Source organism: Anabas testudineus, chromosome 17 (assembly GCF_900324465.2).
Source record: "Anabas testudineus chromosome 17, fAnaTes1.2, whole genome shotgun sequence".
In the NCBI taxonomy this organism is placed as follows: domain Eukaryota; kingdom Metazoa; phylum Chordata; class Actinopteri; order Anabantiformes; family Anabantidae; genus Anabas; species Anabas testudineus.
The window spans coordinates 5941119-6011278 of NC_046626.1; the positions used below are offsets into that span (position 1 = coordinate 5941119).

Below are 70160 nucleotides of genomic sequence, written 5' to 3' on the forward strand. Positions count from 1 at the left end.
CTGTTTATCTTGGAGCGAAGGTGTTAAGATGGGAGAAATGGGGTGGAACGGACTGGTGCTGCTCGTTTGCGTCTCTCTTGTGAGCCTGGCTGTTGCCACACAAGGCAAAACGGTGAAATATCAGACATTTGAGGAAGACGCACCAGGGACAGTGATTGGAAACTTAGCCAAGGACATCTCATCCGCTCCTTCTTTCTCGGGAGGCTCCAGGACAAATTTCAGGATGATGAAACAGTTCAACTCCTCTTTCATCCGTCTGAGGGAGAGCGACGGGCAGCTGACCATAGGAGAGAGGATAGACAGGGAGCGGATCTGCAAACACACCCTGCACTGCCTCATCGCTTTCGACGTGGTCAGCTTCTCAAAGGAGCAGTTCAAACTCATCCACGTCGAGGTGGAGGTCAAGGACATCAACGACAACTCCCCCGAGTTCCCCCGGAAAGAGTCGAGTCTGGAGATCTCCGAGAACACAGCGGTGGGTACTCGGATCCCGCTGGACTTTGCTGTGGATGAGGATGTTGGGCTGAACTATATCCAAAGCTATCAGATCTCCGTCAACAGCCACTTTTCAATCGACGTGCTCAGCAGGGCCGACGGGGTTAAATATGCGGAGTTGGTGCTGATGAAGGAGCTGGACCGGGAGACGCAGGCTTCTTACGCGCTGGAGCTGGTCGCCATGGACGGCGGTAACCCGTCCCGCTCCGGAACAACGCGCATCAACGTCAAGGTGAAAGACTACAACGACAACAGCCCGGTGTTCGACAGGAACAGCTTCTCCGTGGACCTGCCCGAGGACGCACCGGTGGGCTCCCTCTTGCTGGACCTGAACGCTGAGGACCCGGACGAAGGGCTGAACGGTGAGGTGGTGTACGGGTTCGGTAACCAGGTCCCCGCTGAAATACGACAACTCTTCAGGGTGGACAGGAAGACCGGGCGTCTCACCCTGGAGAGCCCGATAGACTTTGAAAGTAAGAACACGTACGAGTTTGACGTCCAGGCCACCGACCTGGGTCCGAATCCGAGCCCGGCCATCTGCAAAATTGTAGTGCAGGTGCAGGACGTGAACGACAACGCACCGGAGATCTCCATCACCCCAATGACGTCCATCACGGCGGGGATCGCGTACATCACCGAGGCGGCGGCCAGAGAGAGTTTTGTGGCTCTGGTCAGCACCTCGGACAGAGACTCGGGCGCCAACGGGCAGGTGCACTGCACCCTGTACGGACACGATCACTTCAGACTGCAGCAGGCGTACGAAGACAGCTTCATGATCGTGAGTACCAGCCCCTTAGACCGGGAGAAGATCCCGGAATATAACCTCACTGTAGTGGCGGAGGATCTGGGCTCCCCTCCCTTCAGGACCATCACTCAATACACCATCAGGCTGACAGACGAGAACGACAACGCTCCGGTGTTCAGTAAACCGGTGTACGAGGTGGCCGTGGTGGAGAACAACGCACCTGGTGCGTACATCACCACAGTGGTGGCGCGGGACATGGACATGGGGTCAAACGGGAAGGTCACTTATAAACTGGCGGACACCTACTTTATGGGCTCCCCTATTTCCACCTTCGTGTCCCTGGACCCGGCCAGCGGGTCGCTTTACGCGCTCCGGAGCTTCAACTATGAGGTGATGAAACAGCTGGAGCTGCGTATCACGGCCAGCGACGGCGGATCCCCGCCCCTGTCCGGCAGCGCCAACGTCTATGTGAGGATAGTGGACCAGAATGATAACGCCCCGTACATCACTCAGCCTGCCCTCAATAACGGCTCCGCTGAAGTCCTCCTGCCGCGGGACGCACCGGTCGGCTACGTCATCACCCGGGTGGAGGCGCGGGACTCGGATGAGGGCGTGAACTCGGAGCTGTCCTACGGGCTGGCCACCGGGGAGCCCTCCGTGTTCTCTGTGAACAAAGCCACCGGGGAGATCTACCTCAACCAGGTGCTCAGTCACGACGTGGACGAGACCCTCAGCGTGACCGTGACGGTGAGTGACAACGGGAGGCCCGCGCTCACCTCCACCGCCACGCTCCACTTCCTGATCATCGCGGGCTCCCCGCCGAGCGACAGGACCGTGTACCAGCCAGGCGGCGGGGAGGACGTGCACGCGCAGTGGGACCTGTCGGTGGTGATCATCGTTGTCCTCGCGGGGAGCTGCACGCTCCTGCTGCTCGCCATCATCCTCATCGCCACCACCTGCAACCGGCGCAAGCGGGACAAGAGCGGAGAAGACAGCGACTCGTACGGGGAGAAGGGCACGCTGGAGCGGGGCAGGACTCACGTGGTGGACAACCCCCTCCTGCCTCTCCACGGAGCCGGAGCAGGAGGAGCGGGCTTTGATGGACACTCCTACAGCAGCCAGCCCAGTGAGTTCACCTCGACTCACCCGGGGACCAGCGACATGTGCTCGGCCTCTGAGGACGGCAGCGAGGTGCCCTGCGTGTATGACTCAGACAGCAACAGCAAGCTCCGAGGGAACAAACACGAGGTGAGGCTCAGCTTTGGGACACCGTGCTGTGGAAGAGTGGGTGGGGAGGGGAGATGCAGGGTGGCACACAACAATTATCACTCTAATGCGCTCACCCAGCAGACATTCACCTGTTTTCTGTCTCTCTTCTCCTCCTGCAGGGTTACTCCACTCTGCCCGGTTATGGGAACGGTAAGGAGGCTGTGAGGCCCATCACGATCTGGAAGGGGAACTCCTACACCACCATCTCTGCCAGGGACCCGGCCTTCAGTGGCAAAGACAGTGGCAAGGGGGACAGTGACTTCAATGACAGTGACAGTGACGTCAGTGGAGACACTGGCCTGAAGAAAGATGGTGCACTGGTTCCCCCCATGGGCGGCCAAAATGGTAAGGACAAAGAAAGAAAAAGGAAAAAGATGTTTGGACTGAACAAAACATGTCAGCTGATGAGCTTTGAGTTACTCAACCTAACTTCTCTCTCTTGTCTTTTAGCTCTATGGGCTTGCACCAGCGAATGTAAGGTCCTGGGTCACTCAGATCGTTGCTGGAGCCCCTCAGCAGTGAGAGCCAACGCAGCTCCCTCTCCAGCCCCGACCCTCTCCTCCTTCAGCAGCCTCTCCAAGACCGCCTCCCTGCCCCGGGACCCCCACCGCAGGGACAACTACTACCAGGCCCACATCCCCAAAACAGTGGGGCTGCAGAGCGTGTATGAGAAGGTGCTGCACAGAGAGTACGACTACGTTCTGGTCACCCCACCCAGGCCTGCCAGGGTCCAGGAGATCAGTGATATAACCATCCCGGTTTACACCCCCACCCCAACACACTGCCCCAACAATGACGTCTGAAAAGGACAATGCACACACATACCCAAGATCACTCTCTAAGAAATGTACAGTGAATTAAGAGTTATAATTTATGAGTCATTGACAATGACAAGAATCAAAGTATTTTGTGTGCGCGCACGCACACACACACACACACATACACACACACACACAAATAAGTTTATATCCTAATATTTGTCCTTTTTTTGTTTATTGTAAAAGTTACATTTGAAGTCCATTCAATCACTGAGACATTTTGTTGGACATGAAATGTATCATATGCAAGTTTTGTACATACAGAGATTTTATTTTTTATAAAAGTAATAATTAAGCAAAGAGATGTAAATAGGAATTGTAATTATGGATCTTTAAGCATGCTGTCTATTTAAAAATGGCCCCTAAACTGTGCCATTTGAAGGCCAGTGACCCACAGCGTATGAAGTTGATAATGGTGGATGAAATTATTTGAATGCAATAATAATTGTACAGATTTTTTTTATTATCACAACCTTGTGGGAGAAAATAAACTTTGAAATATATTACTCTGAGGACGTGAGTTTATCTGTTTGTCAAACATGGTGCATGATGTTTGTGAATGCCTCGCAGGATATTCAGCACGGTCAGGTGCTATAGTAAAAGCCAACAGGCGTCGCTGTTATTGCAGCAGTGAGTCTCCGTCCTTGCAGTCCACTGAAGAAGGTCAGTTCACTCCCCCCCCCTCCACCCCCCTTTTTGTGAATGCGAATTCGCTGGTGAGATGCCAGAGCAGACGCCAAGCGAACCACTCTGTCGTCTCATGCATATCAAGAGAGGGAACCGTAACGGTTATATTCTTTTCGTTTTCAAGGACTTAATAAGTGAATTTCACTGGCTCAGACCTGCATGTTAATACAATAATTAAAGGATGCGTTCAGGTTTCCTTTACATAAATCACCACCTGGATTGTGCGCATGGAAGAACCCTATGCTGGATAATGACGGCGACTGTGCGTAAAGGCGCATTTAGTGTTCACCTCCAAAAAAAAAGATGACATGCATAAAAGAAAGTCTAACTAAGGTTGTTTAATGGTCAACCAGATATTTTTTTTGTTAAAGAACATGAAACCCCTGCGTGAAGAAATGTCCCTGCTATCCCGTCAGGATGTTTTTGTATGTCTGCCAAATGCGCACGGTGCGCCCCTTACGTAATCCCCACATCATCATTCATGAATTCAGGGCATTTTTTTAATAAAAGCAACGGTAGCTCTGGACTCGGATTTAGAAAATGAAAGAGGATAAAGAAGATCGGGGTCTCACAGTACTGTAAGGATACGGTGTATGGTATGGAGAAAACATGAGACATTCCGCCGGAGTCACCTTTGACCTGCAACATGCAGCAGCGAGAGAGAGAGAGAGAGAGCGAGATTTGAAGGAGACAACCTCACTCCTCCTCTGTCGTCTCCTTAATGGCTGAATAGATCTTAGTATAGTCACAGAGGTTGTCGTGAAACTAAAAGAAATGAAGCTCTGAGGGTCACAGCAGGACTCAAACTCATGTAAGTCCGATGAGCAGCCTGCATGAGCTTCAAAGAAAAAAAATGATGAACGCTTTTTAAAGCATGAGGTTTGGTTTAAACTAACGACTCCTCATCATCTGCACATTACAGTTTAGCTTTTTATTAGAAGTCACAACAAGTACAACACCGAGTGTGCAGGAGTGACCATCCTCCTCCTCCAAGAAAGAGAGAGTGTTATATGTGTGTGTGTGTGAGAGAGAGAGAGAGAGAGAGAGAGAGAGAGGAGAGAGAGAGAGAGAGAAGTTGGTGGACTCGGGTTTCCTCAGGTGTTTGGCTCCAGTCATGGCTGGGAGCTCTGAGAAAGTACCGATCGCCTCGGCGGGACCAGATGACCTGCAGCAGTTTATGCCTCCGGTGAGTGTTTCTGCAGCCCAGTGCACTGCAATGACTCATTTAAACAGGAATATAGAGGTCTACCTTACAGACTATTGAGTATCTCTTGGGGCCCGTTAGGGATCAAGGCGAAAATATTGACTTTTAAAAGTCAATAACTGGCACAATAACTTACTCTGTGACGCGTCGCTTGCATAATTACATAGACACCGTCACAGATTGAGTATCATAGAACTGCACCCCAGTCGCAGTGTCATTTTTTAGGTGGAATACCATGTTTTTGAGGCCCCTCTGCTGTTTGTTTGCTTTACCGTAGGCCTACTCTGCCCTGGGGGTCAAGCCTGCGGCCACCGGCCGCCTGCTGAAGGCCGGGATCGCTGTGCTCATCGCTGGTGCCCTTCTGTTACTGCTGGGTGCAGTCGGAGCTTTCTACTTCTGGAACAACAATGAGAAACATGTAAGACTGGCAGTTTAATAATTCCATTATTTCTGCTATTGGCGTGTGTTAGGTTACACTGGAAAAAATAAAGTTTTTAAGGGAGTGTAGGAAAATTATTGGAGGAAGGGAAACAGGAAAAAGGCAAAATATTGTCATTTATGTTCTATCTTAAGATATGACTTCTGGACTTTATTGGGAAAGCTGGAGTGGGTCTTTTAGGTATTTCCAGTCTTAATTGATAGTGTATTACATTACATTACACATTTCAAACATCACATTAATATTAACATTAACATTTCATTTAAAAAGTCAACTTTAATTTGCACAACAGACCATGGTTCATAAATGTAAAACAGTAATGCCTTGAAATCAGTGTGCACAATGGTGCCAAACATTGGACGTTATTATGGTTTAAGATGCACGGTAAGCTAAACAAGATGTGCCTATTTAACACAACAGTTGGATTCTTCTGACATGTTGTGGGGGAGAGTGTTGCAGTTTTTCTGTCAAAATGAGGGTTCAAAGCAAACATCAACGCTGGAGACGATCTTTTCTTTTTTCTAAAGTGAAACACAATATTCACCCCCTGTCACCACTTCACTAATTTTCATACAGTCTCTTAAGACTTTCAATCAAAAATGAAATTACATTCAGTCTGATGTGTTAGATAATTCCTTTTGTTCCCATGCAGTTTCACTCAAAACATTTCTAAAATAAATGGCACTACCCGCGAAGAAAACAACTCTCATATTCACATCCTATAAAAATTGTCACTTGATTAAAGAAGCTGTTGAAGCAAGCTGTTCTGAATTGGAAACAAATTAAATTTGCTCATCAGTGGTTCATTTTTTAACTAGTTTGAATTAAAAGGAGAAGAATCAATACTAGAGTGAAGTAGTTTCTCCAATAAGACTTTTCTGCAGTGAAGGCAAACAGTAAAATGTAAATTAAACACTCCATTTTTCAGGGTACAGACTGAAGTAAAGCTTGGTGAATGGAGGCGTTGTGTGCATGCGGTGTGTGCTGGAAGATCGTGGCAGGGTGTCGAAGGGCGGGGGTGGGGGGTTCTCTCTGTGGTCCGGCTGATGCTCCAGGGGCAAGAGGTGTAAGAGATGAGAGGGAAAAATGTAGTTTTCAGAGTGTTCAATATGAAGTTAGAAAATGCTATTAAGACACGATGAAAAGGCTCTGGAGTCTGGTCATCATCGCCTGGAGCTGTTAGGATTGTATTCTCCTGACCAGGTTTCAATGAACGTGTGTGTCTGAAAAGGGAAATTGAGAAAAGAAAGGTTGTATGTGTGAGGAGAATTCATGGGGGAAGATTGAAGGAGGGCGAGGGAGAGTGAAAGAGAGACGGCTGGGGGTGGGGTGACTCTCAGGACTCTCATACCTTACATGCCAGTCTGAAATCTTGTGTGTGTGTGTTTGTGTGTGTGTGTGTGTAGGTCTACAATGTCCACTATAGCATGAGCATCAATGGCAAAGTGGAGGAGGGTTCAATGGAGATCGATTCAGCCAATAACGTGGAGAGATTCAGCACCGGCAGTGGGTCAGACGAGGCCGTGGAGGTCCATGACTTCGAGATTGTGAGTTGGACTGAAAAAATATATAAAATTAAAAAATCAGGAATGCACAGGAAAGAAAAAGAAAAAAAAAACCCAGACTCATCAACACACGGTGATCAGCACTATGTAAGTAATCAGATTTGTTGAGGCTTTAAAAACCCTTGTGGGGAGATTGGCTCATTACAGCAGCAGAGAAATGAAATGAAGAACGAGTGGACATGTTATTCCCCTTTGGGCCAATCAGTGTCAAGATGCATTGTCCCACCAATTTTCATTAAATTTGGACTGGTGGTTTTTGACCTTTAATTAAAGTAGCACAATCAGGCCAATCAGACTAGTGAGGCAGCAGTTTTGGCCTTTTAACTATTAAAAATGTGACCTTTAATCACACTGTCCCCATGAGTGGATTTTTATATCTTGAATATATCACTAAAATACAATTTCATCGAAATCATACAGATGTTGCATTAAAATGCGCAGATGTGTTTTCCAGTTTTCAGGGAGGGCAAAGCATCGAGATGAGTTATGAGTTCTAACTTCCAGCTTTTTTGTTTGTCCTATTTCCTTCCTGACCTCTCCAGGGGATCACTGGGATCCGGTTTTCAGGAGGGGAGAAGTGCTACATCAAGACCCAGGTGAAGGCTCGTTTGCCCGATGTGGAGGCTCTCAACAAGGACTCGATGACTTTTGAGCTGGTGGGTTGGTCCTGTCCTGGTGAGAAATGCTGTGATGTCACTCTTCGTGACTTCATCAATGGCCTTTTTCCTCTAGAGGAACATCAACTATCACCTCGGGCTTTCTCTCCACACTGTGGAGCCTTGGTATTAGGGTCGCTCATCGTACTTTACGCCGTCTCATTTTCACATCCACTAGTTTGGTGCATTTCAGTTATTGTGACGACACACCTGATTGTTGTCAACAGCAGCATCAGTGCCCACGTTTATCCCCACATACTTGTCCTCATAGCGAGCGAGGAACTGTGGAAAAAAAAGCAGAACCCATAGCAGGTGGAAAATGGCTGCAAGTATGTCTCGTGTTAAATATCTGATAGATATAACATGACATAACATGGTGCAAAACACCAGTAGGTTATTCTGCTGTCATTAGCTTTTAGCTCAGTGCATCATTGCAGCTTAGCATAGTGAGCTGTGATTGATGATGAGTGAGAGAGATGATAAGTCTGTTGATAACTCAGACAGAAGTCACTTCTGTAAATCATTCCTTATTGATTGTTGAGCTCACTTGTAATATGCAGTAAAGCCAGTCAGTGGTGAGGTATTACAAAACTCACCCAAGCCAACGATCTACTGGGAACAAAGGTCACTTTCATGTGTGAGTTCCCACCGCTTAACAGCTTGGTGGATTATATTATTATATAAAAAAAAAAAACAGTCTACACTGAAAATACAGAACCATATGTGTGTGGATTGTTATCTCCACTCACCGCCTGCGATTGTTCAGTTGAGGCTGTGTGATAATTAAAATCATTTAGTTCTGCATAAGCCTCACATTCACATAAATCCACATCACCAGAATTGCCCTCATGAAGGCGTACGGCTATAAACACTCGCACGCATTCACACAATTAATTATCACGCGGAGCTGCTCTTATCGCCTCTGTCTGCCTCATAAACCGTCATTTATTTCACGTTTGTGCTTTTGTGCGCGTTTGTGTTGTTGCTTCTCTTTGCCTCGTAAACGATCGTTTGCGCCACGTTTTGTGAGCGTGCGTGTGTGTGTTCCTGTGTGTGTGTGTGTGTGGAGACAGGGAGATGTTATAATGGTTGCTGCAGGCTGGTCATTTGCTATAATTTAGAGTGATGGCAAATATGGGTTAGATAAGCACACACACACACACACACACACACACACATCCCCATCCAGAGAGAGTGGGTCAGATAAACTCTTATCAGTCGAGCAGCGGAGAAGGACCCCCGCTTTTATTTGTCCCTCCAGCAAATCATTTGAGCTAGGGATAAAATAAAATAATAATAATAAAAAAGAAGAGCAGCAGCATTTCTGAAGGGTTGGAGGATACTGTTCCCTAAACATGGCTGTGGCTAGTGCAGTGCAGCCCCTACAGGAACAAATGCCTCTGGGCAAAATCCTCCCCACAGAGTTGCTGTTCCACCTGCAGGCTGTGGACACAGACTACCTGTGTTTACACACTTTCTCCTTCTGCGAACCTCATTAGTTCATCTGCTGCAACCTACAAGTTCAGTCCATCCAGTCTCTCCTTCGCCTCATGTTGATGAGTCCTGACATTGTGTCTACAGCTAAATGCTGGGAAATCTGTATACCAAAGCCTCACAGGCTTTGAGTTTACACTGTTTTAAGGAGCGTTACCAGCACAGCATTAATGCAGATTAGACTTGGACAGGATGCAAAGAGTGTGGGCTACTTAAAGGGGCAGCTAGTAACGAGATACATAAACGAGTGTGCTATCACGCCCCCGGCTGCCAGATGTTTTGTTGAGATGTCTGTTTGGGTGTTGGCTCATTTCTCCTCACCTTCTTCGCCCCCCCCCCAAAGGAGGACGAAGTGATGCCGGCCAAGTTTGACGACGATCTCATCTGGGTGGCGGCAGACACCCCCCTCTCTGACTCCACCTTCCTCAGCAACAAGATCAAGGACTTGTGCGGGGACCTGCCAATCTTCTGGCTCCGTCCCACCTACTCAACCGGTAAGTCGCACAAAAAAACACAAGAAACTGATTTTTTTTTTTTATAAAACAAAGAGGATGTGGGTCAAACGGTCTCAAGCATTTTCATTTAACATCACAGTTGTTAAAGCCTCGGAAAAGAAAAACAGGCTAAAACGAAAAGTCCTTTTGAAGTTTCCCAGCTACCGAGTGTACAATTTCTAGCATGCTGGGAGGTCAAAAGTTCTCCAAACACAATTTTATTCTACTTCATCTGAGGACTTCAAAAATGCTGCCAGAGAAACGGCTGTGCAATCAGGAGCCGAGCCACATTAGTGCCACTGTGCTCCTAAATTTGGTGTGCCGTCAGATACTGAGGCTGTGATGTGTGCAGGCGGACAGAGGAAGCGGAGGGCTGCCCCCCGCCGGCGCCCCCAGGCAGCCGTGGCCAGAGCGGAGGAAGAGGAGGACGTGGAGGCAGGGTTCAACCCGGAGAACCCCTATCAGGTGAGTCACGCCGACAGACTCGCACGTTTTCCTCTTTATGTGTTGTGCGAGTTCGCAGCTGTCTGCTCCGATCTCGGGGGCTACCTGAGAAGGCCTTCGCGGCCGGAGAGTTTCTCACAGCTGTGCGAGCGGCAGCAGATGCCGGGGTCAAGGCGCAGGGCCCCGGATTGTCACTGTGAATCTCAGTGTATGCTGGCTGCTGTGTGTTCTGTGTGCATGTGCTTTCTATGTGAGGCTGTCCAAAGCTTTCCATTCAGTATTGAGGCTGTATGAATAATTCCACAACACCCCCCCCCCACCCCCATCCCCTCCTCTCCTGTGGCCTCTTTGCCCTGCTGAGCACACACAGAGCCCCACACATACACACACACACAAGCATACACACCCCTCTCATGCACCCATCCTCACCCCTTCTGTTGGGCCCCACTTTTCCTAATCCCTCTAAGCACAGCCTCCCCCCCCCCCACACACCCACACCCCCGCCATACGTGCTCCTGACAGCCACAGGAGGGGGTAAACAACACGCACTAAGTTGAAAAAGAAAATATTTGACAACAAAAACCCACATCTGACAACATCTCCTCCTCCCCATCCCGCCTGTTGGAAATCCATTTTTAATTGGTTTGAAACGAGCTCTCTCCGTCTGTAAAGATGTATACTATCACACACACACTGGGACCTAACTCTCTGACCTCTGTCTCCTCTCAGAGAGGCCTCGAGGGTGAGCAGGGCAACGCCAACGTCGACCCGAGGCTGGACCATCAGGGCGTGTGCTGCATCGAGTGCCGTCGCAGCTACTCCCACTGCCAGAGGGTCTGCGAGCCGCTGGGAGGCTACGAGCCATGGCCGTACAACTACCAAGGCTGCAGAGTGGTCTGTAGAGTTATCATGCCCTGCAACTGGTGGATGGCGCGCATTCTGGGTCTGGTGTAGACAGCTTCATCCACCTGGGAAGTGGTAGGAAGCAGGAAGGAAGGAAGGTAGGCAGGAAGGAAGAGAGATATGGGATCCAAAGGAGGGGAGATAAAGAGAAAAGTTTCAGGAAGGGAGATGGTGGCTTCTCACGTACTGTAGGTACCAGTTGGTCTGAGCAGATTCATACAAACAGCATCAGTAACTGTGTCCACACATTATAAATGCATGGTACAGAATCTAGGACACACAACATCTCACACATAAAAGTACAAAGTCTCTTGCACACTGCACAACTAGTCTTATTAAAATTAAAAATAAATAAATAAAAAAAACCTACTTGCTATCTATGTAGATGCTTCTGAAGCACAGCACAACACGCTGTCAAGAGAACGTACAGCAGGTTACGATAGGAAACCCCCCCCCCCGCCGAGCTGCTTTCAATCAAATGCAGTGACATCTGTTGACGCCAGGACTCGAGTTCAGTATTTATCCATAGGAAGAGGCGCCGTTTGATTTCATTCGTTGCTTTCTGATGTAAATACATTCCAGTAGCAGTCAGCTTGCTTAAATAGCGTCTCTTGTTTGTTTTACTTTTCTCCCCCCCCCCCCCCCCACTGTAGTGTGAAATATTTCTGACTCCCCTGCTTTTAGTGCTTCTCCTCTTTCATCTCCGTGCTCTCATTAACTGTACACTTCCTCTCAGAAACGTGTATTTTTATCTGCATTGAAGAAGCTGCAAAGTGCAATATCACTGAATAAACTTTTTTAAATAATCTTTGTCACCCCTCTTTTTACTGTGTGCTACAGGCCAAACGGCTTCACATGCTATTTGTAAAGACATACTGCTACTAACTTATTGCTGGGTTTGTTTGGGAGCAGCCCCCCCCCCACCCTCTCTTTCAGACTCAGACACTTTCAGTGTTTTTAGAAGTGTCACATCTGGTAGCTGCTCCAAAGAAACGAGCAGAAAGAAGTTTCCAGAATTCTTTAATGTGAGAGTTGCAGCTCTAGAACTCTTTAATGAGACTAAAGACTCTGTAGCCGTCACGCTCCCAGATCTTACCCACGATGCAAAGCGCTTAGCTCCTTTTGATGTCACAGAGCTGCCTCAGGCAGGGGTAGGGGGTAAGGATGGGGGCGGTGTATTTGTGTGTGTCAGGGCTAGTGGAGGAGTGTGTGTGTGTGCGCGTCAAAGTGAGAGAGAGTGTTAAGAAGCTAAGAGTTCCATCCAGCGCCACAAACGGGTGTTTGATCGTCGCGAGAGATGAAACGATGTGTGATGAATTTAACACTTAACTCAGTGTGAGAGGCTTGATGATGCGGTTAGGAGGCTGATCCATATTAATGCTCTCTTGCGTTGGCAGGACGCCCCCTCACTGTTACAACTGCAGCATATATGTAGTTGGAGAACAGGGGAGGTGGCTGCTCTCCCACATCTCCCACTGTAAATCACCGCTGCACCTCAGGGTTGTATCCCCCGCCTGCTGGCCAACAACTCTCTGACTCGATACCAATCGAACCACAATACGTAAACCATATCCTCGAGCTGCCAGCCATATCAGAACTGCCTGCTCTCATATCACTAATGCCACATTTCATCCCTCCCAGCACATAATCACAGAGCACGGCTCCCTGTCACAATATATTGCTGTTTTGGAGTCTGATGGATCCCTACTGAGACTTTCCAACCCGTCCAAAACCGTTTCCAGAGACAATGAACCATATAACACAAGACAAAGTTTGTGAGCCAAACAAGAAATCTTTTATTTACACCAAAGCCTGAATCAAACATCTGGCTAAACCACTGACATGTCAGTTTGCAGAGTATTGCTGTTGACTTTTTAAGTATACAGAAGAAAGAGACACTACAAGAGTCAAGAAATGTATTTATAGTAATCACTTTTAGGTCATTTTTACAATTTTATCCAAGTGCTGATATTAGAGAGTCATAAAATGCTCCTAAATAGAAAGGCTATGGGCGCTTTGAGAAGAGAGGCAGAGGAAAACAAAAAAGAAGGATAAACTGGAGCTTTGCAGGTCTGTAAATGTCAAACCACAGTTCCCTTTCAAGTCCGCTAGCCTTTAAAAATCAGGTAATGTAAAATCTGTTCAACAGATAAGTACAAAGTGACTCGTTCTAAGGTACTGCAGAGAGTAGGCCATGTGTGGTTTGGAGCAACAACAGAAACTGAAGTGTGAGACGAGGACGAGGCGCAGACTGCAGAGCAACAAGGATCCCGCTGGAGCTCTGTGCACAGATATGAAGGATGAGGGGAAACATAGCGAAAGAGGGAGGTGTTCAGTTCTTCTTGAACTCTACGTCATCTGGTGGCTTCACGTCTACTTTTCTCTTGCCGACGTCTCCCCAGTTGGTGCTCAGGACAGTGCCACTTGACTCCATCTGCACAGAGAGGAGAGACACACAACGAGAGAAGAAAGCTCAGCCATTACGTTCCTAGTTATACAACACCTCCTCCGTCCTTTAAAAAAAAGAAAAGAAAAAAAGCTTAGTGCTCGGTAAGTTTCCAAAAGTCTGGATGAACAAGTTAGATTAGTTTTGGACCAATTATTAATTTTCCTTTTTTCATGTTAAGCTGAAAGGTCAAATAATTTAAAATGCTGATTTCCATATAAGCTGACCTTTGGTCTCCTAGAGGTCTCCTGCTCGGGGTTATTTAACTAAACGCAGACAAGACTATTTCACATGAATGTTAAAACTCTGAGGTCGGTCTGTTCGTTACTGACACCAAATCCTTTTTCAAGTGTATGGTTTTACTCCTGCATCAGGAGATCGTATTGTACATCAGGGAATACTGATGCACCAAATCACCAATCAACTTGTAGCTGCAATCACACACCTCTTCACACATCCTTCCGTACACCCAAATACTGTACATGCTCACGGAAGCTCATTAACTAGACAGTCTGATACTGCTGCATTAGTCGTGGGTGCTCCACATTACTTTTACTTATAATGATGTGGATCACACAGGTGTAAATAAACAGCTCTGTTTACAGACAGCTACACTTAACTACACTGTTTTCCTTATACATATAACTGTGACTGTTCTGACTGGGGGTCATGCTAACCTTCAATCAGAGCTGGACAAAACTCTTTTCCAACAAAGACAAATGTACAACTGGGTCCATAAGTATTTGGACACACAACTGTAATAACTGTAATAATCATTTTTGATTGTACACCACTACAAAGGATTTGATATCAAACAATCAGTGAGTGCTTTAATTGTTAACTGTCAGCTTTGCTTTTAAGGGTTTTGTAAAAAAATCACTCTGGAGAGGATTTCAAGTGCGAAAATTTGCATTTCAAATATGCTGTTGTTAACCATCAATATGAAGTCCAAAGCGCTGTCTCTGCCAGTGAAGCAAACCATAATTAGGCTGAAAAAAATCATAACACATCCATCAGAAAGAGCCAAAGCACAAGGGAGTGATCAAATTAACAATTTAGTTCCTCCTTAAAACAAAACGCTAACGACTAAACAAAACATGACTTGTTTAACAAACTGTTGCAGATTATGCAGTTAGAAATGGCTAACAAAAAAAAAAGTAAAGTTTATATAGAGGCTTTATTTCGTAGAGTCATGTTTCTCAAATCTCTACAACCGAGGCACTAAGGGCAAACCTGTCACCTTAATCTCACTGCTTCTGTGTTTACCAAACAACTGCTGTTGGTTACACTTACGAAGGACTTGTTCATGGCTCGCTTAACCTCGTCTGAGCCGTCCGAGTAGATCTGCTGGAAGAGCTTGTTGAGCGCCGCGTCTCCTTCCAGCTTCTCATTTTTCTCCTCCTCACTTATGTCCACCACCATCTTGTCCCATTTGCGGGTGTAGTGGGAGGATGATGGGTACTGATCTGATAAAGCAGAAAGGAAAAGGCTACAGTTCACATAGTTTTCGTGAGTTGGGAGGTATTTGGCATGATATTATATAGAACTGCTCCAAACTAAGGTTATTCCTTTGAAGAAACAAGTCACGTGTTCATAAATTATTTGCCTTTTATCATCACATCCCACCAAGACGTATGAACTGGCAGGTCTGAATTCATTTTTCTCGCTCTGCTACTGAATCATTCAACTCAGATGCAGAGGGATCACAAAGTGATTTGATTTCTGTATTTTCTAGATGCAATATGCCCACTATAATCTCAACAAGAGATGGAGAGGGAGAGTGGGAAATGTAATCCAGACACAGATTTACATAAATACAGTGCCAGACGCACTGTAGACATATTCAGGCCAAGTGTGGACACAGGGCGACGTGATCCCATAAAATCAGATGTCATATCATGTTCAAATGGAACACTAGTCCTAGTTAGAATCAGCCACTCACAAACAGGGCATCCTGCAGGCTGAGCTGGTTGCCTGGGAAGGATAGTTAGGCTGCCCACTTAAGTTCTACTCCCCCTTATATGCACACACACACTTATATAAGTAATTAATCCTGTCAGTAATAGGAATGTGTGGGCTAAAATACTGAGTCATATTTTGCTGTCATACCTTTCTCTTCCTGCCTACTTTTGCCGTCAGACTAATGAAAGACTCTAGCAGGGCTTGCCTGCCCACTCTCATTTTAGTGCCGAACAGACAAACACAGGAGCTTATATTGATCTTTGCAGAGAGCGGGAGAGAAATAAGACGAGGTTGAGAAGGAAGGGGAGACAGAGTGATGAGAGTAGAGACAGGAGGATAGTTGGGGGAAGGAGTGTAAATGCCGAAGCTGTGGACTGACTAGGATTGAAGTGTTTGATGTTGGACTCCTGTCCTTCTCCCTCCAGCTTCTCCCATCTGATAGCATCTGTCTTCTTCATCTTGATCTCCACCTGCCAGAGGAAGAAAGGGGGAGGAAAGAACAAGAGGGAACAAGGGAGATAACGGTGTTAAACAAAATGGCCTTCTTTGTTGTGTGGGACAAAAATAACGCTTCTATTAGAGAGACATCTTAAAAGTACAGGACATCAGATCATTATTGAGGCCAGAGAGACGGCTCAGTGCTGTCGTCAGCTCAGCCTGCTAGTGTGCGCTTGTGTGTGTGTGTGCGCACGCGAGCAAGTGTGTGAGAGAGAGAAAGACATCAGGGATATGCGGGGGCACAGCTCAATCTCAAACCTCACTGACAGACATACTGCACTAACGAGATGCCTGTCAGCCAGAGGGCCAGTGTGAGAGATGGAGCGGGAGTAGGAGGTGGAGTGAGGGGGGAGGAGGAGGGTCCCTAATTCCACACAGCAGCGTCTGATCATTACACCAGGAGAACATGAGAGAGGAGGAAAACATTGAGTGGAGAGAAGACATGGACACACGCTTTTAACACTGAGCCGCATTGACAGGGCACATAGCAGTAAGACACGCAAACTGCAATGCTATGTGCCCTGTCATGCACGCACGCACACACACACACACACACACACGCCACCCCATCACCCATTAATAGTGTGTATATGTTTGATTTGAAAGACAGCACTGCTTATGTCGGTGCAATTAAGGAACATTTCTGCTCTGCTGGGCGATGTGATGATTCATTTATGAGGGTGCCAGAGGAGAGGAGGGAGAACCATGAGCTAGACGAAGAAGGCTGCGAGGCTGACTGGTACTGAGTGAAGCGTGAGCGAGGGGAGCAGATTGAGGGAAGTAAGACAGTATGATCGCAGCTACCTTCCAATCTGAGGTGAGCTAGTGCGAGAAGCGGGCACACTGATAGATCACTTCGGTATGTGTCAGCGCTTTCTGTCCCCACAGAGGGCCTTCGGCACAGCGAGGCATCTGTGCAGTGTCCGAAATTAACTTTTTGGCTCACCTGACTGAGGACCTAAAAAAAGATCTCTGCTGAGAATACAGGTTACTGTCCAAATAATTCATATTCACCTTTCAGTGCGTCACACAACTTTTTCAATTGGATTTTCTGCTGTTGGGCTACTTGTTTATTTGATTTGATTTAAACAACCAAATCACTGCACTCATCTGCAAACACTGCTACAACAGGTGGGTCAGATTAGTCAAAGACTGTAGAGTTTTGTGGTGGGAGATGTTAATTCACAGAAGCATTACTACAAATGATGGGTAACTGCACAAAACGCCTGATTCCTTGATAAATGGTCAGAGTAACAAACCTTCAAAGTAATGGGAAATATGTAAGAAAAGAAGTTAACTTCCTAAGGTGCATTGTGGTATGAAAAATCCAATCACTGAGCTTAAAATGCTGTGGTGGCTATAGCATGTACCTATGGTATTGCTAAATTATCCAGGAGACATCAGTGTTTTTATGATGATTCATTAAGCAGTAGTTCAGTAGTTAGTGTTGTTCCTCTTAGTCAAGGTAGTCTGTGTTTGATAAACTAATATCTCAGATATTTTTGTAAACACTTAATCTGATGTCAGATTAAAATTTTGACAGATGCACCTGCAGTCTGGGCCCAGTCTTTGAGTTCTGTTAGGGGTCTCGTTGTCCTTCGGTAGGTATCAAAGCCTTGATTTGTAAGACCTGTTCTGATGGCTGACCAGTACTGCTAATGGGTGCTTCTTCAGCAGTTCCTGTAACTGCTGAACTGCTGCATTCGATTAATTTTAGATCTAGACATTTTTAATAATTTTTTGCTTACCTCGTGGATTTAGTTTCATACTCTGACATTAAGACAAACTAATCTAAGTCCAGCTATCTTTCTAGCTTGTAAGCAGGCAGCAAATTGTAAGCCTGTCTGACCATTTTAATTGGATTTGTTCATAATCACAGAGTGTGTATGGCTCAGAACAGAAAGGGATGACACGACACACCAAACAATTTAAATGTTATCAACTTTAAATTAGCAGCCAGTGTTGCAGGTGTTATCTTGAGGGTTTCTGTAGTGCGGAGTGCAGCAGAACTCAAGCCGAGGCTGTGTGTATGTGTGTGTGTGCGCACACGCGCTTCTATGCGTGCTCCTGGGCTATACAACATTAATCTGCTGCCACATCTGTGTTTCCTGGCTTTTAGAAGACATGGCAGGCCAGACGCCGTGCGTGTGTGTCTCTCTCTATGTGTTTCTGTGCGTGTGACAGACGAAGAGATGGCTCGTAAAGGGATGTGACAGCAGAGTCACATACAGGGGCCACCACCCACAGGACCCCAGGGGCTGGACTATAACATACTGCGGACACACACACACACACACACACACACACACACAGAGTTTACAGAGGGCCACTGGGTTCCTGTGTTACTTGTCAAATGTGTTTGTCACCCCGCCCCCTCCTTCGCTCACCATGACTCCTCACCCAGCATCTTTTCCCTCTTTTTCCAGATCCCTGTGGATTTCAAAACAAACCAAACTAAAAAGACACATAAATGAAATAAATATAAACATTCTTAGACATTGACAGGCATGCAAATTAAAGAGGGGGGACGCCACTTAGCCATTTGCCGAAAAGAGATGAGTTTGGAACTGAGTGAACGTGGATTCAAAATTGCTTTGAATGTGTGTGTGTGCACACATCTGAGTATATGTGTGTGTGTGTGTCAGCCGTCTGTTCTGATCAAACACACTGGTGTGTAATTGGCTCCCCGTTGTCGCGGTGACCCCTGCGGTTGGAATGTCTGTCTTGGTGGAGGACAGGAGGAGGTCGCACTGACGATAATGTGCTACAGACAACACTTGCGTGCACATACACACACAAGCAAATACTTGTGTAGCTGGTACATGTGTGTTGGAAGATTACTGTTCAGTCTCTGTATTTGTATTTGTGTGTGTATATGTGTACATGCGCGTGCGGGCTCATGCCCGGCTTAGCCTCCCCCTGCTAAGTTGTCTTTAAAGACAGCGAGGAGATGAAGCGTAAACATTGGAGCGCAGGGCAGGGCAGCCTATTACAGAGACAGACAGACCGACATTGGTTTTGGAATCAACAGCTCCGAGGGCAATGCTTTTTTTTTTTTTTTAAATGCTCATTAGGGTAGCATGCCAATCTGGGGAAACTTGATTTGCTGATGCAGTTGTTCATTTGAATGTTTTCTCCCCCCAGTGGCTGCTTGGCTTCATAAAAATGAAACGGCTCCAAAAAATGTAAATGAGACACGCAGGGAGAAAACAGTTCAGTTTGTGGGGTGTCTCACAATGTCATGCATGCAGTGAATTACATGCATGTAAAATGTATCAAGAGTTTATCAAGAGTGTTGAGCTTTTATGCTGTCTTTATATCAGAATGCTGTAATTAACAATGAGGGCTTATGAGCTGTGTGTGTGTGTGTGTGTGTGTGTGTGTGTGTGTGGGATCCATGTGTACCAGAGGAGCCCAGTAGACCAGGGAACAGTCAGGGCTTTGTGGGAGAGGAGGAGGGTTTGAACACACTCTCTCTCGTTATACTAGAGGTACGTGTGTGTTTGTATAAGAGTGAGCAAGAAGTCAAAATATGCTTGTCTTCGAGGAGGCATGGAGAGACTGACAAATCAAAGACAAAAGGTAAATGAGGAAGAGAAAGAAAAAAAAAAAACACTATAGAGAGATGAAGGGGAGTCTAAGAACATCTTCATCTGTGGTCTCTCTAAGACTGAGCCCTTGTTTAAGCTGCAACCCACGAGCACCTCTGGAATGCAATGTCTGCTGTTGCCATGGAAAATGGAGAGAGCAAGTGAGTGTTTTTAAAGAGGGGGCAGTTTCTGTGCAGGTCAGCCTCTACATAGCAGAGTGCAGCAAGTGGAAACCAAATAATGCAAACAATAACGATGTTATAGGTTATTACTGCTACTAATCAAATTTCCCAATTATCTTCTGGCTACTTCGATACATACAGACCTAAACTGCAGCATCTGTAATCATAAACTGCCATTTCACTCCCTCGGTCTTGCTGTAAAATAAGAATGAATATCATTGCTTTCAGAGGCTCTGTGGAGATTGTTGTGGTTGACACATTTGTTTTATTTTCTGCTTGTTTACAGACAATATAGAAGTGTAACTTTAATAACCAATATTACAACAAATGCCACATGATACATGTATGATATATCAATTTTCTGTAATATCTGTAAGTAATGTTAGCAATTCTTTTAAAATTATTTTTAAAAGAACAGATATGCAATGGTTTTATGCTTGTTGGGCTTTTTCGTGCATCTCTCTCTATTACATTTCCTTTAGTTAAAAAATACTGTGCAAATAATAGGTGGAAACATGTTAATACAGGTTGATTAGGTATTCTACTCAGTTTTCTAAGGTCACCTAATTTGCAGCTGTCAGTTCTGTGAGGAAAATTCTCCACAGCAAATGGAATTTACAAGAGCCATAATGAAGGTAGGTTTAAAAAGAAATGTGACAGCTTATCGACACCCAACAGACAGTAGTTGTACTGCAAAATGACACAAAAACATCACGCCAATGAACGAATGAACTTTATCAAGTTATCCAACAGGATAAGTTCAGTTGATGTTTGTGGCAGATGTGATGAAATTCCTTCCAGGTGTTTCTGAGATACATCATTGACAAAAATGGGACATAAATGAGGTCACAGTGACCTTGACCTTGACCTTGGAGCACCAAAATCTAATTAGATCATCCTTGATCCCAAGTGACAACCTTTGCCTTAGTCGAAAAACATTCCTGAGATATCACGTTAACAACAAGTATTGGATGAACATGAGGTGACTATGACAATATAAACAGTTCACCACAAAGTCCAAGTGGACAGCTCTGGCAATTCTGAAGAAATTCCCAAGAACTGCGTAAAGGCGGGGTCACTATGATCGATTACCTGAAACTAATTGGTTCATTATTTACTCCATTTGGGTATTTCTAACAAATTTGAAGAAATTTCTTCAAAGCATTCTTCAAATAACGCAAGAATAACAAGAAATGGATAGACAAGCTGACTATTGCTGCCGTGAGGACATAATAGTAAATGCTGCCAGAGGTGGTTCAACCAGTTATTAAAAAACTGATGCCATTACTTTTTTCACTATCACATGAAAGATCATGACATGACTGTGTTTTATCAGTTTAGAAATATTGTTTGTTGATTGTTTATGAATAAAGTAAAAAAAAAAAATAAAAACGTAGGTGTGTCTGTGTGTGTACGACAGCCATTGTCTGCACTGTCTTTATACATGACATTTATGTAACACATTTGAATGCATTTACCTCAGCAACCTAGTGAAATATTGGCTGTACCATTACCGTCATCCCACTCCTCTCCATTTGTGTAGGTGGCCTCTGTACATCTTATGAATTTCTTTTTCTTTCCCCATAAAGGTCATCTGTAATCTATAGGCGTTAATGTAAATAGTTTTAAAGATTGCAAGATTTTAATTTTATAAGAGTATAAACTTTTACCACATTTAGACCTTAACTTTGTTTTTTGAAGTTAACATTATGAATTTAAGACCACTTCATTAATATTTAATTTGGATTAGATTTGGTGTACTCCTAGAAATCCCCTATCTGTGGGGCAGTCTTTATAAAACAGAATCTAAATTATTTCAGCTCTACCAGTCTGTGTACCGCAGTGTAGGACACCCTCTTCTTTTAACAACAGTCTGCAAATGTCAAGGAACTGAGGAGACCAGTTCCTGGAGTTTTGGGAGAGAATGTTGTCGTTTTTTCCTGATATTATTTTCTAACTGCTCAACAGTCCTGGGTTTTCCTAACTAAACAAAATATTTGAAATTGGAGAAAGGTCTGGGTTTAAGGTAGACCATTTCAACACCTGGACTCACCTACTATGAAGCCTTGCTGTTGTTGTACAATAGATGCAATATGTAGTTTAGGCATGTTCTGCTGAAATATGCAAGGTTTTCACTGAAATATACATCTTCTGGATGGGAGCATATGCTGGTCTAAAATCTAAATCAATTTCAGAATTGATGGTATATTTCCAGATGTGCAAGCTGCACATCATACTGTACAATCAGAGATGCAGGTTTTTGAAGTAAGAGAAGACATTAAACCAGAAGGTCTTTCTCCTCTTTAGTCTGGAGGACACATGGTTTCCAAAGACAATGCCAAATTTCGTTTTATCTGACTAAAGAACAGTTTTGACTTTTTTGCCACAGATCATTTTAAATGAGCTTTGGTCCGGAGAACATGTCTGCGTTTTGGATGGCACAGTGAACTGTGTTCACAGAGTGATCTTTGGAAGTATTCCTGAACACATGCAGTGATGTCCATTTCAGAATCATGTCTGTTTTTAACGCAGTGCTGTCTGAGGTCTGAACATCATAGTATCCAACATTGCATTTTATATACCTGATTCTCCAGACATTATCCAGAGTGCTTATGTAAAAATGGCTCAACATGCTCTTTTTATAGCCAATCATGACCTGTTGCTAATTTACTTAATTAGTTGCAAAATGATTTTCCAGCTCTTCCTAGTTAGTGCAACTTAATTTTCCAGTCTTTTGTCATGTCTGTCATAACTGTTTATAGTGTGTTGCTGCCATACATTTGAAAACTACCTTTTTTTTTTCTTAAACATCTGTTTAAACATTTGATATTATATGTTTTCTATATTTTATTGTGCCTAAAGTATGGATGTATGAGACCTGCAAATCATGCATTCTGTTTTTATGTAGATTTGGCCAGAATAGGTTGTAGAAGAAAGAGTTTTATGTTGCTCTGTACTGAGAAATATGAGTTGCTGAATAGATCAATACCCTAAGAAAGTAAATCCCTCCCCATAATGATTAAAAAAAGGTAACAACACTCACAAAAAGTGCCTCCTGATCCACAGGCTAAAACCTGACAGAGGTCTAAACCCTGAATCAGCACATGCTCAGCCTGTGCACTCATTAGCCCACATCCTTGATAACACACTCTAATTAGCCTATAGTAAGAAGCGCCCTTCCTACTCATTAGGTCCATAATCACCTTAAACAGTGCTGAGGAACTCTCCGAGACTACAGCCCTAATAAACGTGTGTGTATATGGTGTGTGTGTGTGTGTGTGTAGGAGTGAGGCTTTGTGCATATGTGTGAATCTCCTGTTAGCTGCTCAGATGAACTGCGCCAGTGTCTCCACAGGCGCTGCACGGTATAAAGCGAGAGTGGATTTTCTTATTACTACTCAAGCTACTGTAAGCTTTACTGGCATTAAGGAATTATAGATAGTGACAGGCTACTTTATACTACTTTAAATTATTGAAAACATTAAGATGTTAATCTCAGAGTTCTAACCCAAGTAACGATCAGTCACAGCTTCAGTGAGCTGCTTAAACTCACATTGGTATGATTTACCTTTTATTGCTTTTCCAGTTTGATATTTGATTCATTTTCTTTTAGAACCAGAAAGTGTACTGCCGCAGAATGTAATTAATGCTCAGATATTATCACAAAAGCCTGAATACACAGAAACATATATGTCATTTGAAGTTCTTTGGAAAACAATAATGCTTTTTGAGAATAGAGATGTGGCTGCTTTTCTTCAGTGTGTGACATTACCACATCATATTTTCTTTATAGCAACATAAAAATGTTCCACTGTGTTTTAATAGGCAGCTTCTTCATTATTGAGAGCAACTACGATACGAATGCCACAGATTCTGAATAAAATTCAATGACTTTAGTACTCTAAAGTCAAAATTACCCTTTTGACAATGGCACAAGAAGGATGAAAATACTCAATGATGCCACATGACTCTTTTATGTTTCACTGGCTCAGTGTTTGGTCAGAGAAGACAAAAGGCATGCATGTTTATAAGCTCCAATATTACACATGAAGCATCCCAATGCTTTGATGTAAGAGCCCAATGAACCATTTAACGGAACATTTAGACGTGTCCGTTAATGAGAAATTATATCAGAAAGTAAAATGTTTAGAGCTGCTCATGTTGAAATCAACATTCTCTTTCTGATAGTGAACTGGCTGCTGTTTTAAATGTTTTTAAGAACTTTTTAAGAGATGGCTGAATGGGATGGGTGTGTTACCTTAGTGGTGAGGACTTTGAAGGTGCTCTGTTGAGGAACAATGGGATGCAGAAGGTGAAGGTGGAGACTGTAGTTGTCCCCTGACGCCAGCTGTACAATGGCACTGAGCTGAAAGCAAAAGACAAAATTAAGAATATACCTCATTACCTGCCATGAAGTTCTGTAGTAAACAACTAGGGAAACAAAAAAAATTAATAACGCCGTCTTATTTAAGGTAGTAGAATAACTATCAGTTTTTAAAATCCCTTCTTCTGGAACTGTTCGTTTGTGTTGTAGTTTTAGTCTCTATTTTGATACTGCTGCATCCCTCATGACCACAAAGTAAATCATCTTTTCTGGGTTTTCATCAATTTCTGTGTATTGTGGTTCCTTTTACATTTGACTGTAACTTCACAATCCTTGAGTTAAAATTGTTGCAGTAATATTTTACTTTAACTGCATTTAAAACCCAGAATGTGTTAAATGACCTTAAGAAAACAAACTAAATAGTAAGAAGAATAAGGGGTGAGGAGGAGGGCCAAGTGTCGGCATGTCCATAACATTAATCATCTGATGTGGCTGGTTTGACGGCCAGGAGTATCCTCGCTGTGTCCCCTTCAGCCACAGAGTGACCAGTGATGAGAGGGGGTCAGACAGCTCCCAACAGCCTGTCACTCACTGGGTGGAAGGCTTGCTGGTTTTGAGGGACATGGCCTCGGCTGTGGCCCAAATCCTCATACTGCTTGCAAGTTCTTTACCAAGAAAATGCTGCAGTCACATACAAGAACAGCCTTTTCTTTTTTTTTTTTAAACAAACATTACATCACTTCAACTTGCAATTCACCACTTACCACTTTACTAAAAGTGGACTTTTCTGATTTGGGACCAAATTAATGCAAGAAGTAGTTCATCGGGGATAAAAGCTTAGAAAGTTAGCTAAAGTAGCTTTTGGGCAATTTCCACAAAACTATCAAAGCCTTAATATTCATTTCCAGTTGAATTCCTGCGCTGTCTGTAGGTATACAGCTGCTGCATACTCAGTCACCAGGGAAAATAACTGGAACCACAGCCTTTCATCTTTAATTTCTTTTGTATATACTGACCTAGTAAAAAATATATGAACTTATCTGTACTTCACACCACAGAGGGAGTTTAACAAGTGACTGCGTGATTTGGAGCGAGTGAACCATTTCTTTTGAAATGGGGTAAACTCAGTTTGTTATTCTATTAGGAAAGACAAAGCTGTTCCCTAGGGTGCCCTGCAGTTACCCCTCTGAGAGAAGGAAAGCAGTAGAAAGACAGAATGAAATAAGAAAAAGGAAAAAGAAAGAGGGTTGTCCCTGGAGGGCTCTATGGCTGATCCTAGATCAGTTATGGCTTCTATCTACTGACAATTAGGAGGTTGGAGAAGCTAGGGAGGGTAAATTGTTCTTAGATCTCTACTTTGGGGGCAATGTTAACAAGGAACCACTGGAGGCATAGTTGGGTCCATGGGGAGAGGGTGTATATGTGTATGAGACCCATCTAATGGGCCCCCCTGAGGAAACACCCGAGAGCAAACCCATCTCCGTTTCACACACATACACATAGAAAACACAGATTCCCACTTCAATACTGCAATAAGTGTGTGTGTTTATACCTCTTTTTCCATAAAGTTGACTGACACACCATCCTTGGGCACATTTTTCACCATGATTGTAACAATGACTTGAGATTCTGTTTGGTACCAGTCATGCCTGCAAGAACCAAATATGTACAACTTATCAAAAAGACTGAATGGCATCCAAATTACTTCTACAAAAATGTTTTTCTATCTCGACCACTAATTTGATGGAGAGATTATTTAATCTTTGTAAAGAAAATTTAAAAGCTGATCATCACAGTCATACAGACTGGGGCTGCTTTGACACACCAAATCTTGCTTAATTATTAAACTGCCACAATAAATAAAATACGCAGTAAAAACATCAAACAGATGCACAGATAAGGCATATTTTCATCTAAGTACTTACTTCACAGGTGGAAGCGCTGGTGTCTGCTGGGTCATTCAGCCCCCAAGGCAGGATGACAATTAGAGAGGAAAACATGGTGATAGAGCAGAGAGATTAAACAAAAAGCACACAAATGAAAAAGAACATGACAGCAAAAGAAGTAAGGCTTCCTTCTCTAAAGCAGGAGCATAAAGACAACTGATGCCCTTGAGTGATGCTGAAAGCAACACTGCCCCCAGGTGGCAAATTCAGAGAAACTCACCCTGTTGACGCTGTTGTCCTGTGCATTGTCTGTAGAGAGAAGAGGAAATTGGGACGTGTGACAGGTGGAAACAGTAAACACGTACTTTATTGCCCTAAATCAAACTTTAGCTTCTGAATTATGATGATTACATTAAAGTTACAACAACACAACATTTAATCATGGCACGCCGTTGTCTACAGCTCCAATGATAGCAGACAGATGTGTTCATACACACACAGACACACATGCTCCCAGGCTTGCCACCAGTTTGTTTACTGGTCCATCCACGCCCATTATAGGCCCTGTGAGATGAACCAAGTCTGATCACCATTTACCAGCATGCTATCATACATTATTCACTGATTTCATTACACAGGGGGAGAGAGCAGAGAGATGAGATGGTAGAAGGAGTGTTAATGTTGTCTTAATGAGGTCGCGTTTGAAATGGTGAGGAGGGGGGTTGTTGAGGATGAAAAAAAAGGCTGCGTGTCTCTGAGTTTTGATATAAGCAGGATGCCACATGTGATGGAATACCAGGTGCTGTGTGTGTTGGTTGGTGGTAAACACACCTTCTGTCACCTGAAGAAACAATGGCTGCTCCTGGTGTGAGTGTGAGCAAACACGAATAGGGAACTTTCAAGTTTTAGGAGGGTGGAGGGGGGCAGGTGATGTACAACCTAGTATGTGTGCTGTCTGTGAGCAGGCTCATGAAGGGGCTGGGTCTCATCAGGGGCTTTTCAAACATCAGTAACGTTAAGTCTGATGAATCATACGGCTCCTGGGAGAACGTGTGCATGCGGGTGTGAAGCGTGTTTGTCAAAACTCATGCTCTTGTTTACTTGAGATGATCCAGAGGGCCCAGGCATCACTGGCAAACAGAAACACACCATCCAGACATGGTATGCATCTTTTATTGGACTAAGCAGCTCTGCTTAAACACACCACAGCTGTGAGCACCAACTACCTATTCAAGAATGTGTTCATGTTGCATTTGTTTGATCAGATGACTGATCAGCTCCCATTTGCCATTTAGCTTAATGTTGAATAGCAAGGGAAAATATCAGCCTTTGGATATAAAAGTCTGAAACGGTTTAAGTGATTGTGCCACAGGGAAGTTGTACAACAATATTTAACTTTGACCCAAAGTCAAGCTGTAAATTCAGGTCTAATCCTAACTATGATGTAGAAAAACACTTGAGTTGTACTTACCCTTACAAATCATCTCTTCACAGCGTCTAATCCAGACTTCGAAAGATGTGTCAGCAACTGTGGAAATCATAAAAAAGCAACATTTTATTCTGTCTTGCTTTGTTACAGTGCATGATATATATTTATAAAACTGAAATGGAGCACAACAACATTTAGTATAATCAGAATAGAACATTTTAGTGGAAATATTTAAGGACCTCAGTGAGGCATTAATGAAATCTAAGGTGGCTTGAATAAGAACTAGACAAGGCCAAAGTCTATAATTTAATAGGTTTATATCCTAAGCTGAAATTACTGGGAAGAAAATGACTGTAGGCAAAATCAAAGCCACACACACACGCACGCACGCACACGCAACAAACAAAGAAAAAAGCCAGTTTCGATTTTTTTGCATATTTCTTTCAACCCTTAGATTGACCAATTGCTTCTTAAACACACTACGACACCTGAGCAGAATAACAATGTACAATATATTTGAACTATTACTACAGGGTCAACACTCCAGAAACAATGAAAAAACAATGTTCTGTAATGTCATATTATGTCATAAATATATAAATATGTCCATTAAAATATAGCACTGATATTATATAATGATAGTTGAAACAAAGACCAAAACAAAAATGAACTGTTATGATCATTTCAATAAGGCTGTACTAAACCTTTGCTACTACAATTTTTGAAAGATATTTACAAGTAGTTTTTTAATGTTTGCTTGCTTGTCACTTATAGTGTATATGTTGACTGTCTGTGTATAAACTATATTATTTACCCCCATTAAAAACACAGTGTCAACAAAGGAATACAAAGGGGGAGATCGTGGGAAAAGCCACAAAAAACCTGTTACATATCCAGATTTATTGGCTTATTGTTCTAATTACCTTAAAATGGACATTTTGTCTGCAAATTTACAGAAGTTGTTACCATATGAGTCTATATTCAAAGCTGGTAGAACAACGCTACATTTTCTTTCTTTTATTTTGCACATGCAAGATGGAAAATCCAAACAGCTGTGACAAACACATACTATAATAAAATAATTTTGACTTGCACAGGTTCAATTAAACTTTCATTGCAAATATGGCTTATTCAAGGTACAAACAAAAATGTGACATCTGTAAACACCATTATGACAAAGTCAACGATAGTATCAGTATCATATGCCAAATGTGATATTCTCATTTGTTTTCAAAACAAATTTATTTTGGTACGATGGTTAAGTTGTTTTTAAGGATTCAAACTGCTTTGTATTTTATCTCTAAAGTAAAGGGACACAAGTTTGGGACTTCACATTTAATGAGAATAATGAAGTGGACAGTGTAGTGCTGTGAACAGTGGTTGGTAATGAGTGGGATGACAACGAGTTTGTACTCAAGACCAGAATATGCTGTACTCACCATCCAGTTTGTGTCCCTGAGTGAAAGCTGCATGTGCTGACTCATAGTGGTTCAGGTGGTACTCAGCTATTCTGCAATCAGGAGAGAAAATAGTTAGACTGGGCAATCTTGGAAAAACAAAACTGACTTCTTCTGACATGCAAATCTGTAGGGAATGTCCCCTAATATTCATTAGGTCACAGTACAAACCCTGTTCGCATGAATGCAAGGGGGAAACTGGGTTTTAACTGTTGGGCTTTCTTGGCATCATTAGCGGCACCTGTAAAAAAGAGAAAATCCATTGTTTATCACGCAGTGCACGTGCATTCATTGAGACTGCATCATTTAGAAAAGAAATATTCATGAAACTCAAATTTCCTCTAGCGATCACAGGCTCAAAATGAACAGATTTCAAAGGCTAATCAATTATATAATAAAGTTTGAAGGCCAAACAATCAGATTATACTAATACACTGAGTTTTTAATAAAAACAAATATGATTAATGGTGTTTAAGAAAATATTTAAATATATTTTGCAAGTATAATCATGCAAACAATTTTCTGAAAAATGCCGTTTAAGCATGAGTGTTAGCAAATATAATATGTTGACTTACAGCTGTAATTTTTGAGAAGTATATGAGCATATGCACGCTGGCATAACCACTCTGCCTTGTCACAGTCTCCTTGCAAAGCCTCATTAAGAGCCTAGAGGAAAAGACATATTGTAGCCATTAAACCCACATCTCAGAAAGAATTATGATGATGGTAGAAAAGTAAGACAGCATGACACTGCCACTGTTGTCTCCTCTTTAAAAAGTTTCAGTTTTCATACCTTACCAGAAAAAGGCCAACTTATTTGAGGAATCTGGTCACAGTCATAGATGATTTCTAACGTTGTTCCAATGGTTGACTGTTTTCAAGTAATAACTTCTTTTAACTAAGACATTTAGCCTTTTTAAAGGCGGCAAAGTACAACTAAATAACTTTCTTCATATGTGTTAGTAATGATTCCCTGGTCTTTAGTCAAAGTAGTGCTAGCAGGAAACAGTAGCTGAGTTAGCTAGTTACAGTGGAAACGACAGCTAACGACTAACATCAGAAAAATAACATTACCGACAATATACTCCATTACTTTTATTAAACAGCTGGCCGAATAATGTCAAGCTTAATGTCATCACCAGACAGAGCCACTAGACATTTAGTTTCTAGCACCTGACGCTAATGTTTACCTCTAAAGCTTTCTGTGGATCTTCGTCAATGAAGCTATCGGGGAAGCTGCTAAAACCAAAGGAGACCAACCGTTAAACACGTAAACAGACACAAACGCGTGAAAATACAACTTTAAAATGCTTTAAATGTGTTATTTAACTTGCCTTTCAGCTGCCATGGGTCCGCTGCGGGTGTGTGCAGACTGTTTCTGGAGTGAAAGGAAAGTTCTAGATGGGGAGACTGCTAGAAACGTGATAGCGGTAGCAGCCACAACGCGAGCCCAGCAGCAGGCTGTCAACATCCGGCGGCACACTGCTCCAACGCCCGCTCCGCCACCTACCGGCCTGGAGGAGTCAGTGAACGAGGGAGGGAGTCAAAGGTGGAAGAAAGGTTCAGCTGCTTTGATCCACCAGAAGAAAATCTTTCAATTAAACTTTAATTTAATTTATTTATTGTTTTACTATTACATATTACTAATTTAAGAACTTTCATAAAAATACAGGACCAACACAAGTGGGACTCGTCACCTATTTTCTGTCCTGAGTCATGTAAGAAGTGGATATTATTTCTGATCTGAATATATGTTTTGCAAGTAAAATCTTAATCTGTACAGAAAGTAGCAACTACAGCTGTCAAATAAGTATTGTGGAGTAAAAATTGACAGACAGTGTAGTGGAATTATCAAGTAGCATAAATAAATAATATTTGAATCCATAAATGTACTTTCAACTACCAGCTGCAATTGTTTTCATCAGGAATATTTTTCATCTTTAAAAGTTAGCAATTGACAGCACAAATGTGAAAGTTTACAATAAGTGATCTCTTCTGTTAAAGTTTGGTTTCACTGGTGTTTCCTTCTTTTTTTATTGCTACCAAGCGTACTTTTGTGAAAAGGAGAAATTAAATGTTTAATGATTTTGCAAATGAAATTCTCAGAATTAAGGCCTTCTGCAGAAACCTTATACATGAAGCAGATGTAAACAACCTCAAGTTTCAGGTTTGAATATACATTTTATTACTACTACCTTGCAGTTTTCTTCTTGATATACATTTTTATATGGTCCTTGGAATTCCACATTGTGTACTTCTGTCGCCTCTGCATCACTGATGTTTGTAAATTCAATGCAGGAGAATAAATGAGTATGGATAAAGTTAATACAGACGATAGCAAAATTAAGTTTATTCCGCATCAGAGACCATTATCTTTTCAAAACCTCTGGGTTGCATGAAAGCATACACACACATACAAAGAAAATAGCAAGAGAAACCCCACCTCTCTCTCTGCAACAACCTTATTAATCCATATCACTAAAATTTACAGTATCAAGAGACTTCCAGATAAAGCAAAGCAAGGGGATTTCAAAATAAAAGTGAAAACCATTTTGCATAAGGGTTCCCTGGGGGCAAAGGCACGGTTCTAAACATCTAACCATGTTTAGCCTCGCTAAAGCAATCATACAATTTTCATTTGGAGTGTGGTGAACTTTGGAGGCAGGTTTTGCAAGGCTAAACTAATATCAACTGAAGACACAACACTGAACTTAGCAATATGCAATTACAAAGGGCCAGCAGTTTTACTCCTTGCATAGAGTATATAGTCTGTGCAGCAAAAATGTTCATGAACCTGAGGGAGAAAATGGCAACAATGCACAAAGTCAAGCATGTTCACAGACGTACAGTATATAACACACAATACACAAACATATCAGCCTTAGAAGACCATATATGAATTAATATAAGTGTAATAACTAAACAAAATGTGTGCATAGCAGTAAGGCTACTCTACAGGAGGCACTGTAGCAAAATAAAAGAATACAAGACCATTTAATTGGTGATTGTCAACAAAAGGAAGGTCCACTGTATAGATACATCAACTATAAACAGCAGCAGTGCTAAAGTCTGTTCTAGAAATAACAGTGATCCCTTGTTTTAACATTTCACAATACAAACATAATTCAGTAATCTTAAAAAAAATTGGAATGTTTTCCCTCAATAACCTCATGATTACCAGGAACAGAGGAAGCAGGGACAGAGTGGTCGGAGATCTTCAGGCACTTAAGAGAAGAGGCATACAGCAGGGGTTAAACAGTAGTGCAAAGTCACTTTAAAGGCAGAGGAATGTTTCAGCATGTAATAGAAACAAAACAAAACAACAACAAAAAAAGAAAAAAACATGAGAAAGAGCACGCAATAGTTAAGGCAGAGAAAGAGAGCACAGTGTGCTGATCAGATAATTAACTCCATTACACTGGAGCTGAAGTGCAAGCAGAAGGTGCAGAGAGGCTGTAGATTCCAGTGCATGTCTGTCTTTGGTGTCTTGTACAGCTGATGGATACAAAGAGAGACCGAAGGCTGAGATAAAGGAGCTTTTATAGCCTATCTCTACTGAGAAGGTAAGATGACTACCAACTCAGATGCCACTGAGGATGTACTGATGTAGGATTATTTTTTCACCATTTATAATATAATCTAAAATACACAAATAATCCTAGATCAATAATCCCACTTATGGACATATATGCCCAAATGTGTAGCTCTGTAACTCTGTAACTGGTCCTGAGTCAGTGGAGTGAAGATACGTGTTTGTGTTTTAGGGTGGATTGGTGTGTTTTATTGGTCGGAGCTAGTTAGCGACACCAGCCGTGGAGCGGCTACTTGGGAAGTTTTCTGCCCTCTGTGGGACTTTTTGTCGAGTGTCTCCTGTGTACCTTTACTGTCTACAGCCACCTCAGCAGCAGCCTGTCGTTCACACAGGCTGCCAAGCAGCTGAGCCGTTTTAAAAACAGAGGCATGTCCCGTGGGCTGCAGGGACTGGATCTTCTGCAGGTTCTGCAGAGTCCGCAGCATCTCAGCAGACACAATAGGCAAGTGCTGCTCCTGGATCAGGCTGGAGCTGGCAGGCCGCAGCACTGTTTCACGCTGGCCTGAGGGCCTCTGAGCTGGCCTGGCTCGATGGGCAGCCGAGGTTCGGACAGAGCTTGATGACAACTTCTTCTGGGGTGGGTGTAAATCTTCGTCCTCTGCCGAATGGTCACTAGAAGCTATTGTGCTGTCAGACTCCTCACTCATATCTTCATCATTGCCACTATTCTCATCGTGATCATCATCTTCTTCCTCTTTGGACCCGTCTCCATCTGTGATATAAATCATATCTTTGGGTAGAGAGGTGAACTGGTAGACCAGACGCTGGCCTTCGACCTTATTCAGAATGCCTCTCTGGTAGTAGTACCTGCATGAAAACAGATCCAGCTGAGAAAAATAACAAACCAAGAGACTATATTTCATCAGAATTTAATCAGAGCACTCTTTTCATTAATCTATAATAATTTTATACAAACAATCGTAGATTAGATTGTAGATTACGTTAAGAAACAGCAGGACCCATTTTCTAGTATTTTTGTTTTTGTCTTTTGGAAGGTCTATATTATACGTATCATGATCCCTGAGTGAAGGATAGAATTTAAATTATTAAACAAAAAATAAGTTATTATTTTTAATTATTAATTGCGTCATTTATTTTGTATTCACCGACTAATTTTCATCTGCCAACGTAATATTAATGAAAACGGTGTTGACTACTAGTTTGTTTTTAGTAGTTAAAGCCATTATCCTTTTCCGTAGTGGGTTTTTTGTTTCCTCTTTGTGGTTTGCATATTTTTTAATATATAGCAGCGTCTTGCATGCAATTAAACGTACCATGTTCATTAGGCATTTAGTATTATAGCCAGCAACGAAAACAAAAAATTAAGATCAACATGCTCATGCAAAGACTCATTTACTGAATATTTATTTTACTATATACACGCTCTAAGTCTGACAACGGTGCAGAGATATTCACTTATGAATGGTTTTGAGCTAGGTTTGCCCTAACAATCAATGTGGGAGTTGCAATTACTTCTGCTTGATTGGTTAGTTTTGGAGCAATTCTGGTTTATTGTAATTTTATAGCAATGATAGAGCAGAGAGAGGGAGTGCTGGGACTACCAAAGCAGATTGATTTCTAGTCTCATGCTACAGTTAGTTTAAGTTATACAGTTTATTGTAGCTCAATGTGCTCATAGAAACGCTGATTTCTAAGATGGATTGCATCTGTGAAACACAGCTAATCCGATGTCTTAAGAGATGAATATTCAATATGTGAGCATGTTATGTTGTAATTTGAGTGTTGTGTACCTGAGTGCTCTGCCCATTGTTTCATAATTCATATCTGGTTTGTTCTTGTGTTTGCCCCATAGTCTGGCCACTGCTTTTGAGTTGACCAACTTGAAGATCCCTTCATGGGGATTAGTCCATTTGATGTACCGAGGGCAGACCTGTCGATCCTGCAGCAACTCCATTAAGAACTGCCACAGATACAGTGTGTTTCCTCCTGAAGGACAAACACAGCAAAATTACTTTTGTAAAAGCAATGTCATTAAAAAGACATATCCCATTTAATTATTTAAAGGCCCTTTTATACATTGAATATGTATCATTTCTGATTTAATTTACCTACTAAAGTGATGGCTTTTGGTCTGTTGGATACAGTAGCTAGTTACTGTATGTTTCATTCACATAACAGGACAATTACAAAACTGTTTTTGCTGAACAATAATTCATTGTCAATCGATCATTATTGTAATCGACCTCCTTTCTCAAAAGCATTTAAGAAATATCTGACAAAAAAATATCCAAAAGTTAGAGTTTATGAATTCTGTTTTTTAACTGTCCATCTGATTCAGTTTGAGATCTATTACTGCTGCTCTTCCAGAGACAAACTGGATTGCACTTTTTTTTTAACTCTGTATAGTCTACTGCTTTAGCCTTCATATTCATGTTTAAATTATTTTCTTCTGTACTGAAAGTAATTATGAAATGTTTCTATATTTTGCAAGTGAGTGAGACTTATTGTGACATGAGAAGTGTGAGGGTGTGATACTGGTCGACAGCAGATTAACTAATTTAGTTATGTGTAACAATACCTTTGTTGTATTTGTCCTTTTTCACTATAATGTCTGGTGTAGGAGACTCTGCCCTCCGATGTCGAGATTTTCTACCTGTGTAGACGAAGAATAAAAACACCAGATATTTAATATAATCACACAATCCATAATTTAGTTTCACATAAGCTGATAAATAAGTGACAGACCTCTCTTTCTGGACTGCAGCTGTGCTGCAGGCTTCTTTGTGTGCAACAACTGCCACTGTGACTGGTCAACAGCTCCCACAATCCCCTCTGCTGACACAGTCACCTGGGTAACAGGACTTGTGATGACATCACCCAGTGATGCTAAATAGGTCTGGGCTGCAGGGGGGCATAAACAGATTTAATAAAAGAGAACAGCACTGTGACCACCATGTCTAAAAATAACTTATTGTGGTCAAACATATCCTACATCAAAAAACAGAGGGAGTAAGGTTTTACTAGGGCATCTTCACTCTGTTAGTGTGCATGTCAGTAGTGTTAACGCAGGTGTGTGTGCTTACAGTAGTGTTGTTCAAGGGAGAGTGCGTCAGGGCAGTCCATGTTGAGAAGTGAGTCAGCAGCAACAAGTGTCTCCATGGTCTCTTCCTCTCCGCTTTCACATGGCTCCACTACAGATGACAGAGTAACATACAAAGATACTTTTGAGCAGGTAGAACCAAGCCACCACAGTTATCAGGATGAAAAAGGCACCATTATAACAAAGACATTTAAGCCACAGATATCTCAGACATACTATCTACATGGCCAGACACCACTGAAGCAGTGGTTTACAGGTTTCTATATCTGCTATTAGCCCCACAGCCCTATCAGATGGGCTCAGATGCCCCTTCAGTGTACACTGATAGGACAGGTTTTCCTGGAACTTTTCAATAACACTTGACCACAAAAACAAGAATGGGCCGTCTTTGTCTACGAACACAAAGAAGAATCATTTCTATATGCTGATGGACAACAGATGAAAATGAGCAAACTCTGGCACAACTTAGCACTCACTTAGATGTTTCAGCTTACAGGCCAAGTGGGTTCGATAAAGTTTGCATTGCAGTTGCGAGTACGTGATTTCATCTATCACACTCTTAATCCACACATTTGGTGTTACGGTGCAGCAACAGAAAAACTATACTGTGTGGCATGCAACAGTCCTATAGCAGCTAGAAGGTTACAGAAACCCATCAGAAGCACATCAACTTGATATCATGTTTGTGCATTGATTCTCTCATCAATTTATGGATATTATTAATTTATGTTAGCAAACCATAATTTCTCTTACGCAACTTCTCATGTGAGAACCATTTCCTTGGAGGTAGGCAATAAAGTAGCTTTATTATTATGTGGGTGAAATGACATTTTATTAATTTAATTAATTTATAGATTAGTAACAATTAAACTAAATATTGTATTCAGGGAATCATTTACTAACAATTGTATTATTTGCATTTGGTGCCAAAAGTGCTATTGTTTGCCTCACTTTATCCACTTGACCCACAAAAAACCAGCACACATATAATATTAAATTATGAATGAAACTTTAGGGAGGTCACAACGCTGTTACTTCCACACAACGTGGACAGCTATGGACTTTTATAATTTATCACATCTTGCCACACATACGTACTCGAGGCAAATACTATTAAAGAGGTGTAGCTTTGTAATGCAGCAACTAAAGTGAAAAGGCTGTGAAGCTAGAAACCATCTGCTAGCTAAAAGCTGTTTGTCGTGAGCTCGAACGCTTCACGCCGCCGACAAAACCACCCGCCGACCTACGAGCACAAACTGCAAACTGTCTAAAGAAACACGGCAGGTAGGCTGCTGTCCCAAAACTGCTGTAACAATGAAGTAAATGGTCCATATGTGACTGTAAGTGCTGCTTTGCTGCTGTTAGCCGAGTTAACTGAGCCACGCCATGCCATCCTCAACTTTAACTGCTTCCTCGGGCTAGTATAACGTCGGAAAAACACGCCGTTACAGCGATGTAACTTACTTTTAATCCCCAGCACTGGTCAGAAACAAGCTATAGCATACGTGCTGCAGCCAGGACCGACCACGTCTACATCCTAATTTGAGTCATTAGGGGTCTTTCCCCGACACAAACCAGGAATGTTTTGTTTAACTTCCTGAATTTTTGCGGAGGGTGGTCCATGTTCGAGGGAGGCGAGTGCGCATGCGCGACCTCAGGCGCTCTTAAAAAGCCGGGATGCGTTTGAATTTGATAAAAACCGAACAAACAGAACGAGTCCGGCGCCGTTTCTTCATCATTAGTGTGATCCGGCGCCGTTTCTTCATCATTAGTGTGATCCGGCGCCGTTTCTTCATCATTAGTGTGATCCGGCTGATTGCAGGTGAGCTCCAGTCGTGACAGTGGCAGGTGCCTGCGCGTGTGTTGCATTCACTGACCTTTGAGCAGCTGCTGGTGATCCTCCTCTGTTTGTAAGTGTGACACCAGACCTGAATATGAGAGCAGGTGCGAGTGGGGGACCTGCTCCACGATCACCGCAGGGTAATCAGAGTGACCCCCCAGCTGCAGCAGAGGCAAAGAAAAGGAGATTAGATTACATCAGTTTTGCCGCCTCAACTGGGTTTCAACATTATCAGATGAGATTCCTCTTTATTGTCACATTAAAAATTAGTCTTGCAGCATTAGGCCAACATCCACAAAGATACAGCTTGTACTCACCTGTGACATATTAACATGGTCACTGGCAAAGTCGAAGATAAGCTCTGACTGCTGTAGCATGGCTGAATATCGCTATCACACAAAACCTTAACTGTGTGAAAACTGCATCACAGCATTTCTCTGAAGACTGTTAATAACTGAATAATAATTTATTTTTTTGTCCAGACAGGTACTGTTTTTGAGGCAAATCTTCCGATGACGGTCAGCGTAGATCTACCAGAGAGCTTCTCCGTGGATATGAAGAATGTTGATGCCTCTCCATGCAGGGTAACTCAACAGTGAAAGAGTGATGTGAGTAAACTAATTGACCAGAGACACAGAGGCGTCACAGGAAACTCATGTGTGCTCGCTCGGCTGCAGCTCTCGATGAGGAAGTGGGGCTGCTAAACTGTCCTGTGGTCTGACTGAACCTGCCAGAGAAGAGAAATGAGGGCACGTGTGTGTGAGGGGATGAGAGCCGTTAGAGACAAAAACACACAGAGAGAGAACACCACACCTGGGTTGAAAGACGGGTGTCGAGCAGTTGGTAGACTTTTTAGTAAAATGTCCAAATAAAGAAAAGTGGTCATTGTGACACAACCATAGGTGCAGAGATAACAGTGAGTCACTTCTCTTTTTCACAGATAAACATATTTTTTGCGCTTATCTTGCTTCTAAAAGAGGCTAAACCATCAACAGGAAGGAAGCGCTTGCAATGCGCACACAGTGTGTGTGTTTAGTATGAGTGGGGGGAGGCTGCTGGTGTAGAACTTTAACATCATGTCTTTGCACAATGTTTAAGGTTTCAGGACATTCCTTACAGCGTGACTCTGAAAGGGACATTCAGAACAAAACCAGAAAACCAGTTCCTCTCCTCGACTCCCCCTCAGTCTCTCCTCTTCATTTGTTTTTCTGTGCCTCCTCTTCTGTCCTCAGGCCATCAAGTTACTGTTAATTTCTCCTAATCGCTCAGTCTCCTGTCTCATATTTCCCTACTTTGGAGGAGTACCCAGACCATCCGCACGCCTCCGTCCCCCATGTTTAAGTTATTCTGAGGTCAAAGTAGAAATGTAGTAGGTTTATTCTCTCCTGGTGCTGCTGTACAGTAGCTTCCCCCTCACAAGTGTCACATTTAAGCTGTAAACACTGTTGGCATACCTGCACTTACCTTCAGCCCCACTCTGTCGAAGATCACGCCAGCATTTAGGTTTTGTGCACAATGGATCTCACACTGTGAACAAATCGCTCCCAAGGTATTAATTTTAATCACTGGGCTCCTACATTTTAATCCTATTAATCCTCAGTTTTGGTTGAACAAGCTTTTGTATAGTCTCTCGGTTGGTGAGTGTTTTATACAGTGGCTGCCAGCACAGGGGGGGGGAATGTGCGTGTTCTTCTTTGTCTTTACGTGTGTGAAAGAGGCAACATGTTTGGGTCAGTTATCACACAGGAAGCACAGCTATGTTAGGAGGCACCGCTTCCTGAGTTTCTGTGCCAAACCGCTGCCAACAGCTCTGGCAGCAATGGCCTTCTCATTTTCGACTTCCTCTGATGTTTTGCGGTCATTAAGCGCTTGATATTTCATGTAGGACATGAGCGGAACGGAGACTAGTATACTCTTCACAGCTGTCTAAGAAGAAGTTGTCACTTTTTTTATGCACTGCTTGATTGCAATAGAAATTAGCTAAAAACTTTTGGGAAATTTGAAATTTTCATGCAAAAAATGTCAGATGTTTACTGGTTTCAGCCTCATATATTTGAATATTTGCCGGTGTTCTTAGCTTTTAATGATTAACTAGCTATTAAGTATTCCTGGTTGTGGTTCTCTTTCTTTCTGTCTGTGTTGAGAACAACTGTAATAAAGCAAAACAATTTCCCTCTGGGATTAATAAAGTTTTTTTGAATCTTGAATAAATTAGTAAACTGAAATTAGACTTTTTTCATATTTGTATCACAAGTTTCTATAGTTTTTGTAGAAAATAATCAAAGCATTTTAGTTTTTACCTACTCTTACTTTACTTTCTCGAAAAGCTTGTTCATTGTAACACGTAATAACTTGCGCTGGTTGAAAAAGTACTTATTTCATGTACTTAAGCAAAAATAGTAATACCACATTGCAGAAACACTGGGGAGCTTGTGAATTTCACTCTGAGGTCAATAAAGTTTTATTTACTTATTATGCTGTATTCTGTATTATAAAACAAATTCTGAGAAGTTATCATTTTAACATAGTGGAATAAAATTACAATATTTGTCTATATAGTATAAATTAGGAGAAAATGGAAATACCCAAATACAGTAAAAATATTTCTAAATTGTGCTTAAGTACAACATTAAAGTAAATGCTACTACTGCTGGCTAAAAGCTACCTTTCACTAACCTGAAAATCAAGTTCTGGCAGTATAGTATGGCTAGCTGCCATGCTTCTTTTAGTAGTATTCAATGTAGTACACAGCTGCTTGCGGCATAAGGAATCCAGCTTACATTTTTTGCAGAAAAGAGAACTGACCTGATGTCATAGCCTAACAGACTGTATCTGTATTTTTGACACTTTCCTTCCTTCAACTAGCAGCTGCTGTTAAATTCTACATGTGCATATGTTCATTGTTGGCGTGCCCTGCAGCCCGCTGCTTCTATAGACTCTCTAACAACATAGAGGCTTTGTTCATCAGCTCTCTGGTCACATAGGTTTGTCTCTGTGGCCTTGGTACTGGGATCTGACTCTGTGAAGTGGCTGCCAGGCCCCTAAGGACACTGATAAGCCCCCATAACATTCATTCCCCAGTTTTCATGTGTGCGTGAGGGAGAGCGAGAGAGAGTCAGCAACCGAGATAGAAGAACGCAAGTGTGTTTGACAGAAAGGGGCACAGAGTGTGTATGTGTATGTGAACTAGGCCAGGCTGATAACAGAATGGCAAGTGAGGGAACGGCTGATAAGGCCGTCTTGTTGCTCAGGGTAACTGGGTCTTGTTAAAGGAACACAGTGAAAAATTGTGTGTAAAGAGAGGGAGGGAGTGGAGGAGGCGGTCACAACGTACCTCTGTTTTTATGACCTTCTCAATGTATACACATGTGTTTGGTTTTACTCTCATTTCAAGTAAATCATAAACTGGTATTTTTTAATAAACACTTTGTGGCAGGGTGTTTATACAGCACTAAACAGCTCTGGTCAGAAACTCACACATTGTCAGAAAAATACTTTCACTTTCTCTTCAGCACATGTAATGTAACATACAGTCACACAAAAATCCAACAGTCCTTCTTGTTGTTTTAGGTACAGTATTTCTCTTAGGTAGAGTAATAGGTGTGGTATATAGAATATAGAAGCTTGAGGCTTACCGTAGGTTTACAACTTGTGCCTGGTTGTGGCAGAGCAGCAGCTGTCTTGAGGATCCCAGAGACAAACGGAAATTGTACTTATCCCTTTTGGCAAACGCACAACATTCATCTGCTCACAGACCTGGGATCAGTTTCCTTTCGTGGGTTCCCATTCACCAGGGAAGGTGCCACACAGACGTAAGATCAGTGTAGATCGTCTTGTTTTTTTTCTAGTTCCCTTTAGTCCTTGTGAGTTCTCACTTCCTCTTTTTTTTTTTTTCAGAGACATGCTCCCCCCCACCCCATGGGATGTGATTGGTTACCTGTGTTGTGAGTCAAGGTAACCCATAGTGACCATTGTCAGTGTGGAGCAAATGTAAACACAGGCGTATTTGCAATGTAAAGCAGCAGCGAACCAAGCAACAGATCTGCTAACAGCCAAGTGGTTTATATGAGGGTAGATAGTCGGTGGAGGTGTGACATAAAAGTCGGATTAAATCATTAGGTCTACTTCAACTAACTAACCCGCTCTGTTTGAACTCTTGTACATTTAATGTTTATATATATGGCAAGTCTAGACATAGGCTGAGAAATAGAGAAAAGAAATATGGACAAAAAGTCCTGGAAAACTCGCAGACAGATGCATAGACTCATAAAGTGAAGCGCAGGTCTGTCCTTCATCCAGTCCCTAATGCTCCCTAGTGGCAACACTCTGCAACAACACAAAGTCTAAACCATCCTTCTCACCGACTTATTTTCTCTCTCTGTTTTTTAAAATAAACAACAAATGGAAGAGGATAAAAACTGAAATGTAAACTTCCCGGGGGTGTTACTCAGTCAGACTGAGGCAGTTGGTACGGGCTGTGTGATCGCTGTCACGACTGTTTCTAGGAAATCATCATGTCTCTCATGAGAACAGGGCCTTCTTCAGTCAGCTGTGCTGTCTCTGTATCCTGTCACTGCTGTAATGGTTGCATAACTACCCCTAATTTGAACTATATATATATATATATATATATATATATGTATGTATGTATGTATGTATGTATATGTATATGTATATGTATATATATATATATATATAGGTGTATATGTATATGTATATACTGTATGTATATATGTATATGTATGTTCTTTATCAGTGGGATGACTTTGGATTTATAAGGCAGAATAAATCGAGCATCCCCATCATTCCTTTCTCATATGTCTCACTTTAGCAACAGCAGTCAGCAAGAATTTGCGGGTTTGGCTCAAAACTAAGACTGACTCCCTCCCATGTCTTCTTTTTTTTTTTTTTTTTCAAAGAAGCAAATCACATCATCATGGGTAATCACACCCATGATTCAGGTATTTGTGTTTATTCAGTGTTTAAAACCAGGTATAGATACATTTAGTATACTGTCATTAGCTGAAATGGTTAGGCACAGTACACAAATTACTGGGACTTGGTTGTCTAACTATGTTACATAGTTAGATGTAGTTACTGTAGTAACTATTGTTAAGTTAAAAGTTACAATAAACATCTAAAGCAAATTTTACAAAAAAGCATGCCACAAAGTAGTAAATATAAGAATAAATCTGTCTGATTTAGCGTCACTTGTGTCATCATGAGATATTTTCAACCAGTCTGTCAGTGAGCTGTTGTGCACTGTACCTTGTTAGAGACATCTGTCTTTAAATGTGGTATTAAATCTAATCATTCTTTTTGTTAATTTGATTGTTAAACTATCTTCAAAACATATTCAACTAATCTTTAAACAAAGGCAACATATAAAACCATAGAAACAAGACTTTACGCACTGTATAATTCCACTGTTGCATGAGCTCCACAGTTGTTGGAGAGTTGGTTTTTGAGGCAACAAAAGCACATTTTCCTCTTAGTTTAGATAATCAAAACAGAACCATGTTCATCACAGACCTGATTTGACTTCTATATATGGACACTTTTGACACTGGTGCTTGAGGCATTTTGTGCATTGCTTTTAGATATATATTTTAATGGAATTATGCTCCAAAACATGTCTTGGAGAGCTGCTGTAGACTCTGGTAAGTTCAAACTCACAGCGCAGCTTAGTAAGTTTAGTCATTTTTGCTGCTATTCATCTTTTTGTAATTTGGAAAAGGTTAGGTCTGTGCTTAGCATAGTAGAGCGCAGCAGAGACGACCATACAGCAATGGAGCAGGAAGCAGTAGGGCTGGATTGATTTTGAGTATCATTCTAGCGCCAGCAGAAATGACATATTGTAGCTTTGACTGTCCCCGAATGTGGACATCACATGTTATTGCCATATACAAAGAATGACCGTTTGTATCTGGGTTGTATAAGCATGTACAGTGTATTGGAACATATTAGATATTAACAGTGCTCTGCCAACAGTTGATATGATATACAAATTTGTTGCAGCAGTTCTTAATTGCAAGTTAAACACTCCTTTAGAACATGATCAATTTTTATACACTCCCTTATTTTTCCCTCTTTTTTTGGCCGTTTTTTGTTAATCAGAATTCTCAGAATTTTTCAGAATTTTCTTATTGGTTCCATCTTATTACAAGTAAATATGTGGACGTTCTTGTCTATAATAGTGACCTAAATTATTGTTTATCTTGTGCACTGGCCCCATAGATGATTCATCACATTGACAGGCAAGCAATAAAGGGTGCGCTCAGAGTGCAGGACTGTCACACACAGTTTGAATGTCCCCTGATGCCCAAGGGAGAAACAGATGAAAGAAATGCTCCAGAGTCTATGGCATGTCAGTCTAATGAATTCCTTCTGCTGCTAACGTCTGCTCACCTTCTGCTGCAGCTACTGCTGCAGCTACTGCTGCATCTGTGTAAGTGAGTGATGAGCTGTGTTTTTGTCATTTAAAAACGGTATCAGTGGTATGTGACCAAAAACAGCACAGCAAAAAAAAAAAAAAAAGACAGAAAAACACCAGGTATTTCATACACGTGCACACTCACATGCACAGTCAGACATGAACTTACTACAGACACTCCCCCTCACATACTTTTTGTTTTGTGTTCTCATAGGCAGTGTAAGGGACTTAGTGTGGGTGAGTTTGAACTTTTCTACCTTGAATTATTTCCATGGCTGAACTAGACAAAGGCAACAGACATACACCCTTTCTCACTCCAAATGAAAGCATATTTTCTTTGTTCTTCTCAAACGTTAGCAGAAGATATGCCAGACTGAAAGCTCCCCTCTTTGTGCATCAATCCAAAATAAATATTCAAACATGAAGAAGGATGCCAACAAGTCTTTCACGTCAAGACATGTGCATATGCTTTTAAATTATTACAGTATCTGACAGACTGTGTATTCAGGTGAGATCAAAAGACGACGAGAGCCAAATAAAGTTGAGGAAGGCATGGGATGAGAGAAGCAGCTACACCTACAGTATATCAGCTTGAATGCTGAAAGCCCAGATGCCAAACATCAAAAGGTTGAGAAACGGAGCAAGCACAGCCTCTCAAATATTTGAGAGTAAAGTCAAACATCATGTTCATACAGTTAGTACTAATTGTTTTGTTGCAGTTTGCCGACACCATCCTGCTGGACGTTTTGGGTAAATATGAGAAAGGTAGGTAAGCGTGAAAGTATGCTTTAAAAAAAAAAGAAAAGAAAAAGACAGAGCAGTGTGGGGGCCAAACCAGCTCTATTCACACCCCGGCCCCTGAGACCCAGAAAGAAAACTATCAACTCTCCAGCTCAACCAGAGCTGTGGGGAAGCAAAAACCAAACTGTGTGAGTCTGTTTGTGTGTTTGCGGTGATCAAATGAGAGACGGTGTGTGTTCCATCCAGAGTTCAGTGGAGTTCGTGAAAGGAAAAAGTCCACAATAGTTAGTTGAGAGCAAAGAATCTCGCAGCCAAGCAAACATGGTGAGTCTATCAGATGTTTACAGTAGTTTCTATTGCTAAACAGGACACTTTCTCTCATTAACCTTTTGACATCCATCTGCTGCAGGTTTTCATTTCTTCTTTTCTGGCTCCCAGTAGCAGTAAAACTGATTACCTCTACAGCAGACTGCTGCAGCATGTGAGCAGTGGCAGAACTGTGAAGGCCTTTCTCTGGTTGTTCTCCATAATTGTGTTGATAGAAAGCACAGTACAGTATGTGCTGTAAAAGGAACAACTAAAGCTTCAACATAGAGTAGACTAGAAGCAGGGACAAATAGCACCACACTAATGAGGGCGACAGTAGTCGACCGTCACTTGGCTGTGGTGAAGCCATAGTTCTTGAGGCATGTTTAGGTGCATGCTGTGTTATGACTGGTTGTTTTTCCGACTTAGAGGTCATCACCATGTCATCAAATTTGTCAAGATGATCCTGATCGGCTCTCAACCAGCTGTTGTTGAACTACTTTTGCAGGCCCAGGGATTTTTCTCTTTGGATGTCCCGTCCTCGGGAGTCTGTACTCCAAGTTCATACTCCCTAGAATGAAAGTCAAGCTAACTTGCTGCTATGATCATATTTATGATTCAACCACAGATATGGTCTTGATCTGTTGTCAATCCAAAAAGTAAGCACATTGTTATTAAGTGTTAAACTATTATTTAATACAAACACAACACAGGGCTGATAGAAACTGTAGAGCTGCACAGCTACTCTTACTGCTGCAGCTCACCATAAATCACGGCTCCCTGAGTAAATAAACAATTTTAATTTAAAACACAAGTTTGTAGAGCAAAATATGAAATTCTAAATTGCCCCTCAGCTAATTACACTTTGATTTATAGACTGTTCAGTAAGTAGCTCACTGAAGAAAATTCATTTACTTAGCTTTTTGTGACTGTGAAGTACAATCTATCATATCAGTAGAGGGTAAATGCCATTATCCACATTCAGATACATCAGTTTAACCTTGTTAGGAGAAGATACAGAAATAATTTAAGGAGAAATGCAGTGGGTTTGATTTCTTTCAGCTTACAGTATATCACTAGCGGGGTTGATTTAATGTCAAACTGCAGTGAATTGTTGAAAATACAGAGTTAGAAGGGTTACAGGAGAGAGGAATGTAGAGAGACAAGCAAAGGGGAAACAAGGGTAGGAGACAGAGAAGTGCTAAAAAAAAAGACTAGAAAAAAAAACAGCAAAGAAAAGAGTGAAGGCGATAAGAGTGTGTGAAGAGATGAGTTGAGGAAGGGTGGTGAGAGATCACAAGACAGAGAGCTTCCATGACAGCTAATGTGACATGTGTGACACTGGTTTAGCCTGAAGGAACACATTCCCAGGTCAGAGCTGTGTGTGTGTGTGAGTGTGTGTGTGTGTGTGTGAGAGAGAGAGAGATAAAAAACTGGGGATGTAAAGAAAGATAAAGAATGGCCTGTTTTAACATTCACCATCACATGATGCCACTTGCTATCACACTTAAATCAAACGCACGTTGTAAACACCCATGCAGAACAACACGAACTCAGTCAGGACAAAATAACATAACAGGCATAATGATTATTAACATGTCTGATTAAGGAATGGCTATAAAATTTATTAAAGTTATTTTATTTATTGAAAAAAGAAAGTTTTTCTGACCTCTTGTCATACAAGCTGAGGTAACAAGTCAGTTAAAGAAACAGTATTGAACAATAGCTGAATGGTGACATAGCTAAAAACACACATCAGGAGTTCATTAACTAAAGAGGAATGACACAGAGGAAATACATATTAATGCATTAATGTGACAGTTTATACATGTCAACACACACGTACATGGTAAAGTAAATATGTATAAAAAACATAAACTATAGCATTAGATTAAAAGTTAATTAATTCCAAACTGATGCAGAATGTGAAAGCAACACGTAGTTAAGCCTATCGCTCTCAAAAAGAGTCCATTCAATGCAGGACTTAATACTTATTCATTGCATCAGAGTAACATTCATTATCCTGGCTGCGAGCCCAAGGAGCTCTCTTTGCTAATTGACCCCTGACCCTCAATTTTCCACTTGCTGTGAACCTCGCCCGCAGTCAGTTTGTGACACTTGGTGTTATTAACTCCAGTTTGCATGTTTCACACATTTCACACGTGTTATCAAGAATACAGCTTATTTAACTGCACTGATGTGTGCAGCGCTCTAGGTTAGTTTCAGTGATGGCTGATTTCCCAAGAAACATCTGTTAACAGTTGAAGGAGACTTCATTTGAAGTTTGAGATGAGTGGGCCTTTACCGACATTCAGTCATCCATGTTTCAATATTTAGTTTTTCTGTCATCAAATTTAGTCTTTTTTCACTCGTGGGCCCTCTCTTCAAGCTGTAGTAGATTTGTTTGTTATACGGGAGTTACTCTGGTCAGAAGCTCGCTCTGTGACTTTCAGTTTCATGCACGACTGCTTTTCATCCATCAGCATCTCCGCCGGTAGGCACCAGCAGCACAGGCAAGACTAGAGCAGGAAAAAAGTGGTGAGAGATTGCAAGGTGAAGGCTGGCGAGAAAAAGAAGAGTGTGTGTATATAGTAATCACAGCTTGATCAAAGAAAAAAGGGAAGTGATGCATTATTTTTGGCCTTAAGTCAATAGTTCGGAATAGTTCAAAATAAAAAAAAAATCCACTAATGCCCCATCGTGAGAGTTTGGATACGACTCTCGCACTCATTCAACACAGAGCTGGAGCCAGCATCTGATTAGCTTAGCTTAGCATGAGTCGTTGCTTCCCTTGGCCAAGAAGTAGTCAGATAACCTTTTGCTAAACAACTCATCTCATCTCATCTCACACATTTGTTACCGTAATGATTTCATTCAAGATAATGACATATTGATCTCCCAATTTAGTGGCGAAAGTAGGCACTTTTAGGTTAGCTTTGAAAGTTAGCCAGCATGAATGCTAACATAAGCTAACCCTCTGCTGACACTACTGTCAGCAGAGGGCAATAAAGTGAAGGAGACATTGTGTCAGACTTGCACCTTACCCTGAAACAATTCTTAAAGCGCTTGCTGACCATGTAGAGGGCGATGGGGTTGATGCAGGAGTTGACCGATGCCATGTTAATGCCAATGTAGTCCAACACCAAGAAGAAACTGGGACAGTGACAGAGGCACGTTAGTCTTCCACAGGTTCCCGTTCCACAGGCTATTTATTGTTGTGTAACAACTAAAGCACTGTGGGAAACGTATTTCCTCCCTACCTGAGCAGTTCACAGCGGTTTGGATCCCTCTCATCATAGATGGTGAGCTTCAGGATCCGGCTGAGGTGGAGTGGGAGCCAGCACAGAGCGAAGACCAGAACCAGGCAGAAGACTGTTTTTGCCACCTCCCTCCGCTGAACGCACACAAAAACACACACTGTATAGAAACGGACTGTACGGACAGGTTGACACTGTGATAACTGTGGCAACATGTTGTCACTAATTCTAAATCCAGAAGACAGTAAGAAAGAAATAACAACTAGGTTAAATGAAATAAATGGCATCACCGAACCTGTTTGAGGTGATCACTCAGAGCAATCTGGACTCCGTTCTTCTTTCTCAGCATCTCACAGGTCATCAGTGTGTAGAAAACAGCAGTGCAGGCTAATGGCAGGCAGAAATATGCACTGAACAGCCACCAGTCCTTTGCTGATTTATAAAACTGCAGAGGTCAAATACAGGAACAGCATTGGACTAAGTGCAAACATTTGTACGACAGGGTTAAACCAGAAAGTGAAACATATCAAAGTGAGTGAAGTTCAGATTTAATGACTACATTTCAAAATAAATTTATCAAAGTACCTCAGTGGAATTGAAATGGTCCCTTGATTTTATTTTAATCTTGATGGAAGACAGGTTAACACAGAATGCACAGATAGTACGCAAGCATGTACTGCAATATTATCAGCCAAGATAACTGCTGTGATACATATGTGCACACCAGGCTTTCCTACTTTACAGTGCTCCATTTAATGTAAACTCTTTCTAACCCTGATCTACAGTAAGTATTCACAGTATGACAGAGAGTGTATGCACTTTTATTTTAAGTATGGACATACACTCCTGTATAAATCAGTGGTGTGCCAACGTGCACACATGCATCTGTGTGTGATTGTACATGTCAGTTTGTATTCGATATAGATGTGCAGGTTTATAACATGCACAGCTGTGTCAACGTGTGATTTTCCTCAGCACTAAGTTAGAGGTATCTGGTGAAGGTCTGTTTTTTCAACTCACTCTCATTAAGTCAGTCTTCTGCATTGGGTGCAGCAAACAGATCCGCAAATGTTCTCCCTTGTAGTCCATTGTGATCATGTCGAAGGCTATTGCCTCTGGCACAGCCAGAATGACGGACAATATCCAGATGACTGCTATCTCGAGGGCCACCCACATTGGTACTCCAATCCCTTTGACTCGACTCCATGAGGCCACGGCACGATACCTGGAAGATCCAGTACATGTGCAATGAGTTCAAGAACTAATTTCACTTAAGGTGCTCATTGACTTTATGGCTAAGAAATTAGCCAAGAAGACTGACACTAATCTGATGTCTGTGGAAGAAATGCTGTATTGTATGTAGCTACAACCAGCAGACTGTATGCAAACCGGCGCCTCTAATGCTCCCTAAAACCAGCTGTTTACCCTTCCAGTTTTACGCTCATGTGAGTTTTAAAAGTGTTGGTATATATCATCAATTTTAATAAAAAATATAAAACATGAAATCACTGCTCACAATGTAGCTGCCGGTATATTCAGGTGAGGTTCACAAGTCAAATAGAATAATTGTCTTTATTTACATTACTGAAGTTAAAAGCAGCCAGTAGCACGGAGGTCAAAGGCCAGGTCAAAAGTCATTACCCTGACAGTGATTCTGTAATCCCTGATTGTTGTTAGGGCAAGAAAATAGTAGCTAATGTGAGAGTTTGAGTTGTCCATTGCTTGTGGCCGCGTTTACCTGTCAATACTCAAAGCACACAGACTTAGCACTGTTATCCCCACTGAGGCCTTCTGGACAAACGGCACCAGCTTGCAGAGAGTCACCCCAAACGGCCAGTCTTCTGCCAGGAGCTGGAGATAGAAGGAGACAGACAATTGATGAATGGGTTGAACCATGTTGGGGAGTTAAGTAAGTAGCAAATTATCTGGCTCCATATCAGTGTTGGAGAAAGATGGTGAACTTTTCACTTCACGTGGCATCATATTTCAGCTGGACCTAAACTCTACCCAAATGAAACAGAAAGAAATAGCGTTTTTAACCATTAATTAATGCTTTTACACTTTAGTTGAAAAAGACACATAACATTTTCTCCAGAGTGGAGCTGTAAACAAATGAAATAGAACAAGAGAAGAGTATAGAACAAGAACAAGGAAACCGGTGAATTTGATAATAATATTAGCAGAAACTGCTAAATATTGATAAAATAATGAAAAATAAGTGCAGATGAATAAAATTACCAAGTTAAGAAGGGCTTATTTTAGGCACTTTCTTTTTGACCAAACAGTAATTAAACCTTCTACTCAACCCTCTGTACATATTGTTTTTTTTTCCACCTTCAGATATCCAGTATTGATCAGGAACCTAAACTTATTGTTTTCTGTCTGGTTTTGTGTTTTGGTCTTCAGAGCACAGCAAGGCCTCTGTTTGACCCCCAAAGCACCATAACCCAGAGAAGTACTGTAGCTCCTGAGGAAACCACAAAACTCTGCTATACCTGTACAATATTAGACCAGTCATGCCTGTTTTGGATGGGTGATTGGACTATGTGTAATCATATTGCAATCATATGTGACCTTGTATTTCCCTACAGCAGCCTGTGTCTCCTGTCTCTGCTTTGGTATGCAACTGCAACCAGTTGTTTTAACATGCTTGCCCCCTTACCCAAATATACAGATGCTTTCGATTACTCTCTCTCTCTCTCCTGTTCTCTGTCTCTGTGTTTCCACACTCTCTTTCTCTCTCACACACACACACACACACACACACATTTATAATGGATTTCCTTTCCCTCTTAGCTAAGCTTAACTAACACAACTAAATTGCTAACTCCAAACCATTACCTACAGACCTATCTAAACATAATTCTAAAATGAAACTCAAACCAAGAGTCAGCCCTCAAACAGCCCTTTGAAGATGTGAGGAATAGCTGAGATGTCCTCATAATGATGGTATCCAGCTGAAATTTGTCCACACTAACATACAAAGACCTGTACACACACATCCACAAAATCAGCCCAAAAATAACATACCAGAGACACAGGGGGATCTAGAGGGGCTCAGAATCCAGGAAAGTAATAACATGTGATTACTACCTGGAAGCTCCCTTTTCTAGGGTGTGTTTGTGTGTGCTTGCATGTGCATGTATGTTGGGAAAGAGCGTGTAAATAATTTAATATCAGATAGTCAATATTTGCACAACCTCACAACCTCTCTAAAATCAACAGTGTATTATATACATCAAGAAATTGAGGCCTATATGTTAGCGACTTTGTGGTCAACCACATTCTGCACCATGACCCACCTTGTAAACGTTAATGGGAATGCCAATAATGATGTGAAGCAGGTCTCCCAGTGCGAGGCTGCCGATCAGGATGTTTGGCCCGTTACGCATGCACTTATTCTTATAGATGATCCTCAGAAGAGTGGAATTGCCAATAATGCCGACAACAAACACCAAGCAGGACACCACGGTGTTGATGTACTTGAAAGTATCTCGGATTTCTGTGGGTCCACTGCACATGGGAGGTAGCCGGCGGAGGGGCATGGTGTTGTTGGGCCTCACCTGACCCTGCACATTCCTCTCTATGAGCCCACGTCTCTGAGTAACAGTGAGGGGGTTCTGGGGCACTTGTTGTTTTGGCTCCAGCTGCCCACTGGCTATGATTATGTGACCCACCACTAGGAGTAGCTCAAAGCAGAGGAGATGAGTCTTCATCCTGGAGTTCGGTTATAAAGATCTCTTTTTTCACAGGATTACAATTGATCCTCTTTGAATACGCCTGAAAAGCAATTTGCAGGAAATTATTCTATGCACACCTGTTATGTAACAGTAATAATAATACACTAGATTATATCATTTAAACAACTTCACAGCCTGGATTTATTACTGTAACTCACGCAGATATCAGACTCACTTTCTTAGTTAATTCTTTTGTATGTAATAATTATAGTTGTTATTGGTATATAAACAACATTTATTTGTGTCTTATTCACATACATGCACCTTTTCAGTTTCTGTCTGAGTATCGGGGTTTATTCATGTTTACTCTGACGTTGCAGTAGAAGTTACATTAAGATATAAAGGTTTAAACAAGTTGTACTGGTTTTTAAGTAATACATGGTTTTGACATGTTGCAGTGAGGGTGTTGCAATTTTTGTTAGTCAAGAGGAGAGCAAATTATTATTGGCCCTTCGAGGGACTTGAATTTCTTTTTTTTCTTTTCTTTTTTTTTTTTTGGAAAGTAATGAAATAAAGTAAAACAAGGTTCACCTCCACTGAATAGCCACAATTATTAATTTGTATACAGTCCCTAACTCTGTTATTAAATGTTCTCCACTCACAGCTTTTTAAACATTTACTTACCTTACTCTTAACTGAGGTAAAAATCCTGCAATAATATTTTGCCTCTTAAGAGTCACTGGGAAGTTTGATTTAAGTTCTGAGGACAGAGAAATGTTCCCAAAGCAGAGGGACACTGTTCCTGCAGGGATCTTCAGTCATCTCCAGCAGCAGCTGTCCTCTCCGTTACTGGTGTCAAAGTGAAAAAGATCAAGATCTGTGATGCAAAAGGGTTCAGTCAGCTCCTTTGGTAGTTTATTCCTCTCCAGCACTGCCTGCTGAATCTCTGTGACCACAGCCTCAAGACTCTGCTGCTCCACCCCCTCCTCTTTTTATGTCGAAGGGTGGAGCAAGACAGTGGAAGATGGGCAAGGTATTATAAGTTATTCAGTGTAAAGTCATAAATCAGTTAATGTTAAAATGTTGCAGTTTTACCATACTAGGAGTCAAACAGAACTCTGTTACCAGTATTATAAATATGCATATACAAGATAAATATAAAGGTATTTGAATGGCAATTACGCGCATACACTGAAGACATTTGGGGTTAAGATTAAAATTTGATTATATTTTGGGAAATTATTCCCTTCAGTCTCCTCTTCGGCAGATGAAATGCATGTTCAGTTAGGTTAAGGTCAGATGATTGACTTGGCCGATCTAAAACCCTCCATTTTGTCCCTATAATGAAGTCTTGTGTTGATTGGGCAGTGTGTTTTGGATTCTAGCACGCTGGCAACTGCACGATACAGGTCATCCCGATTAGTTTTGACACTTGAAAATTTGCAGACAAAACATTTGAATTAATTCTCCTGCTACTGTCGTGAGTTATCAAAAGAAATTAGAGAGCTTGTTCCAGAAGCAGCCATGCAAGTTCAAGCCATGAAACTGCCTCCACTCTGCTTTACATATGAGTTTGCATGGTTTGGATCATGAGCAGATCCTGCCTTCCTCCACACTTTGGTCTTTCCATCACTTTGACAGATGTGAATCTTGGTCTCAGCCTTACACTCAACCTTTGTGGCTCATCTACGACCATTTCAGCCTGGTTTTTGCATCTTGTGGGTATGGCCTCTACATTTCTGTTTATCAGCTGCAGTTGTTTTTTCTTGATGGACCTGTTCTGTATGTTGTTTAGTACACCAGAGGTTTCTTTCTTTTTCAGGACGTTCCAAATTGTTGTTCAGAGATTTATCCTTTTTAACAACAAATGCAGTCTTCACTGGTAAAATCCAAGGCTAAAGCCAAAACTAGTGATTTAGAGCTATTAAGCCATTGTTTGAACAATGAGTGTCACACATCTACACACCTGGGTTACTAGAACCACCTGTCAGTCACATGTTCTAATACCTTAGTTATTTGACAGCTAGATAACACCAAACTCATAGTAAATGTTAAAGCAAAGTACCTAATGTCACATTTTTTAAGCATGAACTCATTCATAAATGTATTAGTCTACTAGTTTAGTTGAATTTCCAAAAAAACATCATAGTCAAGATTATATTATTCAGATCGGTTATATTTTTGACTTAGTAACAACTATTGCAGATTATTATTGTTTTACAGCATTTAAGCATGTTACCATTCAGCTAATCTATAGATGGTTCAGATAGGTTAGCAGGAGCTGACTGACTGACTTTTGATACTAGTACTTATCTAGTTCTGTTGTAAAATGTTGGAGTGACATACAGGTGCTTCTGGATGTCATATTCTGTTAATGTGACTGTACTGAACAGGCATGATTAATTCAATGCAATTAATCATTGATTTACAAAACAGGTCATTAAGTCATCAAGAGTAATTTTGCTGCTAAATCCTGCTTTCTGCTCAATACAAAAATCCCACTCCGTCACAACAATGTGGATCATGTGACCTGCTATCATTTATGACCCCTCCGTGTCACAACTCTTCTAACCCCATGGCTCTGCTCTATTAACCCTCTTCCCCCCTGTCACATCGGAGCTGTTTCTGCTCACTTCAATGTTACTGCACGTGCATTTGTTTCCTCTCTTTGCCTTTATTGACACGACTTTTCTGTGACCTTTTCACTTATTCCATACCCTGTAATAGAGTTTTCTGTGAAATACAGCATATGTAACTGCTCATTGTGTCTAGTTTGCTTTAAGATCTTTAGACTACTGTCATTAAATTAATGTAGTTTTGTTTTTTTTATTTAGTACATTAATGATCTCGGTTTTGTCTATTGTAGTGTCTAGACCTCTCTTTCCTGTGAGGTCCAGTATTTCTGTGAAGACTTACTCACAGGCCAGGCGACCATCAGCACCAGATGTGCCTCTCCGCGGATAGATACCATCTCAGTGGAGCCTTGAAAACTTATATTAGCAAGACTCTGTTTTTGTTTGCTTCATGTGCACAAGAGAGTTAAGGAGAAAGATGCTTATCGAAGAAACACTGCTTTACCACCAGAGGACAGGATTATGTGTGATAGTGAACACTCACTACTTTTGTATAGCAGCACATGATCCACAGAAGTGCGTCCAGTATATTTGTTTCCGGCTTTCACTGTTGTCTGTATTCTTACATTAATGTGACTAGGTGTAGTAATAAAATCAGCTTTCAGGTGTGTATTTTAAGTACTGTTACCTGGCTGCATATTATTTCCACTACGTGTATAAGAGAAAAAAATCATTGATGCCTTTTCCAGCAACATTATCTACATTGCAAGATGTGTGCTTTATTTTCCATTAGCTACTGCTTGCAGCTATTTGTGTTTGGAATACTCAACGTGCCATGTGATGGCAAAGTTACCACAATATCACGCCTTAGATGTGAGGAGCAGAAGGGCAGCCTTGTGAGTAGGGAAACGGTCCTTTGGCTTAGGTCCTAGCCCCCTTAGGCATCAAGCATCCAACACAGAAACCCTAGAAGACTCAGTAGCTATAACAAAAAGTGAAATGTTCCTATGTATGCTACATTAACATTAACACTGGTGTGTGACATGTTTTAAGCATCAAATTCTAGTTTGAGTGAGAGGGGTTTAAGAAAGTTTGTGCAAACTTTGTACAATGGGAAGATAAAATATTATGTTGATGGGCTTAATGGTGTCAACTTTTTATATATTTTATAGCCTCAGATTGTAAATACACAAAGACTGAACACCTGATCTTCACACCAGATAATTACTGCTAATCAACAGGAGGAGAACATCAGAGAGAGAATGAAAGAAAGAGAGAAGTTTTTGTGCAACAACTGGTTCAATAGTAGTCTGCTGCCTTTGTTCAGGGGCTGGAGGTGCTGCTGATGCCAGTGCATGCTTTCCACATCCATGAGCCCACATGAGTTGGTGAGGTCCATATTAACAGATGAAATAACCCACCTGTTGAGTAGTTAGTAAAGTAGTTACTTTGTATGTTAGTAATTTCGATATCTGTGTGATTTTTTTGAAGTAACTTTCATGATACTGCGAAAGTTGCAAAAGATTATTTAAGTGGCCCCGTTAGGTCATGGCCTTTTAAAGAATCCCTGACATCCGTGGGTAAAAAACGTAGCCGCTAGTCATGTTTTACCATCTCCCATTTTAGACTTTTACAGCTCTTGTCTGACAGTATAGATTTACAATTTACAATTTATGGCTAAGAAAGCTACATCCGCCCAGTATTGTCTGTTTTTTTTGTTTGTTTTTTGTGGGGGGGAAGCATTTAACCTGCGCTGGTGAATGTCCTGAGAGGCCTCTCCCCATCTCTGGCTTCTTCAAAAGCAGAAAATCATCTGCACATATACGGGAACTGACAAGGACAAAGCGCCAACTTGTTTAGAACAAGTGGGGATTCATTGCTTTGAGTGTCAATACGAGGGCACCTTACCTAACACACAACGCACACTCTGAGCCTGCTCCGTGAGAAGCAGGATATGCTGACTTTACCGCTGAATTATGTCCATCGGTGTGGTTTTATTGATGCGTGTGTGTCTGTGTGTCCATGTCCTCGGGGGGGTCAGGACAGGCTGACAGCCCTTCGCCCTGCAGCCTTGCACGACTTATGGGTTAATAGAGAGCAATCTCTCGTGTGAGTCTTCCCTCCATCAAGCACCTTTGTTCTTTAATTTCCTTCTTACCATTTGTATTTCATTGGTTAAAACATAAACCCATGAATTCCTCTGATCTGATTACAGCTTTTTGCTCTTGTTTGTTTTACTTTTTGTTTTTAATTTTCACGTTTCATCAGTCAGTGACTACATCTGTTCGAAACGCCGTTACTTCTGAGAAAGAAGAAAAAAGTTAATGAACAGGAATGTCCCCAGGGAATGGACATAATGTTATTATCAGGCTGTCCTCAAATAATAAAAGGAAAGATTTTGAAAGTACAGTAGATCTTGAAGCATGTTTCTCATCTGTGTGCCATGTGTGTCAAGGGAAGGATACATCTTCACAGACTGGGGTGTTGCCACAGGATATGTTTCGTTTACTTTCAATTTACCCTTTATTTTCTCCAATTAGTTTGCTTTATTTATCTGGCAAAACCACAAGGAGAAGATTTTCACTTAATTGTGTTTTATAAGACTAAAATATTCAAGTAATACTGTTCTGGATGATTTAAAAATTAGCAGGTTCATTCAAAATCCTCCAATGGGAAAGATCGATTGAGCCCCACCACTTTGCTCACATACTCTTTGAAGCCATTCTTTTCTTATGTAAGACAAGGCAGCACTGACGGCATGTGACACAAATATGACCACAAATCATCTCAACACAATACCGAGGAAAAGAAGTATTCTTTTTACTGTCCAAGTATAAACAACTTCACAAAAGAGCCACGATTTTTATATTGTTTTGAGACAGAAGTTAGGAGTACAAATGTCTTTTCAATAAACTTCTTGTTCCACTAGAAACAACAATAGTCTGTGAAGCTTATTAACTTCCCCTAATGATCAACGTTCTATTGCATGAAACTATCCACAATAGAAGAAGCCAGTTTCACTATTTAAATATTATTATAAGAGTTTTTACAGCAGTAGTGTTGTACTGGGTTGTATGAAATAATAAAGTGGCTTGAGGAGTTGTATGAAGAAGGAGCAACAAGAGCTCAACTCCTCAAATTAAAAACAGCCCCAGACATATTTGATTTTAGTGTCTTTTCTGTAATAAAACTAATAATGTAGATCTGATCCAGTCTTTTGGACTTTCAGTACTTTAATTAGTATATGAACATTTCTAATGAAACTAAAGAAAATAAGCTGTACATTACTCAGATAAAGAAATTCAAACATATCTTTTCTGTAATTCACTACTGCTGCTGCCTGCTGTTTAAACCATGGTAAAGATATGAACACGTAAATGGTAAGTGGGTGGGAGGAACAGGGGAGCGAGACAGGCATGATGGAAAGGGATAAAACCGCAGTGCTGGGCTGATCACACAGCCACATCTCTCTCCACATCTCCGTTTCTTTGTCTCCTGCTCATGTGTAATTGTTTTCAAATTGAGCCTCTGGCCAGTTTGTGTAGCAACCGGGAAAAGTTCAGGTCAGTCATGAATTTGGCATGGTTGTTGGATTCTCAGTTGTGAAAAGTTGCAGAATTTTTCATTGCCTGCCTGAAATTCCAGCGTCTTCAAACTTTGGGGTGAGGCTCAACAAGCGCTGCAGTCAGCGGCTTTAGTACCGGGCTGCTGTGGGAATGTTCACACACTTTTTGGCACACGTTGAGCTCTTCATCGCCTCTATAAAAAGCTACTGATTTAACATGAAAGGCCACCAGACATTGTGTAATTACAAGATTGATCCACAGCGATAGGACTGTTTTAGCTGTCCTTACAGTACAGCCTTGTTCCACAGATAAGAGCTTGTTGTAAAATACATCCTGTCTCTCCTTTCCTCCTGTGTTTCACTTCGCTCAGCTCCATTTTATCTGCCACTCCCTTTCTCTCCCTGTTAGTCCCTCATCTGTCTTTTTTTCTGGCCTGCTCTGTGTTCTTTATCCCCTCTAACCATCTCCAGGGTTTAATTTTCCCCCGTGTTGAGACACAAAACAGAGAAGATGTGCTACTCAGACACCCTTCACAATAACATTAGGCACAGATGAAACGAGTAGACTGCAGCCCTTGGACTGCATGCTGCACTGCATGTCCCCCGTGTGCATGTGCACATGTTGTCATATCTGCATGTTGTGTGTGTGTGTGTGTGAGCATGTATTTAAATCCCCTTAGGCAATCTGTTGTCATTGTCTGTCTTTGCACAAGCGCCACAGACAGAGAAGAAAAGATGGACGTTGGTGTGTAGCTGAAATATTGTGCTGTTGCTTAGATACATATTATTTTTTCCAGCAGCTTTGATTACATCAAGCTGGAATATTCCACATATTAGGACATGAAAGGATGCCGCTGATTGGCATCCACCCCTGCTGTGAGTTTACACACCTGCGGAGGTTGCACAGAAGCAGGAAAACACATGTTCAGAATAAAGACACAATCTGGGTTATGACAGAAAGCAACGACAACATGCTCTCAGATGTCACGTGTGTGTTGTGCATGAGTGTATATATGTACTTGAAATAACGTTGAACAGCTGTTTGACATCTATGTGACCGTCTTAGCAGAACAGTGATTTAGACTGTCTGCAGCCTTTTCTTCCACATTGTTGCTCTTCACTCCCTCCCTTCAGATTAATATTTACAGCTTTTGTCGCTCTCTCTTCTCTTCCCCAGAAAGTTTCTCTTTTATCTGACAAGTGGCCTCACACACACACACACACACACACACACACACACACACACACACACACACACACACACACAAGAGCACCATCTGCATTTGAATTGAAGATGCACTTTCACCTTGGACCGTGGGTCTGGATCTCCACTGTGCTTATCTGTGCAAAACACAATAATGTAGTCTCATCCGGTGCAAGAGAGCAGAGGAACATTGATTCTGCTTCAGTGTCAGTATCTCTCCTGGACTTGAGACTGTGCCAAGGAAAGAGTTTTAAAGAATCCACGAGGGAATGTGACTTTTCCTAATTCAGTTTCTCCCTCTGTCTCGTCTTTAATGAAACCCTCACAGTTGAAACAGATCTGTTTTGCATTCTGCACAGTCTCTCGCAGGCTCTCATCTTCTTTGCAGACAAAAATCCCAACTTGTTCTTTTTTTTTTTTTTTACTCAGCTTCCTCTTTCTTTGCCCCATGTTCTCTTGTGTTGCAGAATAGTTAAAATGATGCACAACTAGTCTATTAATTGCTTTATTTTATAAAAAAGTTGAATGGCTAAGACTTACACAAGTGTGCTTGGAGCTAAATGCTAACATCATCCTGCTAACATGTTAGACAATGATAACCGTCTGAGTTTAGCACGGTAGCTTGCTAACATTTGCTAATTAGCACTAAATAAAATAGAGGCTGATCAGAATCTCAGGGAGTTTAGCAAATATTTGATCACAAACCACGGAAGCAACTGGACAAATGCGCTTTGAACTGCATGACAATCCAAACAAATGGGAACCTTATGGTGATGGAAGAGGAAACATCAGGGAACCACCAAAGCGTGCATTCATCTCTGTACAAAGACATTTGAGTCTGGGAGCAGTGGCCGACCCAGTGACTGACAGACACTTGAGCTGTGCTGCTTGCAGGGGTTAAAATGCCAAGTGGTAAAATAGTTGGTATTCTACATAAGACAGGTTCATCTCTATTGCACCACATGGTTGTTGGTCCTTTCCTGGCACCATTCTGTTTTCAACTACAACACTGGGTAAACAGCAGAGATAGTGTGACTGAGACAAACCCACAGATGGTAATCTTGTGGGACTGAAACACAAACCAAATGTTCGTACGCTTTCTGCATTCCTTTTGGGAGGGTTTAACATGCTGAATGCATAACGTCTCAGGAACATCTTTCCCGTACTGCTTGTTCAAAACAGCTGCATCTCAGCTGTTCCAAATTCAAAACCCCTTCTCCGACCAGTGTCGTACTTTTCTCTGTATTTCCTCTTTTGGGATTGGTTAAATTCTTTGAGTAAAGCAATTAGTAGGAAGATCGCTTTAATCTTTTGCTGATCTAAGCAGATGTGTGTGCAGGGTAAGTATTATGGTTGAAAATATCTGGAAATATGGTGGGTCTGCTGGCCAGGCTGACCATGGAAATGATTAAACAAGTGTAATGTGTTTCAGATTAGATGGATGACTTGTTCTGCCATCATGACCAGACTCTGGTTTCAATCCAGTGGGGTAGCAGCATTTAGCACTCACCTACTTGCAGTTTTGTGACTTACCTGGTCCCAGACGACCAACCCTAATGACCTTAGAGACTTAACGACCTCCCTGACATTACCCTTGAGTGAGTGCCATCATCTCAATACTTAATGTTTTCAGGACCAAGTAGGCCACCGTCAAAATGAAAACATTCCTATTACTCTAGATTAGCCCATATTTGTGGGGACAACCACAAATAGAAACAAAATGACTACAAACATTTGGATAATGACAAAGGCACGACAGCCAGAAATAAAAATGCATCAAAATTTGTAAAACAATAGAAAAAAGAGACACAAAACCAACCAAAATGAGACTACACAGGGTTGCAAAATTACTAATTACAACATGAGTGTCTACAGTTTTTCCCCGATTACTAGTTAGTTTTACTCATGTTGCACCTGTGCAAACTCAGTAAGAAGGACACTTCAGTCATGTGTCAGTCAATATAAACACATGTATAAATGAAGAATGCATGTGATAATATCCATGCAAATGAATGCACGGGATGGATCGACTATGCCAGCATTTTTTTTTTCTCCTCGCTGCTTGGCTGAGGTGTAAACCTCCTGGTGCTTTGGCCTGACCGGGATCTACCTCTAACTACCTTTGATCAGTTCAGAGGCAGGATGCAGAGTAAGATCTCTTTTCTTCAATAATTCTCTCAATCTCTTCTGCTTTTAATGCTATTTTTATTCCTTCCCATGCAGTTCACCTGTAAGGGAAAGAGCTGAGTTGACTTTGAGCCAGTTGATTTTTTGGTCTTCAGTTTAAGGAGGCATGTTTTAAAATTTTATATGCATATGTGCATGAATTACATGTAACCCATACTCCTACTCCTATGAATGCATTTACAGTACAAATTGGATCATTTCCAGGTGGTGAAGTCATCAATGCTTCTCTGTGCTAGAAGTTCACTGGTTTTAGTCCAGGCTGGCTGGCAGTGGCTTTGAGTTTGTTTGTTCTCCTCTGTGCTTGTGTGGGTCACCAGGAGGTTACGCCTCCTGGTGACCCACACAAGCAAAAAAATTGCCTGTCAGTGTGAGGGTGAATGGTTGCATGTATCTGTACATGTCAGGCCTGTGACTAGTGACCCTGTCTTTCAGCCGAGACTGGATCCAGCACCCCTGCAACATCGCTATACATTGCTCAGCTGAAATGTACATATTCCTAATTTTCTAAGTGTAAATTTAAATGAGAAAATCAAGGTACCCAGGTCTCAATAATAAACAATGGGTTAAGTGTCTCTATGTAAGGTGAAAATGTGGTGAACCCACACAGAATCCTCTCAAATGTTAATTTTTTTCTTAATTTTGTACATGTGAACAAAAAGCCAATTTAAACCCCAAAATCTGGTGTAAACTTGCTATCCAGTAGCAAATGGCAGCAACTAGATGGTGAATACATTACAGCATTTAGCAGCAATAGGCCCAGTTCCCAGTCTCCTAAAAATTCCATTTACACTTAGCTAAACTGAAATTGCATTTCTATGGTAAATGTAATTGCTACCTGATTACAATGCTGTTACCTTGCTGATCAAATGCATCACTTTGTTCATTCAAATATATATTTCACCACAACATAAGGATTATGCTTTTTTTATTATTTTGTGTAAAACATGTCTACATATACACAAGTGCATGTATAACCTACTAACAGAGATAAGCCTTAATTTGGCTTTGGCATCTCACTTAAATATTAACATATCACACGTAGCGTGCATGACAGATTGATCTTTGTGTGAATGTGTGTGTGTGTGTGTGTGTGTGGACCATAAAAGAGAGAAGCACTCAACCTCTTTAAAAAACACAGTGGCCCCTGTGTGAGAGCATAGGTCAAAGGGCCAAGCCTGCTGAGGACAGAATTGTGTGACCTTAATAGGCGTTGCGACCTAATTGGGAAATAATTTCAATAAATCCAATTGCTGTCAAAGTTTGTGTTTCTGCGTGCCTGGCTGAAGGGAGCTGCACAGCTCTAAAAGAGAGGTCTTGTGCTTTTATACATCAGCATTTCACACAAGCAATAGAAGATGAATTTTCTGCATATGCTGTTAATCAGTTCAAAAGTTGCCTTGCCTTGCCACATGATTGGTAATGTTTTTTAGTTTTCAGTGGCTGCTGGTATCTACTCAGAGATGTCTACAAAACACACAAAGTCAGTGTGGAATAAGTAGGTTATCTGGTGCGTGTGATCAGAAGACAGTTCGCCAGGCTCACATTTTGCCATGTTCTGTAGATTTGTGAGTCTCCTGCCACGGTGCCACAGATTGTGTCAGATTGCACCTGTGGAGCAGAGCGTGTGCATGTGTGTGTGTGTGTGTGTGTGTGTGTGTGTGTGTGTTTTACAAGAGAAGACGATGTAATAAGCCTCACACCTCTGACAGCCTGCAGCAACAGTGGCGTGATTGTTCTCTCAGCAGATTACTGTGTGATATGAGGCCTCATGTCTCCAGAAGACATGTGACTCCTGTTTGGTTGAGATGGGAGAACAGTTACGTTGTGTCTATCCTTCTTTCTTCTTCAGTGTGTGTGTGTTTTTACAGGCTAGTGAATCCCTACAGCGCGTGGCCTACTTGGTTAATTTGCCACAGAACTCATGGTCGAACCCATAAAGCCACTGTGAAAATGACTTTTTGCCTGCAAGGAAATTATGAAAATGGCAAAAAATATACTCTCAGAAGTAAAGAAGACTCGTCTAGTAGGCATTTTACTGCTTATCCACACAGAGGCCACGACGCCCCTTAGCATTTGTGAGTTTACTTTCTTTAAATCAGTGATGGCATGGAGCAGAAATGTATATAGTGAGAAGTTCTTAAACACATCAAGTACAGAGCAGACTCTGACCCTCACTTCAGATATGAAGCCTGTACTGTACAAGCAATACCACACCTTTTTGATCAACAACAGTTTTCCTTTAGTTGGTGTTTTAATGACAGTGATGGAGAGTCCTGTCAGACAGATTAGTAGCCAAATCGTTGCCCAGTAACAAGTTTTGTATCCTATACTAATAAAACCAGGAGAAAGGTTTTGGCAGCTTAGCTTAACCTCTTTGACAAAACTGTGTAGCAGAAGTAGCAGAAAAACATTTCTTCATTCGAGGGATCCTGGTTGCAGACATAGATGGTGAACTACCGATCTTGACAGGAAGTAGTCAATATTAGCTGGAAGTTGTTAAGTTGAAGATAAAGATTGTTCTGGTTAAACACTGAGGTCGAGTGGTTGGGGTTAGGGCAAGACACTGGTCCAGGCGATAAGACCCAGAAACATTCCAAAAAGACTTATTCCAGGCCCAGAGGTTAGAAGTCGACAGTCATGTTGGCAGTCTATTTGTCTGCAGGGTGATGCTTCTCTTTTTATTTGATATTACAATCGTGACTCAGGGGACACTGAACAGTACCAGAATTTTCTTCTGGTACTGTCTAACAGCCTTTGCTCGGTTCTGTCCTAAGTCTTATCTATTTCTGTACCATCTAAAGTAAATTCCACTGACGATGACCTTGGTCATGCTGTTAAAAGGGAAAAAGGGAACTGTTGAGACAGTTAAGGAAGGCCAGTGTCAGGTGTGGGAGAAGGGAAGCACGCAGAAACCCACAAGGTTTAGTCTGGATTTTAAATCAGTGTTGCTTTTAGCAAAGGGAAGGAGATTGGAGGCAATGGGGATTTCCAAAAAGACAATGATTTAGCATTATGTGTGGTTGCATAAGGTCTGTTATATTATTATTTATTGCAGTTTCCTAACAACTAATAGCATTACCCTCTGGGTGGAGAACAGTGGAGCAGGAGAGGGATGGTTGCGTGGAGGGAGGTGCATTGAATTTAAGTCTCTATCATTTGATTCTGAAAAGAAGCACATTGTAAAAACAGACTGAATGAAGACTGAAGCAGCAGAGGCTGAAACATGCCGACTTTTAGCTCCTAGTATGAGTCACACACGCTCAATCGTACATTTCCTATAATGCAACCAACAACTTATCTTTGTTACACCTGGTTTATCCCCTTGTCGTTCAAACTCCAAACAGCCAGTTTGTTAAGCAGGCTTTCTGTGATAGATTTGTCTCCGAGCTAAAGCTGAGATAACCCTGTTGACATCGCTATGACATCACTGGCTTATTTTCTCAGACTTGTCGAAGCTTCTCCTGAGGCATTTTCAACTGCTTTCATAAGCTGAGTGGTCCTCCTCATGACTGGTAAACTAACTCCCTCTTTACCCTCTACTTTTTCTCTTTGCATTGTCATCTTGCACAATGACTTCTTATGCATCAATTAGGGTAAAGAAGCCACTGTATAAGTCAAAGTCACTGTTTTAACAGCTTGCCTTCACAGATTTTTCTAACCAATTAAGCACACCTTAGCAATCACAGCAGACACAATCAGTGCTGCGTTTGTGTGTTTTTCCAATTTGGACTGAGAGTAAACAATACGTCAGCTAATATTTTCTGTTATCAGGCACCACAAAAGACAAACAAACAAACAAAAAAAACATTATTTCCAGTTCTAACTCGTTCTTAGACTGTTATCAAGTCAAATAATGTCATGGCCAATACCCCTTTGTCTCGCAGCCCATTTGTGTCTTGAGTCCTTTGGCACAGCGGTTGACAACCACTGTCTTAGGGGCTTCATATGGATGCTAATTGGACCACAGCAGAGAATCAGGACATGCATTGCTTCCTCTCCACTCCTACCAATCCCTTCTCTTTATGTCATCCTCTGCTCTCTTTTTCTAGATGCTCATATTTGGCTTCCGTGTCAGCCGAGTTCCAATAAAGTTTTCTCCGCATCTCCCCATTGACTCCAGCTAACATCTCATTCGATCATTTCATTTTTAATCTGCCCCCCCACCTCAGTCTTTCACCTCTCTTTTCCCACCTCCTCCAAATTTATCCTCCAACCTTCTCCATCTTTTTAGAGAGAGAAACAGAAGGGGAGAGCAGCAGCTTCAGACTGTAGTATGTGTGTGTGTGTGTGTGTGTGTGGGAGGACTCCAGTGTCAGTAAGCAATCCCATAACACCACCAACACATATCAGAGGCCCCTGCATGTGTGTCTTTGTGTGGATTGCGTCTGTTTAGCCAGCGCGCTCTGCCTGTGGCGCCTGGGGGCAGGGAATTTTAAATCAGGCATCCAAAGAAACCGATACAGCTGAATATTTGAATATTTATTCCTTATCAGAAGCTGGGATATTAATGAGGGAGCTGTGTCTGGGCGGGTTATGGAGCGAGAGAGATAGATTCTGGTGGTTGGGGACAGACAGATGGTGTGTTTACTCCTCCGTTTTCATGTCATAAGTGGAAGAAAGCACATGAGCTCTGCCTAGTGTTTGTCCTCTGGTATTACACAAGGCTGAACACATCTAACAAGGACGTCGTGATGATGGTATGATGGCTGTATTTCCTCCTCATCTGCAGTCTTGTCAGTTTTTTGTCAGTTTGCCATCGCAGTCTGTAGAAAGAGTGAGGAGACCCTGGGAGCATCCTGCTACGTATTCTGAAGAAATCTGCAGAAATGACCGTATTATAAAGATTAAGAACACCAAGAACACTAAAATGTCCCTTCTAAGTAGCAATGACACACTATAAATCCATTTTAGCACCATTTTTTGAAAGCATGCACAGACAGGCTTGTTTTTCCACATATGTTTTTGTACAGATTAAGTACAGTTGGCTGTATATACAGTATATTGTATATACAATATTCCCATCTAAATCTAGGCAAGAAATAAGCTGATAATATTTAAATTAAAAGTAAGAAATCCTTCATAATGTCAAACACTTTATTTAAAAGGTCACTTCAGCTCTAAGCAGATGTCACAGGAAACTTTAAATAAGTGAAACAACTTAACTTTTCCTTAACTCTTTCCTGGACTTGCAGAGTCAAGAGAAGCCAAGATGTGGAACAAATCTCCCTTCACTTTATCTCCTTTAACATTCACTCTGCTGGCCTGCTCTTGTCTTAATGGAACAATGGAGCAGCATTACCAGCGGCTCATCCTTGTGATCCTGTCTCCCTGGGGTTCCAGTCCCCTTCCAGTGGTGTGTAAATGTAGGTCGACTGCGCTGTGATTTAGTGGGCCTGTTGTTTGTTTGGATGAGGAGTTTTAGTCAAGATGAATCCCCCCACTCAGGCACTTTAGCATGTTAATTGGTGTTACAGAACAAGAACTGGAGGCACCTTCCTCAGACTGTCTACTGTGAATGATGATAGACAGCCAGCTGTTCAGGGTTTCCACACAGCCGACGCAATGGGAATGTGTGAACGTGCACATAAAATACTCTTGACTGAAACAACTGGAAATTTAAAAAAAAGGTGGATTCATTGATATATGGATAAAAACAATATGCACACTTACAGTAAATGTCACTCGTCTCATAGGAGATGAAAAATACCGTATTTCTGCCCTGATTTCCACATTGTTTTAATTCCTTGACTCTCTTGTAATTACATTCACCGATTGTCCGTGTGTGTCTAAACTTCACTGCATTAGCGTGTTTGTTTAATCTGTAGAAAAACATACAGTATGAAAATGAAAACTGGCACAGCTGACTAAAGCATCGTCTGACAGATGATGCTTGTGATCAAAGAACAATTACCTCCACTTGTTTGAAATCCTTACTTTTCCAGCTTGTTGTTCACAGACTAGACATAAAAATGTTCACTACAGGTAGAAATAAGTGCAGCCTTCTAGAAATTGTCCAAGGCTGCACTTATTTCTCCGGGGGAAAGCTGTTTTGGACGTTTTCAGACAGACCTGAGAAAGGTGTTTTGATGTCGTTCAGAATCGAGGCGTGTAAACTATGCATTTATCATTTACTTTACTCAATCTAAGCACGCAGTCGTTTTCTGTGTATCTTTCAAAAGCTGAGAAAGAAAACCCATTATGCTGTATTTCAGCCCATATCTCAACTATAATAGTGAGCAGAAAGAAATGGCAATAGGCCTGTGATTTTTTTCCTTTGTCAGCAGTGTGCAGCCCAGCAGCGCAGTCCTGGTTCCAAATGGATCAACACACTACGATAGATTAGTCTCCTTGTCTACACTCCCATTCACTCGTCCATTTATCCATCCATTTATTTACCCGTGTGTTGCAGCAAGCAGTGTTTTCATCTGAGAAATGGCTGAAAGAACAAAAAAAAGAAGGAGAGAGGGAGAAAGGGCAGGGTGATTGGAGCAAAACAGAGCCTTATCCCTCTGACACAAAAACTCATTCCGATCCCCGGAATACAATAGAGCAGCCCCCGAGCACCCTTGGGCCAGGCAGCAAATAATACCCATAATGCAGCATGTCTGTGACTGCTGGAATCCCCTGTGGCCGTACCCGTCCAGCTTGTATTGGACTGTGCCAGGGAGCAGCCTATAATGCCAAATAATAGATGCCAAATGCTGGCACCAACCACTCATTATTCTCTTTTTACTTGCCTTATGGACAGCATGGGATGTTTTTTTCTGCCTTGCTTTGACACAGATGTTGCCCTTCAGCTCTGTATATACTGCACTGTATTGTACTGTACTGTACTGTACAGGTGTTGTTGTTTGGAATTGAGTTATCTGACACAGCCATGATTGTCGCAGCAACACCAATGTGGCACTGCTACTTCTGGAGGTTTAGATGGAGTAGATACAACAATAACACTTCTCACACAAGTAATAAGTCCCATGGTGCTGCTGCCTAAATAAAAGAACAAGGCACAGACTGCAAGTTCACTGCAATGTTTCCCTCTGCAATCCCTCGAGCTCCCATCATCTCCTCAAAACAGCTCTGATGAAGGAAAACTGGGAATTTAACCACAGTAAGAAAAGAACAATTACATCTTAGATTCCTCTGAATAATTCATAAGTCATTGTTGTGTGTGGGACACAGCACGAACGTACGTGTGTGTGTGTGTGTGTGTGTGAAAGAAGCAGGGCAATCCCTCAGAAACAACGCGACTGTGTTAGATTTGCGGTCTCAAAGTTGTACTTTTTAAAAAAGATTTATAAACAGTTATTGGTTTCAACTGGGTCGAGATCTGGTAGCGACGGGGAGGGGGCCAGGAGATGGCTCCACAGTGCCACTATGTGGTAAAAACAAAGCAAAAGAAAAACAAAACAACACACATGGTGTTTCCTCTTTTATTTCAAATATACCTGTACAACACTACAGCAGCATTTACATCAACATAAAAAAAATATTACAAAATGATACTGGCAGCTCCCATTTAACAGCCAGCAACATATTTATTCTTTATAACGCAGACTCACATAAGCATAAAGCGTGCAAATACAGCACATGTAAAAAGCTCTGTGGATCATGTGCAGTGGTTTTAGGGATATCCAAACCGGACTTTAGAGGAGTGAGGGATAAAATAAGTAGGGTTTACATAATGTGTCTGTGTGTAACATAGTTTTACATCAATATTTAATGACACAGAAACCCAGCTGGCCGAGACTATATTTACTGTCTGGACCTGCTGGTGTGAAGGGGGAGGGTCACTATTCTTGTCACACATGGGTATGTGTCTATCCTGTCCAGGCGCCCACACTGGTCTTGATCCTGTTTATAGAACTGCTATTTATTAAAGGACATTATAAAGTATTCTTGGCACTTAACTCTGAATCTCTAAACAATTTTACCTTTCTGTACACTCGCATCTCAATTTAGAAATACTGAACAAAAAAGCACCAAGTTTGTCGACTCCTGCACAGATGTTTTATCTTTTCTAGAGGGAATGATCACTGTGATTGTCGGCTGCTGTCCAACATTCTCAGTCCTTCTTTTCCATCTCAGGAAAAGGCAGCCTCAATCACAAACTAAGTTAATTTGGAGACCACTTTCAGCGCAGTGCACCGTGTACTGACTAATCATGATACTGGAGTTATTTTTAAAAACAACTTATAACTAAAATAACAGTGTCTGGAGCTGCTGCTGCATCCTAACAGTCTCTCAAATTCAAGTCAATAAATTAGGTAAAACTGATCTGTGAGGCCAAAATCTAATTTAAATGAATGGTTAAGGTTAAAGTAACATTTTTTTTCATCAGGTAAAACATCATACATGAGTGTTTGTGCGTGTCACAGTCCCATCCACACTTGCTACAGGCTTTAGTCGGCGTGATTCTAACAGGAATCAGGCTAATTCTTCAACCCGTCACTCCTTTTTCAGCGTTCAGTAGTTCCCTCAAGGATCCATCCCCATACAGACATTCCTGTCTTTGGTCCTCTAAGCTTGTCCTGCAACGGTTGCTCATACTCTTCTCCTCTTCACCGTCTTGTTCTGCCAATCATACATTGATATTCTTCAGCTGTTCATAAGTGAGGAAGAACTGGGGATGGAGTAAAGGAACATATGCAAAAAGAGCAGTGGAACCTTTGTTGAGGAGAAAGGGAACTCTTGGCGTGTACAATGCAGTTGCATGTCCAGAATCCTCCAAAGGGGA

General features: G+C 41.7%; 6 protein-coding genes across 10 annotated transcripts in view; 2 read left to right on the forward strand and 4 right to left on the reverse strand.

Moving 5' to 3' along the window:
• Positions 1-3695, forward strand: part of LOC113172192 (protocadherin-8) — a 3778-nt gene extending 83 nt beyond the window's left edge. Inside the window, exons 1-3 of the mRNA XM_026375051.1 lie at positions 1-2488; positions 2629-2854; positions 2960-3695. The exon at positions 1-2488 is cut by the window's left edge and continues 83 nt beyond it. Of these exons, the coding sequence (XP_026230836.1) occupies positions 29-2488; positions 2629-2854; positions 2960-3312 (3039 nt within the window). The 5' untranslated portion in view covers positions 1-28 and the 3' untranslated portion in view covers positions 3313-3695. The remainder of the gene's footprint in view (positions 2489-2628; positions 2855-2959) is intronic.
• A 1390-nt stretch (positions 3696-5085) lies between these two features.
• Positions 5086-11994, forward strand: LOC113171443 (leukocyte cell-derived chemotaxin 1). Its single transcript, XM_026373788.1, has 7 exons — positions 5086-5200; positions 5496-5636; positions 7064-7204; positions 7765-7878; positions 9716-9866; positions 10219-10331; positions 11040-11994. The coding sequence occupies exons 1-7, from the start codon at positions 5129-5131 to the stop codon at positions 11262-11264; spliced, it is 957 nt and encodes a 318-aa protein (XP_026229573.1). The 5' UTR covers positions 5086-5128; the 3' UTR covers positions 11265-11994.
• A 998-nt stretch (positions 11995-12992) lies between these two features.
• On the reverse strand, positions 12993-30469 carry sugt1 (SGT1 homolog, MIS12 kinetochore complex assembly cochaperone). Of its 3 annotated transcripts, none has more exons than XM_026374753.1 (13): positions 30322-30469; positions 30178-30226; positions 29563-29653; positions 29159-29228; positions 28970-29040; positions 27573-27629; positions 26382-26410; positions 26141-26163; positions 25768-25864; positions 24150-24257; positions 16001-16091; positions 14953-15125; positions 12993-13647 (listed from the first exon to the last, which is right to left on the reverse strand). In XM_026374753.1, exons 1-13 carry the CDS (start codon positions 30456-30458, stop codon positions 13546-13548), a joined length of 1098 nt encoding a protein of 365 aa, XP_026230538.1. In that variant the 5' UTR covers positions 30459-30469; the 3' UTR covers positions 12993-13545. The 3 variants fall into 3 exon arrangements, with proteins under 3 accessions (XP_026230538.1, XP_026230536.1, XP_026230537.1); XM_026374751.1 differs by having other exon boundaries at positions 26141-26172; XM_026374752.1 differs by having other exon boundaries at positions 26141-26172; positions 30178-30223; positions 30322-30461.
• Positions 30470-31313: 844 nt separating this feature from the next.
• On the reverse strand, positions 31314-41343 carry LOC113171630 (ETS-related transcription factor Elf-1-like). Of its 3 annotated transcripts, none has more exons than XM_026374119.2 (8): positions 41116-41343; positions 37798-38207; positions 37518-37641; positions 35624-35731; positions 35286-35441; positions 35119-35193; positions 34331-34526; positions 31314-33386 (listed from the first exon to the last, which is right to left on the reverse strand). In XM_026374119.2, the coding sequence occupies exons 2-8, from the start codon at positions 37855-37857 to the stop codon at positions 32768-32770; spliced, it is 1338 nt and encodes a 445-aa protein (XP_026229904.1). In that variant the 5' UTR covers positions 37858-38207; positions 41116-41343; the 3' UTR covers positions 31314-32767. The 3 variants fall into 3 exon arrangements, with proteins under 3 accessions (XP_026229904.1, XP_026229905.1, XP_026229906.1); XM_026374120.2 differs by lacking the exon at positions 41116-41343 and adding an exon at positions 38945-41096; XM_026374121.2 differs by lacking the exons at positions 37518-37641; positions 37798-38207; positions 41116-41343 and adding an exon at positions 37105-37436.
• A 5255-nt stretch (positions 41344-46598) lies between these two features.
• ednrba (endothelin receptor Ba) lies at positions 46599-52840 on the reverse strand. Its single transcript, XM_026374122.1, has 8 exons — positions 52582-52840; positions 51520-51997; positions 49956-50068; positions 49238-49442; positions 48513-48662; positions 48221-48354; positions 48005-48113; positions 46599-47479 (listed from the first exon to the last, which is right to left on the reverse strand). The coding sequence occupies exons 2-8, from the start codon at positions 51931-51933 to the stop codon at positions 47345-47347; spliced, it is 1260 nt and encodes a 419-aa protein (XP_026229907.1). The 5' UTR covers positions 51934-51997; positions 52582-52840; the 3' UTR covers positions 46599-47344.
• A 16002-nt stretch (positions 52841-68842) lies between these two features.
• LOC113172466 (kidney mitochondrial carrier protein 1) overlaps positions 68843-70160 on the reverse strand; it is a 5202-nt gene continuing 3884 nt past the window's right edge. Inside the window, exon 9 of the mRNA XM_026375438.1 lies at positions 68843-70046. Coding sequence (XP_026231223.1) covers positions 70005-70046 — 42 coding nt within the window. The 3' untranslated portion in view covers positions 68843-70004. The remainder of the gene's footprint in view (positions 70047-70160) is intronic.

What these genes read in the sequence shown, in the direction of transcription:
- sugt1 (XM_026374751.1), bottom strand. Translation starts at nt 30,458, where the DNA reads ATGTTGACAGCCTGCTGCTGGGCTCGCGTTGTGGCTGCTACCGCTATC. An exon ending in CTTGCATTCATGCGAACAGG is followed by an intron (nt 29,041 to 29,158) that starts GTTTGTACTGTG and finishes TCCTGATTGCAG; the next exon opens with AATAGCTGAGTACCACCTGA. An exon ending in TCAACTTTATGGAAAAAGAG is followed by an intron (nt 24,258 to 25,767) that starts GTATAAACACAC and finishes TTTTGCTTTCAG; the next exon opens with CTCAGTGCCATTGTACAGCT.
- LOC113171443 (XM_026373788.1), top strand. Translation starts at nt 5,129, where the DNA reads ATGGCTGGGAGCTCTGAGAAAGTACCGATCGCCTCGGCGGGACCAGAT. An exon ending in GGAACAACAATGAGAAACAT is followed by an intron (nt 5,637 to 7,063) that starts GTAAGACTGGCA and finishes GTGTGTGTGTAG; the next exon opens with GTCTACAATGTCCACTATAG. An exon ending in CCGTCCCACCTACTCAACCG is followed by an intron (nt 9,867 to 10,218) that starts GTAAGTCGCACA and finishes TGATGTGTGCAG; the next exon opens with GCGGACAGAGGAAGCGGAGG.
- LOC113171630 (XM_026374119.2), bottom strand. Translation starts at nt 37,857, where the DNA reads ATGCTACAGCAGTCAGAGCTTATCTTCGACTTTGCCAGTGACCATGTT. An exon ending in AAAGGACAAATACAACAAAG is followed by an intron (nt 34,527 to 35,118) that starts GTATTGTTACAC and finishes TTTGTCCTTCAG; the next exon opens with GAGGAAACACACTGTATCTG. An exon ending in ACAATGGGCAGAGCACTCAG is followed by an intron (nt 33,387 to 34,330) that starts GTACACAACACT and finishes GTTTTCATGCAG; the next exon opens with GTACTACTACCAGAGAGGCA.
- ednrba (XM_026374122.1), bottom strand. Translation starts at nt 51,933, where the DNA reads ATGAAGACTCATCTCCTCTGCTTTGAGCTACTCCTAGTGGTGGGTCAC. An exon ending in TGAGTGATCACCTCAAACAG is followed by an intron (nt 48,355 to 48,512) that starts GTTCGGTGATGC and finishes GTGTGCGTTCAG; the next exon opens with CGGAGGGAGGTGGCAAAAAC. An exon ending in GCTTTAAGAATTGTTTCAGG is followed by an intron (nt 47,480 to 48,004) that starts GTAAGGTGCAAG and finishes TTCCTGCTCTAG; the next exon opens with TCTTGCCTGTGCTGCTGGTG.